This window comes from Ambystoma mexicanum, chromosome 7q (assembly GCF_040938575.1).
Source record: "Ambystoma mexicanum isolate Mex_15411 chromosome 7q, UKY_AmexF1_1, whole genome shotgun sequence".
In the NCBI taxonomy this organism is placed as follows: Eukaryota; Metazoa; Chordata; class Amphibia; order Caudata; family Ambystomatidae; genus Ambystoma; species Ambystoma mexicanum.
This window is the reverse complement of record NC_090941.1, coordinates 469,926,160-469,998,248: the sequence shown is the minus strand read 5'-3', so window position 1 is coordinate 469,998,248 and position 72,089 is coordinate 469,926,160. Positions and strand designations below refer to the sequence as shown.

Sequence of the window (72,089 nt, the reverse complement as noted above, 5' to 3'; positions counted from 1 at the left end):
CTGCCACTCAGGTCGGCGCACCGGTTGTGTACAAGCTCGCCTCTCAGCAGGTGGTCGCTTTTGATAACGGTCTGGGCTCACAAGCGATTTTAAGTGTGTAAACCATGTTTATTGTGCGTGTTATGGCGGTTAGGAGATGTATTCACAAGATATTAGTCTTATTGGGTTCACCTTGGACGCTCAGCGCTCAGCCAGATCACTACTTTATTGGGAGCTCGGAGCGTTGTAGATTCAGTGCGCAGTTCTCATTCACCTTATAACAGCCATGCCCTCAGCGTAGGCAGCTTACCTTCCATTCTCGGTTGCTTTGTGGAACGTGTGTTGGAATCCACGAGTCGCGTTCCACTTTCAGGGTCCCACTGTGAGCGGTTGGGGTCCAGGGATAATTCTGCTGCGTATCGTTGTTGGTAGGCAGTTTAGCTTTTTCGCACCGTCTCTGGGTAGGAGACGTGTTTGATTTGGTTGCCCCCGCTCACTCCTTGTCGCAGGCGCTGCTCGCTTTGCTGTCGGCCTGGCTCTCCTGCAACAGGAGCGCCTTCAGGCAGCCTTCCTCGGTTTGCCTGCTAGCTCGGGTCGCGTCGTTACCAAGGGCCCACAGCAGCTTCTCGCAGCCTCAGATGTGACCGCCCCATCGACCGCCGGGGCAGCAGGTAGGAGCCGAGCCTCGCTGGCACTTGGAGATCCCATCAGGGGGAGGACCCATAGCGCAGCTCACCTTGTTGCTGCAGTGATCAGGATCGTAACGTCGGCTGTTCCTCTCTGTCGTCCTCAAGCAGGGTTGCTACACCTTGTATCGGAGCAGGGGATGCCAGTGCCCGCCTGCTTTCATGGGCGCGCTCGCCGCCTACTCGCAGTGTTGTTTGGGGTCGGGATCACTGTTTAGACTTCCTGATTTCGGCCTCAGCGATGTGATGGTAGTTGCTGTCGCGGGGCGCTTGGTTCAGTGGAGCCTTTAACGTAATGCGCACCTTCCTCTTAGCTCGCAGTCCCGGCGGCCATCTTGTCTGGCATACGCAGTCAGCCGCTTCTGGATTCCCCATCGCGTATCTCCGGAACCACACGTCGGTTCAGGTCCATAGTGCAGCGACCCGTTGCAGAAGGGTTCCGCTTTTGGAAGCCATTTTTGTGAGTTTAACAACATGAACTGTCAGGATAAAGGCAGGATTTAGCTGGCGGACTGGGAGCAGTGAGGAATCACGTCCTCATTGCCCGCTTGCTGGCCACACCCCCTCCAACCTTGGTGATTATTGAAGGTAAGGTTACCCGGTATATCGGGTGCTTTGCATCCGTTTACCATGCGCAGCCCCTATTCGATGAGCCATAAACACATTTGGAGACCATTTGCACACACTCGTCCATATTTCATTGTGGGCAAGGGGATGTTCAGTGACCAGTCCTCCAGCGGATCTGACAGATCCTTTGGCAGATCTACACCCATTTTGAGGTTAAAATCTCCTCCCCATATGCATTGCTCATTACGATTCCTCCTGTTTAGAAATAACTCATCAATAAACGCCTTGACTTTGGCTAACCTGTCTGCCTCAGCCTTATGGGGGTTGTTATAGAGGTTCAAAATGATTAACGTGTCCCCTGAGAGGGTAAAATACGGAGCACCTGTAGGTAGTCCATGTTAGTCTCCACTACCCTAAACCTACAGGTTAGGGAGGCTTCAATCAAAATCGCCAGACCCCCATAACATCTTACTCTAGCATTTTTTTTGCTGAGATCCCCTATGATGTGTAGCCATCTAACAGTGTGGTCTCCAAGGCTCAGGTCTCTTGCAGGAGAATGACATTGTGTTTTTTTAAATTTTATTTATTTTTATTGGTTTTATGAAACAACAGAGAACCTTCGGAGCAAACATGAAAGGGACTTGTGTCCCTATAAACCTTATACAACAAAAAATTAGATAATTCCCTGGTGTATACACCCTCCCCTCCCTACTCCCCCAACCCGCTTTCAAGGCACAGTCTCTGATCGCTGCTTTCACTTATACTGTTCAATCCATTGTCGGCAGTCCCGACCGGGCACTAGATCGTCGGAAATGGGCCGATTCCTCTGAATTAAAGTCTGTGTTTTCCAAGTTAACTATTTGGTGGGGCCGAGTCACTGTTCTCTGGGAATTTCAACCAGTACTTTCCATGTTACTAAAAGCACTAAAGAACCCGAGCCATTCAGTCTCTATCAGAACGCTGGATCCCTGTATAGCTTCTGTGATCTTTTCCATAAGATAAATATCCCTGGCCACTGCCACCCATTCTTTCTTCATGGGGAGGCAGGTCCTTTTCCAAGTTCTAGCTCGACAGGCTCTGGCCGCTAAAAGTAAACAATGTGACAGGTGTGGAAGATTGTCCAACCGCTCATCCCTTCTTTCAAGTCCAAATAATACTAAGATTGGGTCTAGTGGGTGGGATCCTCCGTCCGCCTCTTTGATCCAGCTCAACACTTCTGTCCAATATGTGTGCACTTTGTGACATGTCCACCACATATGCCAATAATTGGCTTTTTCCATGCATCCATGCCAGCAACGGGGAATCACCGCTGGAAACATCTTGGAGAGTACTACCCGGTCATATTTCCACCTGTGAAGCAGTTTTATGGTGTGCATCTTATATTGACACGAAATTGAGGTCTTAAATGGCCTACTACAGAGTCGCACCCATAAACCGTCCCCAATTTCACAGCCCAAGTCCCTCTCCCATCTCGTTCTTAGACCCCTGATTGCTCCTTCACGGCGGGACAAAAGCGCCGTATCCAGGAGGGAGATGAGACCTTTCATATCTACATGCATGTGCAAGACTTTCTCTACTGGGGCGAGGGGCCTCTGTATATGCTGCTTCCATTTCCCTGCCATGAATACCCCTTCAATCTTAGATAGAGGAGTGGGACAGCCTGACAATGCCCAATGCTTCCTCCAGTTCCTGGATGCTTATGAATGTATTTTCTTTCACCAACTGACCCACCCTGCAAAGCCCCGCTTCAAACCAGGACTGATAATGTTTGTGGCCAGGAATCGCGTCCCTCACTGGTGGGGACCAAATGTGCCCACATTCACCTTCAATCCTGAAAAATGCCCGAAATCCTCTATCACCCGCAAGGCGGCTGGGACAGATTGGGCTGGCTGCCTCACGTGGAGCATTATATCATCTGCATAGAAACCGAGTTTAAAGGTTCTGTCTCCCACATCTATACCCATCTCATCAGGGGACCCCCTCAGATATTGTCATTGCAAAAAATAGGGGCGAGAGGGGGCAGCTCTGTCGGGTCCCTCGCTGAAGATTAAATCTACATGATAGCCACCCATTTACCGTAACTCTGGCTAACGGTTCTGCGTACAGAGCCTTGATCGCTCGTCGGGCACCTTCACCGAAATCAAATTTCTCTAGTACCCCATGTAGAAACTCCCAGTTGACTCAGTAAAAGGCCTTTTCGGCATCTATGGCCACCAAGACTGGGTTGCCCCCCCTGGGTGCTGCCTCCCTCATAAAATGGAGAGTCTTCTTGAGGGTGTCTGCTCCCTGCCTCCCCTGTATGAAGCTCACCTTATAAGAATGGATGAGCTCCGGAAGGAGGTCCTCTAGTCTTGTTGCAATTATTCTGGTGAACAACTTTGCATCCACGTTCAGGAGGGAGATTGGTCTATAAGATTGGCAGTCTTCAGGGTCTTTTCCTTCTTTGGGGATGACCGTGATGAATGCTTTCCCAAACGACGGAGAGGCCCTCCCTGTGGACATAATATTCGTGAACAGATCCTCCAGGAATCCGCCAGTTGGCCTGCAAATGCCTTATAGAAGCCTGCTGTGAACCCGTCCTCTCCCGGGGCCTTCCCCAGCTTCAAACCTGATATTGCCCGGAAGACTTCCTCATCTTTTATTGGGGCCACTAGGGTGAAGACTTCTCCAGGTCTAAAGGTCGGGAGGGTCACTCCCTGCAAATAGGATTCTAATGTTTCCCCTCCTATAACTCCTTCCTTCTCGTACAATATCTCATAGAAACTGGCAAATTCTCCCGCTATCGCCTCTGGGTCCAATCTTTCCCCCTCTTTCCCATTCTTGATCTTTGCCACCCATCTATCTGGCCGCTGGGCACAGAGCTTCGCCACCAGCCTGGCATCCGCCTTATCCCCTTTTTTGTAATATTTCTGTCTCAGGTGTTGGAGGCCTGCTACAATTTTACCCATCTCCATTTCTCTAAGTTCCTGTCTCTTGGTTTTGGTGATCCCCAGGTCTCTCTCCTTCTCTTCCTCTTCCTTCCCCTCGACTCTCTCCAATAGGCGTATCTCAGATCTTAGTTTGTGGGCCAAGAGCCTTCTAGTTCTCTTCTTGGCCACCCCTTCACTAATCAATCTACCCCGCCATGTAGCTTTAGCCACCTCCCATACCGTCTCCAGGTGAACCTCACCAGTGTTGTTTAACTCAAAGTACTCTCTAATGGCTGAAAACATCATCTGCTCTCTAAAAAACGCATCCCTCAATAGGAGGTTGTTGCACCTCCACAACGATTCCCTCGGTTTTAAACCCGATATAATAATGTCTGCCCAAACCAGGTCATGATCTGACCAGCTAACCCGGTGATGGTTACAAGCATCAGTTCTGCTCATATGCTGGTGTTCCAGAAATATATAATCAATCCTGGTTCTGGAGCCATGGACTGCGGAGTAAAATGTATAGCCTTTCATAATTGGGTGAGTCTCCCTCCAAAGATCTACCAACCTGTGGTTCCCCATTAAGTCCAAGAACCCTCTGTATGGCTGCTCCCCCCTACTACCTGTGGGGATCGGCTTCCCACTATGATCCAATCCCCGGTCCACCCACATGTTAAAATCGCCTTCCAAGCGGATGAGCCCTTCAGCCCTATCCAATACCTCCCTCAGTACCTCCTTGATGAATTGCATCTGACCCATATTTGGGCCATACATGGCTGCTATGGTAATTCTGGAGTTTTCCAGGTTTCCCGAGACCACCACCGCTCTTCCACCTGCTCTGCCCCAAACTGACGACTCTAGCCTAAGGTTTCTGCGGAGTAGGATCCCAACACCTCCCTTTTTGGTGGGGCCTGATGCCCAGAATATCTGGCCCACATGTGAACCAGGAATGCGCCTTTCTTCCCCTTTCACTGTTCTAGTTTCTTGTACTAGGAGTACACCCAGACCTGCATTCTTCGTTTCCCTCCCCAGGAGTGAGCGCTTTGTTGGTGAGTTAAGGCCCTTTACATTAAGCGATCCTAGACTTAAAGTTTCGACCCGGCCCCTTTTCTCATTGTCTGTCATCGAATGACATTTTTGGATTCACACCTCTTCCGGCCATATGAGAGCCGCTCAGCTCACTTCTTGAGTCCGATCTATGTTGTGCCTGACCCCATACATTCCCAACCCTTTCCCTCCCCTCGACCCCTCTCCCATCCTTGTCTGCAACGCTTGCCAGTTGGCAAGCCACTCGGGGAAGAGGTCCGTCCGTCCCTCGCTGTCCTTATCTCCTCGCCACCCCCGGCTGGGGTCCTTTAACTTTTCCCGACTCCTGCACCTCTGATGCAGCCCCAATCTTTTAATCCTCCTCTAGATCATGCGTCGGGGTGTTGTTTTTTAAAATATTTTCTCTTGCCCTTCATCTTCTTCTTTTTGGCCCAGGGGCCCTGTAGTTCTTGTCTATGCTCCTGGGGCGTCAGGGTCCCTTCGTAAAGCCTCCTTCCCCCGTGACTTGATAATCCACTCCATCCCATTCAAATTCGAGGGCAAATGGGTAGGACCATCTATATCGTATATCCTGTTAGTGAGCCATTGTGTGAGGGGACGGCATTCCCTTCTGCAGGTAAGTGTGAGGGCGGAGAGATCTTGATAAATCCTGATTGTGTCCCCCTCAAAGGAGAAGCAGCCCAGTCTCTTCGCCTTTTCTAGGACCTCCATCTTTTCTCTGTAGCGGAGGAAACGCACCACGATGGATCTTGGGCCTTTCCCTCTGCCTCCACCACCCCTATGAGCTCTTTCCAGCTGGACTTCCTTGCCCAACTCCAGGGTGCAGAGTTGCTTTATTAAGCCTAGGACTATCCTCCCAACGTCCGCCGCTGTCTTCCCCCTTTTGTTGGGTCACCCCTAGAATACGCAGGTTATATCGGAGTTCCCTGTTTTCAAGGTCGTCCATCTTCAAAAGCATGTCCTCTTCTCTCATTTCCAGGTTTGTCAGCCTCGCTTCATATTTCATGTCCAGCAGATCAGTCTGGAGGTGGTTATTCTCCATACCTTCCATTTCCTCTTTAAGAGTGCCAACTCTCCCTTTAAGAGCGACTATCGAGGCCTGTGTATCTGTCCTTATGGCCTTGATTTCCATGTCTTTAAGATCATCCCTGGTAAGTGGTGCGGGGGGTGGGGGGGGCACTTCCGGTGGCCATATTGTAGTGCGTGTCGCCAGGCACAGCTCCTAGTGTTGGTTGAGGCCTACAGAAACGCTGGAGGGATAGGATTGCGTGGGTAAGTGCTTGTTGCTCAGGGGTGCCTATCAATGGTTGCTCCAGGTTTCCGGTACCCTGGGTTCAAATAGTTTGGTGCAGACTTCCAGGCTTCCCTGTCTGTACCCCTGGGACCTCGTTCCAGACTCCTTTGTTTTGCCCTGGAGGGGCCACACTGGAAGCCCAGAGTTCTTAAGCGATTCCCCAGATGAGGTCTGGGGCCCAGTTTCTGGTGGGGCCTCCCGTGTTGAGCCTTCTGCTTCTGGCCTTAGGCTTCCTCCGTGTTCTCTGTCTCTCCCTGGCGTGGGTGGGCTGCATTGCGTGGCTCGGAGCTCCACCGAGGACTGGGATGGCAGGGCACCTGCTGCCTGCTTATTTTCTGCGCCTGCTTCAGTCTCCAGAGGGGTTCCCGGGCTCTGCGCTGAAATGGGTCGGGGTCCCGTTTATTGGCACCCCGGGATTCGATGTGGAAGCCTCAGAGGGCCGCTATTTTATCCCCCTCCATGCCTCCGGAGTCCACGAGCTGCCCTCCCCTCCAACGTTGGGACCCATGCACACCGAAAAAGAGGGTCTGAGAGAGTTCTCGGGCCCCCGCTCCCTCCAGCGTGTCTCGGAGCGTTTATATATGCCAGGTGTGGGGGGGGGGAGCCTGGCTCGTGATTTGGCTTCCTCTGGGCCTCCTCATTCCCCTGCGACCTCCTCACCTCTTCTTCTGGATCCTTCCGAGGCGAGGTGGCATTGGGCCGTGTGCTGCGAGGCCCCTGTGTGCTTTGAGGCCCCCCAGCCACCGCCCGTCGTCTGCCTCCCCACTCCGCAACAAGATGGTTTCAAGCCCTCTCTCTGCCCCACGGCACCGAGGGGTCCCCCGGGAAGGCCTCTCTCACCAATGAAGCATGGGGGGCACCTCCTTTGCCTCTGTTCAGGGGGAACTCTCTTTCTCCTGTAGTCGGGTCTCGCTCTCGTGGTTTACTTCTCCTCCAGGCACCGGGCTACGTGCGCCTCCGATGGGTCAGCGGAAGGCCTCTGGGCTACGATGGAGCCCGCGGGGTACCCTGTTCCACTCTTGGGTCTTCTAGTTGTGGGTTTTTTAAATCTCCACAGTGACTTCCCCTTTGAATTTTCCCCTGGCCTGGCTATATTCCAGGATAACAAGCTAGCTACCAAAGGGGCTGCTTTAGATAACATGTGTACCCCCTAATCTCAGGACCCGCCCCCCCTCACAAAGCTCCCAGTCGACTGGGCTGGTCAGCCGTACGTCAGTCCAGATCTTCACAGGAGGTTAGGGCCTCATACCGATTAGCTAGCTCAACCCCAATAGTATGCGCCTCTCCCTTCTGTGGGGCCAATATTTCTAAATTAGGGTTGGACCTCCAACCCAAGGGTAATCTGTGGCCAAGAGGTGGATACAAAGGCCCCTGTGCGTGGGGTAACTCTGTGCTTCCCTCCTCCTAACAAATCTGCTCAAGCGGTTCCCTGAATCAGCCACCCTCCCTGTACAACCGTAAAACAAATCCTGAGAGACAGGCCTACTATGGAGACTGTAGCTGTTTGGTTTTAGGCCTCTGGATAAATTAGAGTTGACCAAATAACAAACCATTGTTGCATCCGAGAAGGAAACCACTATGCAGTGCCCCTTCATACATTTGGGTTTTTGGCCTACCCTTCCTACCCTTCTTGCCATTAATATAAGGCTTGGGTCAATGCTCGGTCCATTCAGGTTGGTGTTGATCCAATAGGTCGTTTTATTCATTAGTGAAATAGTTAATTCAAATCCACACTTAGGGAGCCCCGGTACACCCATGATAATCCCCATAAGAGGGGCTGCTGCAGGCAGTAAATTCAAAATACTCTTCTACAGCCCTTCTATATGCATGTTAGCCCCAGTGTCCCCTATGAAAGTCCTAAAGCTTAAGTCGGACCTCCCAGTACCCGTAAAATTTGAATTAACAGTTACCGAGCTTAACTGTGTGGTTACTGCCTTATCCTTTGCCGGCAACACCAGCCCGCCAACCTCAGTGACCGGGCCAGGACGGTCACCCCTCAACCCCCCGATCCCCGATAGTATCTTACCGACTTTGCCCCAACCCCAACCGTTCTTATTTCTGCCACTCTTTTTGTTAGAACTCTGAGTCATCCAGGATAGCCAGTGTGTTCATTACCCCAGACTTAAACATCTGCAATGACTCTAGGATGGTCTAAAGGGGCTTGAGCTTTACATCTAGAAGTGATTCCAGCCAAAGCTTATCCTCCTCCCCCCTGTAGGAGGAATTTAGATCCTGTCTCAGTTCCCTCTCCGGGCTCCCACCCATATGGCTATTCACCAATTGATCCGTTACTACACACCCTCACTGTTAAGACACGTAATGATGGGTCCACACTGTGCAAAAGTTATAATTAACTCTTTATTGAGTTAGTAACAGCAACGACCCCCAGCCAGGGGAAATCTTCGCAACTGACCTAGTGGAATGTGGAGTCCCCGAGATCCTGAGACTCCACATTCCAGGAGGTGATGTCAGTGAACATATTATGACAACAGTAACCAAGTTATGGATGAGATGTATTGCACACACAAGCCCATCAATACATAGACATTTAAATATAATAACTTCTAATATGACAAACTGTAACCTCTAACACTCACCATCCGGTGCCCCATTCCTAGTCTCACCCCCTCCCCTTCCACTTCTACTTTCTTATCTGCCTCCATACCAGGGTGCAGAGGATCCTGAGGTATACACACCCCAAGCAACTGCTCCTGTAGAGCCATTGCCTGAACCACTGTGCCCCCTAAGGCCCCCATCCCCTCAATACAACTATTTTTTCAGTGGTGCAACCTTTGGGATTCCCTCCTGAACCTGAAATGGCATCCCATGTTGCTTTTCCAGTAACAGTAACGCAATTCACTATTTTGCTGGCCATGTCTTCCAAATACGAATCAAGGGAGTGTTGCAAAAGATGGGGCTTAACCTTGGCAAGCTCCTGGGCCGTTTTAATTTGTTTCGTTTTTTTGCCCTTTCTGTCAGTGCCCCCGGTCTCTGATCATCCCTTGCTTATGGTGGAAATGCACCTAAGAACAGTAAAATTGAGCCATTATAAAATTGGTTAAAAAGAGTAAACAGACCGCTAAAACGTCAATGTCTAAATGGTGACTATGCAGTGGGACCTTCTGGCATGCGCCAGAGCATAAGAAACAAATGGTAATGGGTTGTTGGCCACAGAGGACCACAACCATCTGCGGGACAAATACAGCCACCCGCCACCCTGGATTGATAGCTCAGTAAGGACTGTTCGGCTCCAAAGGCAGCCACAACACCCACAGTCACAGATGGCCACCGGCATCCAGTCCTCAGGAAAAACCTCCAGAGACCCAGAGAGGGGGACAGGGAACGCCCGATGGCTCAAGGAGCAGCCTTAGTCTGTCTGTATCCCCCTAACCCCACTCCCATAAACACAAAACTTGAAACAGTCAGAGGCATTGGAGAGCGATAGATTTCAGAGGCAAATCAATAGTCAACCAGTAGCACGGGAGGGATTCTAGCTTGGCACGCTCCTCCTTATCCAATTGCCGGAATAAGTAAATAGCCACTCAGTTGTCTGGACGTAGAGTAGCAGGCAAAAGTGGAGGGCAGTACAAATATATTCACGTACAGTTTTTCAACAGTCTAGCTTTCACTTTCCCACTTTCGGGTTACAGGTTTTCCGCACTCCACTATCATGGGGAAGTACCAAAGTGCAGAGGGGTGAGGAAACCTGGGTTACCAACGGAGGTCGGCCAATGACTTACTTGCAGACCTTAGTGACTGGAGTAACCCCCTCCATACCGCTCCACCACGAACAACCACTTGTGCCGCCACTTCACCTCTGTGCAGCACTCCGCACTCGTGTTAGGGTTAAATGCTCCTCCTCCTCCACCTCACATGAGCATAGGCAGCAAAAACAGACTGGAAAGGCTGGCAGTCCCCCACCAATAATCACTTGTTCCTTGACTTGACTTCACCTCCACTCCACGCTCCGCACTTGTGTTAAGGTTAAATGCTCCTCCTCCTCCACCTCACGTGAGCATAGGCAGCAAAAACAGCAGTAAATGTGCTAATCATCTTCATACCCAAGGCTGGAGATTTCAACACTATTTTAAGCACCTCTCTAGGTAGATCCAGCAGAGTTGCTAGAGCTCTTTCATTCTCTGCACAGGAAATTCACAAGGGCATGTATGATTTTGAGCTTTTAGACCTGTGGAGGACACTCCATCCAAGTGATAGGGAATATTCATATTACTCTTCAGTCCATGAAATGCAGTCACGGATTGAATGTATCTTAATCGGGACGGGGCTGTTACATAGGTCTTGAGAGTGCATTCTGCTCCTCAGGACTCTATCAGAACACCCCCGCTTATTGTGGGCATTTCTTCTTGAGGAGAATGCGATTGAGCAACGTCTCTGGCATTTTAAATTGCATGCACTGTCAGATGTAGCATTTAAAAGTGACATCAACGTGGTCATTAACACCTTTTTTTAAACTAATATCGGCTTGGTCCCCCTGAATATTTACTATCTGGGACACAGTAAAGGTTTATCTTCATGCTGCATAGGCATAGAGAATGGAGTCCATAAGGCCATAAGGAAGAGTTTGACGGAACTCGAGGTAGAGATCAGACAACTTGAGATTGAAATGGATCAGGTCAAGCAATACAATCCTGCTTCCATCCATAAAAGTTCAACTCGACCAATTCCGCTCACTGGCAGATCAGGAGGTGAAATTAGTTTCTGCCCAGACACAGACCCGAAATATGGAGAGGACGGAAGACCTGCCGCTTACTAGCCTTACTGTTGTGTTCTGAAAGAGCCATCACCTCTTTCTTTTTGCTGTAGTCGCCCCGAGTGGGACGGGTATGCCCAGACATGGGTCCCATGACTGCTGGGCCGAGAGACCCAAGCTACTCCTCACTGATGAGGCCTAACAAGACCAAAACATGTTTGTGGATGCTTGTGGTCTCGTGCAGAAGGGATGTGACCTAGTAGTTCAGGCTAGACTGCCCCTTTTGGGGTAGGACCAAGCCTGATTTGCATATGGTCTTTCCCCTTTTGTAATGGCTTGGCAGGCAAAGAACAATGGCCTGGAGGGTTGCCTAGAGCAATACCAGTAGTTAAGATTAATTCTAAACCTTCCAGCCATCACCCCTTTTGTTTTGCATTCTGAACGGGGGCCTACCAACATAGCGACCATATTGAACGATGAAGGGACACTTATGTCAGAACTGAGTGATAGTGTATATGTTTCATACTTCTAGCAAGATACTGTATGCTAGGAAGCATACACAATTCCCTATGGAACTCAAAGCAAACCTATGCGATATGCCAATGCGTAAGTTAAATCAGAGCACCCTATACTCTTAAATGCCCCAATCACGGAAAAGGATATAATGAATGCCATTGCAGCGCTACCCACCTCAAAAGTCCTGGTGTCGGATGGTTTAAAGGCTGTATTTTTTTAACGAATTTAGTCCTAAAGTGTCCATGCACTTGTTGAAAGTCTGGCAAGAAGCTTTCCAGCAAGGCTCCTTCCCTCCTTCTATGGTGAAGCCATGATTACGCTAATCCTGAAGCCCAGGAAAGACCCCACTAATTGTACCTCCTATAGACCCATAGCACTACGTGTGGTGGCATATATCTAGTTGGCAGATATGAACTCTTGTCAGGAAGTTCTGTGGATGAGGGGGCAGATAGAAAAAGGGGGATGGCGGTGTAAGGAACTCCTGGTGGCAACAGTAAAGACAGACACAAGTGATCACAGTTCAAGGGTGTTTATTAGACTGTATGCAGGTTGGAAAAACGCCTAGTCTAAACCTAAATCTAAGATAGGAGCAAGCGTCGACCATCAAACGAAAATAAGGCAGTCCTAGTGGCATTGTGTCAAATGAAAAAGGGCCTATACTAAGAAACCTATTGCCAAGCCTTCCAACTAATCGAAAAAGGGTGTGGGATAGTTTTCAAAAAAAGAAAGAAGTGTTCACAAATAATATGTCAGGATATGGTAGCCTGGGTCTTCCTTGCCCACGTTTTGAGCACAGGTTAAGGTGGGGTCTTGGAGCACAGCACAGTCTCGAGCTCTCCCAGCATGAGACGACAGTTCTGTTTTAGCTTATCAGGAGCCTCGATGGCCAAGTCTCTTTTATCTTCAAAAAGTCTCTTGCCTTCTAGGGTGAGTAAAATAACAAACACAAAGTTCCTTTTCAGGTACCAATCGCATTCCACAAATCAAATATACAGTCCCCTTTCAGTGGGTCTTGGGTGATGACTTCCACCCCGGAAACCCCCTCTTCTGGGCTTGGGTCCTAAAACAGTTCCTATCGATATCAAGGCCTTCAGTGGTTGAGTCTCCTGTTTCCGAGCGCCTGATAGGTTTACAAAAATGACCAACAAACGCAAAGTTCTGTTCTACGTATTCCTCAGGGGATGGCTTCACCCCTGGGTCCCCCTCTTCCGGGCGCAGACCCCTCGTTGCTTTCCGTCTCCCTCCACTGGGTTCACTATGGCTTATTTTTCGGGTGATGGCTTCACCCCTGGGTCCCGCTCTTCAGGGCGCAGACCTCTCTTTGCTTTCAGCCTCCCTCCACCTGGTTCACTATGGCTTTCTCTTGGTTCCCAAATCTTAATGTCTTTTCTAACAGTTCATAGTGGACATCTCTCTACCAGGTTCACGTTTGTCAAAGCACTGTTTTTTGGGACTTTAGACTTTGTCCCTTCTTAGTCAGCATCACTCTTCCAGGTTCACTCTGTCCAACTTCACATTCACACTTACTTTCAATGTTTGCAGGATTTCCCCAGCATGGGGTCTGGCATGGATTCACATGCTCATGAATATTCCCCGTTGTCAGGCTGGAAATCCTCGGTAAAGAAAAAATCAGTTTCAGTTTCGTTTCTGAACTGTCTTTCTACTAGTAACCAATCACTGGTCTCTGGGTCATACTGCCCCCAACCAATGACTGCCCTCCACCTAAGCCCCTCCTCTGGCAGCCATCTTCAGATTTTTACCGCACCTTCAAGAGTCCTCGTGCTATAGCTCTCGAGCTTTTACTGCATTTTGCGATTTTTCAAAGAGTTTACTTCCGATCAACGGGGACCCATTTCGGAATTTTCTACGCCCCTCAAGGGCGAATTTTCGTTGAGTTTTCACTTCTCGGAGGATTCCGGAAGACCTTTGAGGCCTACGCCGCGTGGTCATGGCCCAGGACAAGGGAAACACGACTCCAGGACCCAAGCTGTTCAGAAGCTGCCCTGGATGCGGAGTACAGAATGTCTTCAACGAAGATGAGCACTCCCGGTGCGTCTACTGCCTTCACAACCACAAATCGCACGTGGAGAAGGACTGTGCATTTTGTAAGAACATGTCGGAACGGACAATGAGGGATCGTCGTACCCGACTTGCCAACTGGCTGGAGGGGAAAGCCCCGGTCGAACCAGACGGCGACAGCCGAGGGGGAGCGAGGCAGGGATCCTCCCCACAAGGTGAAGGCCTCAGGCGCTTCCAAAGTCACGAAGGCCCTGATTCACCCGGCTAAGGCCTCGATCGAAGGAGTCGTGGCGACCCTGGCGAAGCCTGTGGAGGCTAACCCAGTAGAGACGACATCCAGGCCTAGAGTTTCCCTGCCACCCCGGAGGGAATCCTCTTTTCAGCCTATCAATAAGACCCCCGTGAAACCCCGGGTGGAGAAAGAGGGGGGGGCACGGTAGCCATAACGGACACAGATACCACCTCTGAAGATGAGCTGGCTGGCATCGCAAAGATCCTGGACAAGAGGTTCGAGGAAGTCCAGTCCTACGGGAGGGATCCCGACGAGGCAGACGTAGAAAGCGACGGTGGAGCCGACGAGGAGCCGCGGACTGTGGAGAAGACGGAGGACCCTACTCCCCAGCCGTCGCTCCCGTCGCAACTGGTGCCTATGCCACAGGACAACTCAGGAGCAATCTTGATGGCTATCCAGGCCCTGTGTACGGAGATAAGGACAAGATTGCCCTTAACCCCAGTGGATGATCCAGCAGCACCTGGACCGTCGGGAAGCCCACTGAACAAGCAGAGGTGAATCCATCCTCCCCCTCCTTTCCAGCCTTTACCTCCTTCCCCTCCACCGAGGGATGAGACTGGAACAGAGACAGTGACGACGGGGACGGACGACGATGGTGGTGACGACGGGACGGATCTCCCATCACCTCCTGCCCGGGCCTCCCCTCCCGACGAAATTGGCTCTTTCCACGCCATGATCGCCAGGCCTTCGCAGCTCTTCCAACTTTGTACCGAAGAACAGAAGAAGGAGGGCTTCCTCTTCCAGCGACGGGAGGCCAAGAGGAAGACCGTCCTCTCAGTACCGTTACTAGACGACATCTGGGACGAAGGACTGTCGCTACTCAAGAACCCGTCCACGGCTCCTGCGAAGAGGGACCGTTATGAGAAGAAGTACCGGGTCCCAGATTCCACCTGATGTGCCTCAGAGCTCAGCCATCCCCGTATTCGGTGGTCTGCGCAGCGGCAAAGAAGAAATCGGCAGGGGCGACGGGATCAGCTTCCACTTCCCCACCGGACGGCGAGGGGAAGAAGCTGGACGCCATGGGACAACAAGTCATCTGGTCGGCGGCGACGACCATCAAAGCGGCCAACGACCTCGCGATCGCAGTGCGCTACAACAGGGAGCTATGGTTCAAGATCGCTTCCCTCCTGAACTTCCTCCCAGACGACAAGAGGGCAGAAGCCCTTGAACTCCTGCAGAAAGGTGAGGTGGCTTCGGACAACGGCATCCCGGTGGCCACGGACATCACCGACACCGGCTTTTGCCAGATGGGCAACAGCGTTTGCCTTCGCCTGCGCGGTTGGCTTAAAGCCACCGATTTCCATCAGAACATGCAGACCAGGGTACTGGACATGGCCTTCGACGGGAACAACCTGTTCGGCAAGGCAGTGGACGAGTCACTGCAGGCCATCAAGGCGGACACCGAGACGGCCCGGGCCTTGGGTTCTCTCCAACAACGACGGCCACCCTTTCGGACCTCCGGAGGCAAGTCTCAAGGTGCCTCCAAAGGATTTGGTGGCGGTTCCTCGTCGTACCGCCAAGCGGCCCATTCATCATCACAGGAGGCCTACAGAGGCCGTGGCAAGGCCGGAGGACGTCGTCGTCGCCAGGGAGGCCAAGACGCCAAGGCCTTGGCGAAGCAGGATTGAACCGGCCACGGCATTGGGCCCCCACCGAAGCACCCCGGTGGGAGGCCGGCTGGTGAAATTCGTCAGCGTGTGGGAGTCCATCTCCACCGACCGTTGGGTGCTGGACACGCTGGGCCGCGGGCACACTCTGGAATTCCAAAGAAAGTGTCCCCGTCTACCACCTGTGGCCAGGAAGGAAAACCACGTCCCACAGCTACTTCGGAGGTACAAGCAATGCTGAAAAAGGGCGCGATAGAACTTGTCCCGAAGAGGCTCCAGGGGCTCCGGAGTGTACTCGCGGTACTTCCTCGCCCGAAAGAAGACCAGCGGTTGGCGACCCCTCCTGGACCTTCGTCGTCTAAACAAATGCATCAAGTCCGAGAAATTCCAGATGGTCACCCTCCAGCACGTGTTGGGACAGCTGGAGGAAGGCGACTTCCTATCGTCGCTGGACTTGGAGGATGCCTACTTCCACATCCCCATTCTCAAAGGACATCGAAAGTTCCTACGATTCGTGGTCTAAGGACGACACTATCAGTGCAAGGCCCTTCCCTTCGGATTGAAGTCAGCACCCAGGGTCTTCACCAAGTGCCTGGCACCGGTGGTGGTGGCGCGGCTGCGCCTGCAGGGGATCCACATTTACCCCTACCTGGACGATTGGCTCATCCGAAACAAAGTCAAGGAAACTCACCGTCGATCACACAGCGAAGACCATCCAACTGCTCACGGATCTGGAATTCTCGATCAACTTCGCAAAACCCCACTTGTTACTGTCGCAAGACGCCCTGTTCCTGGGAGCCAGACTCGACACAGTGGCACGATTGGCTTTGCGGTCGGAGGAAAGGACGAAGGCCATCTTCGGCAAGGTACAACGGCTGTTGACCATGGACGTGGCTAGGGTGAGGTCCATCAAGTCCCTACTCGGCATGATGTCATCGTGCATTTACTGCATGCGCCTATGCAGGTTGCTGATGCGACCACTGCAGGAGTTCCTCGACGCCTTTTGGATGCAAGTGGCAGGCAGCTTCAAAGACAGGATCTCACTCAGTGAGACTTTCCGCCAAGCGATCCGGTGGTGGGGCACCTGCGCGCATATAGCGGCGGGCATGGACTTACAGACCCAGCACATCAGGAAACGGTGACGACGGACGCCTCCCTGGAAGCGCACACCGGAGATCTCCACGCAAGAGGCCTTTGGCTCCCGGAGGAGAGGTCACTACAAATCAACGTCCTGGAGCTCCAAGCCATGTTCTGGGCCCTCAGGTTGTTCCTTCCGTCCCTCAAGGGCAAGGTGGTAAGGGTCTTCACCGACAACACCACCACAATGTTCTACATCAGGAGCAGGATCTGTAGCACTGGTCCATTGCCCAAGGGATGCTCCTGGTACCTTTTTCATCTGGCAGGAATAAAGAAAACCATTGCCGACTCACTCAGCAGGGAGCTGCGCTCGTGCCACTAGTGGGAGCTTCGGCAGGATCAAGTGGATCTCCTATTCCGACGATGGGGCAATCCCCAGATCGACCTATTTGCGACGGTGACGAATGCCAAGTGCCAGAGGTTAGCCAGCAGGTTTCCCCAGCCGGGGAGCATGGGCGATGCCTTCTCATTCCCCTGGGACGGCCTGTTCCTGTATGCGTTCCCTCCGTTGCCGTTGCTGCTGCGACTCAGTCAACTCAGACGGTCCCGGTGCAGGATGATCCTCGTCGCACCGGCGTGGCTGAGGCAGATCTGGTTCCCGGATTTTCTGGACATGTCAGCGTCCCCCTGGTCAAACTTCCGGCGGACGCGGATCTTCTCGCCAGGGAAGGAGGCGCCATCCTCCATCACGACCCAGGATCGCTGAACCTGCAGGCCTGGCTCCTGCAGCACTAGAGTTCGGAGGGTACAATAACCGTGCGGACTGCAAGGAGGTGCTTGCTTGCAAAGGCCAGGGCGTCCTCGACTCTCAAGTGCTATGGACACAAATGGAAGAGGTTCTCTGTCTGGTGCCGTGCACAGAAGATTAACCCTCTGCGGATTACGGCCCCTCAAGTGCTGCCGTACCTACTATCGCTGGCCAAGGCGGGGCTGGCACATGCCTCCATCAAGATCCATCTGGCGGCTATCTCCCGCTACACCAGAACTTCGGGCGGTCATCTCTGTGGTCTCATCGCCTGGTGAAGGAGTTCATGAAAGGATAGTTCCGGTCGTTCCTACCGGTGAGGCCCCGGCCCCGGCGTGGGAGCTCAACGTGGTGCTGACCAGGCTCATGGGGCCGCCATTCGAGCCTCTGCATTTGGCACCGTTGAAGTTCCTGTCGTGGAAGACAGTGTTTCTTGTGACCATCACCTCTGCACGACGAGTGGGAGAGATCCAGGCCCTCTCCTGTAAACCTCCATACCTGACATTCCACGAGATGAGGGTAGTGCTGAGGATGCACCCCTCCTTCATGCCCAAGGTGCCGTCGGACTTCCATCTCAATGAGCCTTAGGTGTTACCTGTTTTCTTCCCGTTGCCTTTGTCGCCGGCTGAGAGGACTTTGCACTCGCTGGATGTGGCTAGAGTGCTGAAGTTCTACGTGGACCGCACGAAGAGTCTTTGGAAGACATCACAGCTGTTTGTGAACTTTGGACCTATGAACCAAGGGAAGGCTCTCTCGAAGGCTTCCATTTCCAGATGGCTCTCCGGCTGCATCATGCACTGCATCATGCTCTGTCACCGGTTGGCAAACCGACCGTTACCTGGCTGTCCGAGAGCCCATTCAACCAGAGCGATTGTTGCTACCATGGCGTTCCTGTCTGGTGTGTCCCTGCTGGACATCTGCAGGGCTGCTACGTAGAGGTTGACGCACACCTTCACAAGATTCTACTGCGTCGACCGGGATTCCAGGGAGGAGTCCAGAGTCGGCCAGGCAGTGCTGTGCAACCTGTTCGCCTGAAGGTGAGCCTGGTGAGGAGGTAAGAGATGCTTAATGTTGAGTTGTTGAAATGCTTAATGTTGAGCCTTGCCACCTCCCGTGGTTCTGCATGTGTGTACTGCTATGTATTCTTGTATTTATGAGCATGTGAATCCATGCCAGACCACATGCTGGAGAAGGAACAAGTTACTTACCTGTAACTGGTGTTCTCCAGCATGGTTCTGGCATGGATTCACATGTGAACCCTCCCTCAAACCCCTCTGCGACTCTTCTCTTGGTCATACTGCCACTTTACGTGCTACCAAATCTGAAGATGGCTGCCAGAGGAGGGGCTTAGGTAGAGGGCAGTCATTGGTTGGGGGCAGTATGACCCAGAGATCAGTCATTGGTTACTAGTAGAAAGACAGCTCAGAAACAAAACTGAAACTGATTTTTTCTTTACCAATGATTCCCAGTGAATCCATCCCAGACCCATGCTGGAGAACAACAGTTACAGGTAAGTAACTTGTTCCTTAATTCCCTTGCTTTCTTATAGTTCTTAGGTCAAAGGCTTTCGACTGTACAGGGATTTTGCTTGACCTCCTGTATGACCACTTTGAGCTATCTCGACGGCTCTCCTACGGCCTTCTGGTATCTGTAGTTTCACTCAGGGATCAATCAGAGTCGACCAGAGTTTCTCGAAGCAGCACCCACGTGGTGCTGGTCCCCTTCTCCAGCTGGTCTCCCCTTTACAATTTTTCTTTGAACTTCTTTTACTTTCATTCCTCACAGCCCGGTTCTTATCAGTTTTTCCTTCGACTCACTGGCTGTGATGAACCGCTTGGTTTTCTTCACAACTGGAGTCAAGGCCGGTACCATGGTAGCAGGAGTCTCCCTCGATCCAGTTTATCAGCGTCAATACGCTCTGTGTACCTTTGACATCTGCTGCAGGACACTTGGTCTATTGTCCTCGGTTTTACGATTCCTTTTGCAGAGGTTTCGCTGGGTTTTCTCAAGAAGGGCAAGGTTGTGTCGCTCCTTGTCTGCCTCTCGATGTTTGTCGCCTTTCTCCTCCTCTTGAACTGCCTGGTCTTGATAGCTGTCTCATTGTGCGGTCTGCCCCGCTCGTGCTGTGCTCTCTATGCTCTCTTGCTCCCCTTTTTATCCCTCTGGGGAAGGGAAAAGGTCGTCAGGTGTGTGTGATTCTGATAAATTGCCTGACTTTTGCCTGACCCTGGTATTGGGACAAGTCAGGTAAACGGCTCTGGTGTTAGTCCATTGTCTTTCATGTTGTGCGAAAGTGTTCGTGTCGAAAAAGGGGGGGGGGCAGTGTTTTTGAATGTCCTACGGAAGAGAATGGGGAAAAGGTGTTGAAGGAAGGGGGATACCACGTCTCACCCGTCAGTGTCCCACTCACACTCCCCGAGGACACCCCATCCAGGTGATCCTCCCTCTCTAGTCCACCCACAGGATCCAATAGCGATGGCCATGTCCTGGCCACCTGGACGACAGATCTCTGGGATTTAGCCAGGGTGACACCTTCAGGTTTCTCACAGCGGTTAAACAGGCATAGGGTGCAAGCTTTAATCGGCCACTGAGTGACTACTGTATGTTTTTTATGTTGAAGGGAAAGTGTGAAAGGGAATTGTATCTGGGCAATCACAAACAATGGGGGCTCTGCCAAAACTAGGGTGAGTTGGCAGTTAGTTGACAAGTTGTCCCACTGAGCTTGATCATAACCCTGGGGAGTGGCTTCCTCTGAGGGTTTGACAACTGAGAACTAGGCCTGCCTCCCATCACAGTCTTCAGCTACAACCCAAACAGACTCGTTTTTGGGACACTGAGAATGCTAGGATCCCTCACTGATTGTTTCAATGTGTCCCTCCTCAGCACACGAGGGAAGCGGCTACATCCCCCATGCACAGCCCCCACCCACTCACACAAATACTAGAGCAGCGTCTTCTGATTCTAGAATGGGAATCTGAAGTACAGGCAAGTCCCTGTTCGGCCCAGAACCTTTCTACGACCCACCTCAGCAAGCTCTACCCCATGAGGCAGACGGGCGGCTGTAAGCCCGGTCTGCCGCAGGGTGTCCCTCTGTATCTGGTGGGTGATAGGGCACCGCTGCCACACTAGCTCAGGGAAGCCTTTCAGAAGCTACCCTGTACTGGTGTAGCAGCAACGTCCTATTTAAATGAAAAGCTCCAAGCTGATGTGTACGAGCGGAGAGCTTATCACTTAAATAGTGCGCCGCTGCCACACCAGCATGGGCAGTTTTTCAAAGGCTGTCCCATTCTGGTGTAGCAGCAGTGCCCTATTGAAATGAAAAAAGTCCTGCTCCCGTGCTGGAGCACCCAGAAGAAGGGACATTTGTTTTTATGAGGAGCAAATGTAATATATTTTTCTGTTTTTCAGGGGTGGGCTGCAGGGGCTACAGCTCTTCCATTGTTTGAAATGGTAGGTATGTGCAGTGCATGTAACAGACAAATCAGAGCAGGCATATTAACTGTGAAGCAGAGAAGTGCGTGAGAACTGAGTACCTGTTTTCTTGACTGTGGTTCTAGTTGGGACCGCCAGGCTGCATCCAGTGAATTGACGAGCATGTGACTCGGGGAACCAGCCTCTCCACCACCCTAATGACACAGGGTGGTGAATGGACCAACTCCCAGCATCACGGAAGACACTCTCCTGATTAACGTGACGAAGGGACTGTGCAAGCACAGGCAGGAGAGGCCACAGTCTGATGGAAGGTTACTGGATACTGGTGAAGTCCAAAAGAGTCTTTTCCAGAAGTACGTGATCCAGTGAAGAAGCGAGATAGTCCAGGATACTTCTCAGATGAATACAAGGAAAGGCCCCCAATCCACGGGAAGACAAGTTCCAGCAGATTCACGTAGCTGGTCAGGGATGACGGATCTGCTCGAGGTACAGTAGGTCCAAAGGATGAGGCATCAGGCAGGACCAAACAGGAAGAGGGAACCAGATCGGGAGGGGAGACCACCAAGAGTAGGGATCCCTAAGGTATGTCCCAAAACAGTGAACGAGGGCCCCAGGAAGCAAGAGGAGAAGCTGGCCCAGAAAGACCCAGGGAGAAGCCCAGGAAAGAAAGTGGGAGTCCCCAGGGAAAAGCAGGGAAAACTGAAAACCGGACCCAGGGAGGCTCAAAAACAGACAGGAGCAAGGAGGGCCCAGGCAGATAGTAGGAGACTGGGACCAGGCAGGCAGGGAACCCACAAGGCAGGGAGAACAAAGAGCAGGTTGGTGCAAGGCAAGGCCAGGCACAGGGAAGCAGGAACCACAAGTGGCTGGAGCGAGCAACACGACCAAAGCAACCGCGTTGAGACGCGAATTGCAACTGCTCGCGGCTCCTCTTATGGGCCGCCGGCACTCGCGAGGCCTGAAACGCAAGCTGTTTCGTTTCTGAGCGCCGGCGGACCCAGAATGAGGCTTGGAAGGCAAGCCCTTCCCAGAGCGGAGGCCCAATCTACGGCGCATGCGCGGAACCGAGACAGTGGTTTCCCGCGCATGCGCCGCAGCCCTCTAGCACCGGCTCCAGCACCTCTCCCCCCGGCGAACGCCCAAGCGCGAAAGCGCGGGTAGATCCGCCAGGAGATGGGAGAGGGAGCGGGTGCAACGGACCCCGGTCTCCCAAAAAGTGGCGTGACATTAACCCTTTGTGCAATCTAACTGGGAATGGGAAATTCGGACCCGTAGGATACACGTATATCTCTGTAACAGAGACATTAACACCCCTGGCTATATTACAGGGACTCAAACTTACTTTTATCTCTTATTTGATTCATTTTTTATTTGACTTTTTATTTTAGTAGAATTATTTGAGTACTGATTACATTTGAATTTATAGGTTTTGGCTCCATCAGGTGGTGGTTTAGTTCCCCTCTGCATGTGAGCCAAAATTAATGCCCTAAATGATGACTAGGAGATAAGGCGTCAGGTTCAGTCCTTACCTCTTTGCTTCTGGACTCCTTTGCTGGGAAGAGGTAAGGCCTGTCCTTTCAGGTAGCCACCATGCAACCCGATTACAGGATAACAGGTAAGCACTACGGCTACCCCGGGAGCAAGGTCCCAGGGGGGAAAAAACCTTGAGGGGGAAAAAAAACAAGGTGCTGAGAAGACGTTCCAGGTACAATTGTTATTCTGGGAATTTGTCTTTACAGGAACCAGGAACAAGTAGAAAACACAAGGTTGCAAGGCAAACTAGCGTTCCGCAATACAAAACGATTGCAATGCGAGAAGCCTTCTGAAAACCTCTATTTATTTCCGGGTATCAGATGTTGCCGAGCACGTGAACGCGATGATGTCACCGCGTGGCAAGAGCGTCTGGGAGCAATCTTGGATCGGGACGCAATTTGAAAGCGTTTCCAAAATGAAACCTGATGAGATAAGCGCCAAGTAGGCGAAAGCATGACATAAGGGTTGGCAGAGACAGATACAGAGTGTGGATTTTGTTTGGCTGAACTGTCTTTAGCCTTGGTTATCTGCAGTTAAAAGGTTTTGCATTTTGCATTATTCATATTACCAAACGTATTTTAGGATCAGACAGCAGGCGCCCATTGCCAAACACAGTTGGCCATTGCTGACATTTGCCAGCGTCCAAACCAACCACAGTTGCCTATCCCCAAGTCAATCATTGCCAACCATGGCCCACCATCCCCAATCATAGCTAACCATTGCCAAGCATCGCCAATCATGGTCAAGTCTTGCCGATCATGGACAGCGATTATGGACCATGGCCGACTATAGCCATCTGTTGAGCCAGTAAGGTTGTTCTGTGGGTTGAGTCCCCACCACAGAGATCTGAGGAACACCTCTAGACTGCACCTTTTATACTTTCAGGGTCTATCAAAGACCTTGAAATTATATGAGGATAATGGTCAAGGTGTATTATTGCAGTGGCAAGAGTGCATTTAGTTTATGGAGGGTGTTTTGTCAAAGATTGTGTGAGAGAGACAGGTAGAGAGAGATAAAGACAAACACTTATGATGATGATGATGATAGTTTATTTATATAGCGCCTATACACAATGTGTTTCAAAGCGCTTCAAGGCAAGGGAGGGAACAAGGGAAAATACAATGACATTCTTACAGGCCATGAACAGCAAGGATGTGAAATTAACTATCGTACTCGGCCTGACGACATTTCAGATAGTGCAAGAGCTAAGACATAGATAAGGAAGGGAGGGGGAGAATGGGAAGGAAATGTAAACAGACAGGCGACTACCGTACTAGGCCTGACGACATTTCTGGTAGAGCTGGAGAAAAACAAAAGGTGAGGGAGAGGGGTGCAGAAAGGGAGGGGAGGAACAAAACAAGCGACTATCATACTAGGCCTGACGACATTTCAGATAGTGCTGGAGGTGGAGTGGGGAGGAAAAAACAGTAATGGAAGTGTGGAGGAAACAGACGAGGTTGCTATCATATTAGGTCCAGGGACAATTCTGATAGAGTAAGTGCATAGAAGAAAGTAAGGGGATGAGATATGAAAAGGGAGAAGGGAAAAGAGGAGAGAACAGAGAGTAAGCAGCCAAAAAGAGTGGAGAAGCAAGAGTGGAGAGCGAATAGAATTGCAGAAGTCAGTAGTAACGCATAATGTTGCAAGCCAGAATACAAGATGAAGATGGGAACAGCATGATTCAGGGCCACCATGAGTACAAGATGCAAAGGAAATCCAGCATGAGAGTTGAGAAAGAGTGACGCACCGTGAATGAATGAAGTCCATAAAAGTCAAATCCAGCATTGGCCACAAGACGGTGATGGTGAAACCAGAATTTATCAGGACAGACTCCTGTAGAAGTAGCCTGGAAGGGGGTAGGGGGAGCAGGGTAGAAGAATCAAGCAAACCAGGCAACACCTGTGTGCGAGAAGGGTTGGGGCACAAGGGAACATCATAGGGGGACCAGAGAGGGTGGGGATGGCCTGTGGGGACAGAGGGGGTAACACATGTTGGTGCATGCGTACCTGCTGTCTGAGCAGGGGGTCGGGCCCTGGGTCCTCCTGGTCTGAGCAGGCCCAAACAGGAATTGCCCTTTTCTTCGTCTGCCCTTCGCTTAGGACGCCCAGGCGAGAGACGCCCTTGATCTAATAGTTAAGAGCAGGAAAGAAGAGGCAGGGCTAAGAAGGTGGGTGGTGCTTAGGCCAGGTGACCTAGATCCACTTGCACCTGCTCCCCATCTGCAAAGGAAAAGAGGCTGGAGGGCTCCTTAAGTAGGGAAACAGAGCGGCAAGCAGGAAGGCACCAGGTGGGCGGGGCTTGCTAAGTGGTGAAAAAGAGCAGCAGGCAGGAAGGCACCAGGTGGGCGGAGCTTAGGCCAGGTGACCGAGATCCACTTGCACCTGCTCCCCACTTACCATTCCAGCACCCAATATGGCATCCAGAAAATCATCATGGAAGGGATAAACACATGTTATAAATATAATCCCCACCTGTGGAACACCACCAATCACTGGGGCACCCTTGAACGGCATTAATAAGCATGCCAATTAATCTGTTTTTACATACTGCCTGCGTTTGCTGTATGCATCTCCTGCTTAACAAATGTATGATATACACAGCCTATAAAATAGCTAGACTGGTAATATTGCTGTGGAGAAGATTAATACACTTGCTACCGTGATCTCCATGTGAGCAGGAGTAGGTACAATTTTTATTTTATTTATTTAATATATTTTCATGGTGAAACATATTCTAATGAGGCCTCACAGCGTTGACAACATTGGCAGCTTCCACTGCCGCAAGGTTGATGAAATAGGAACAGTTCCACTTTCTAAGAGTATCATCTGGTATGGAAGACTTTGCGAAACCAGGGGATTACACCAAGAACTGCACTAGAAGCAGCGAACATGCTTTAACAAGCTTGTGGCAGTGGGGTTTGAAAGGGAAGGCTGTATCAATCCTACTCACTGACAAATAATCCGGCAGGGCTTCTGTATTGATCTGCACAAAAGAGGAATACATCAGTACAGTACTCCACTCATGCACATCTTCTGAACTAAGGACGTGAGACCAAAGGACATGCAGGAGAGAAGATGTGGCACTTTGCAGCAGCACAACATCTCTCTTATCTCCTGACTCAGGGTTTGAGCCCAGGCCATTGTAAAAGGGAGGCAACATAATGCGTGCCTGCTGCACCCATGCACCAAAGCAGTATCCCACTTGTGTTCGGAATTGAGGGCTTCTTACCTGCAGATGCTGTAAGGGGTGAGAAGCACAACCATGTATGCCTACTGTGTTGATGTTTCGGCACAGCATACTGTGTTGCCCGCAACGCTCTGCCCGACGCCACAAGGGCACGCCGTTCGTGGTCGAGGAGGCGTGTGAGGGTCTCGCAGGGCGCTGCACAGAAAAGCACAGAGCGGCAGGCAGAGCGGTTGCTCCCATGGGGCTCTCCTGCTTGTGGAATGAACTACACTATGCACACCAGCCGGGTGTGATAGCAGCATAGGTACTTTATGAAGAATAATACTGTATCTTGTTAACAATAACAAGACTATGGGCCTCATTACGGGTCTGGCGGTAACCCTGCCGGTAAAACCAGTGGGTTGCCGCCAGACCCGACAAAAATTGCCAGCACCTGATTTCCCAGTAACACCAACCCCGGTGGCCGGGAAGTCAGACGCCGGTAATTCTGTTCGTCCCCATTCCCATTGAGTCCAATAGGACTCAATGGGAATGGGGACCAAGGAAGCAACGTCACCGTTAATAACGGTTTTGGTGCTTCCATGAAACTCTGCGGGCGGGACGGCACCTGCCCGCAGAGTCATACTGTGCCGGTCCGGTAACAACAGTGCCGGCACAGTCGTAAGTCAACTTTATGTGTAGAAATACTCATTTCTACACATATCTCTCAGGCATATTACCTCCATGTTCCTCTTCCTTGTCCCAGTACCTACTTTTAAGGTATCAGCCTCTTTGACAGAAACCCTTCAGGTGTCGGCATATGAGGAGGGTCACACAGCTTGCAGACTTAATTGCTGCTGTAAACACGCTACTGGTGTAATAAAAATGCTGAAGCCAGGTCTGCAGTCAGCCACTTAATTTATAAGCACTCTGTGTTGATTTCATTGAAGTGCTGTTAAGCACAAGCATTGGCAAAGCCAACAGTTTTGGCTTGTGTATAATATTAGGAACTTGCCGGGCACTGCTTAGATGCCCAGATACTGCCACATTTTGCACCTGCAACTACCAATGGGCAGTTAATACCAATACGACTGTGCCTGACAAGTGCCTTTGCCATGCCTACAAAAAAGCCCAAACTGTTCGCATTGCTAATGCTTGTTGTATCAGTGTGCTCCGTCTTGTCGATGTTCCTGTTGCTGTCTGTCACAAACACACTTTCCTTATGTATTGCTGTTTGTGGTTGTTTTTATTAGTGCCTCTTTGATGGAAAATTGTATTTGAAAGGTTGCATTTCTTGATTTATGTAAGGAATCTGTGGCGGTATATTATGAGGATGTATCACTTTGTTGAAATTACTGTTCACGCTCTTTCTTGAATATAACATTTTGACAAAAAAAGTGTAGAACCTAATGGAGGAAGTCTTATGTGGTGTGTTAAAGCCCTTCAATCCGTAGGATGGGTGAAATGCACAAGGGTGGTTCATGAACTCATAGATGTGGCACCAGGGACTGTAAAGCTTCATATCTTGATCGGATGGAGAACACCTGGACACAGTGGCGTACCGAGCGGGGGCTGAGGGAGGGCACACTGCCACCCCACATGCTCTTTTGAGAGCCTGACTGGGACTTTCGTCTGTGGGCCACCTCTCCTGTTCGGCACCTCAATGAAGGTGCCCAAACGGGAAAGGTGTCCCCCTGGCAGGACAATGTGTGCTGAGTAATTCCTGCTCAGCACAGTAATTGTCCTGGCAGCAGGACACCTTACTCTTTCCGAAGCCTCTGCCAGGATAATGTCCCAAGGAGCTCCAGGCAGCAGCAGAGGGGCTCGCAAGTTGCTCTGTGTCAAGAGCATTTCAATGTGAACCATTAGGCACTGATGGAAGGGAGGGTGGACTATTAGCAGGAACATTTGTCCATTTAGAAATGTGCATGGGAGGGAGTGATCAGGTGTGAGACGGTTGCATATTGCTGCAGGCTTTATGAAATAATGAGTATGGCTTTACCCAAGGGGGGTTTGTTAGGCTCACATTAATCTGCATGATGCTATTGTGACTTTGCATGCAGGATGGGGACAATAAAACTAAATCCATCCTCTTATTCCTCAACATATTTCTATAATGATGTATAGTTAAAGTTAATAATGAAAGGGTAGTTTCTTATGTAATGTGCTTTGCTTCCAAGGCATTGCTATAAAGTATTATGTAATGTGTGCAGGTTTACTAGGAAAACAACATCATTCCAAATTGAAGGAAAGGAATGGAAGATCAAACATTTCTCAAATTGTAAAACTACAAATGTGGTCTACATCATTGAATGTCCTTGCGGACTCAGATATGTTGGCCAGACCCAGAGGCAAGTCAACAAAAGAATTGGCGAACATCGCTCTAGGATTCGATGTCGAGTCCACACAGCACCACTAGTCTCGCACTTCATGGAGTAACAACATAGTGCGGATGATATATACTGGTGGATTGCAGATACAGTAGCCAACACCACCAATGCATCCGATGCGTTGAACAATAAGGAATCATGGTGGATTTTTAAACTTAAGGCTACTACTAAGGGTCTCAACGAGGCCATGCCAAATACCTTCAGATGACCGGTTAGTCCTTACCCCTTTCACTAAACTCGTGAGGGGACCCACCACTTCTTTTCCTTCACACAAATAGGACAGTCCACTATGTGGCTGTACTCGAGCAATATGCCAGGTGTGCTATCAACGCCTGACCGCACAAGTACACATCATGTCCTCGTATTGTTAGGTGCTTTACATTTTCTATAAAGTGGAGCACTAACTAGCAATGTGCTTCCTTATGTACCATTCGTGAAAACGTACATGCAATCATTTCATGCAAAGCAATTAATGTTATGCACAATAAGAGTTTATTTGCTAATGGGTTTCATCCTGTGCCAACCTTGTCTTTCCTGCATATGCCATGGTTCACTCCTATTTGGTATCACTTGTACATATATATATATATATATATATATATATATATATATATATATATATATATACTGTATCATCATACGCACACCAATTGATGCTGAGCATATTTGAGTTTTGAAATGCTTGTTGTACTGTCTATTTTGTAAACAACACGCAGCCTACAATCATCGCGGCAACAAACTGCCTTACTATTCAATCCATAAGAATCTACCAGTATATGGGGGATGTACATCTGTGCCCTCCGCAATCGCAACCAACATCTTCCCTATTCAATATTCCCATTCACAGCCCACACGATAGAAGCTCTGATTCCACCCCGCTCCTTTAACGCCATATTACGCTTCGCATAAACTGTTCGGTTACCATGCCAACCCTTGGACCGACATGGTTTGTGCATGTGCAGGGGAACAGACACTTCTTACCTGCGCCTGCGCTGAGCGTACTTGCGACGCAGATCTGACTGTCTCTGTTCCAACGCCGGCTCTCGCAGCCGACCTCCAAAGCCCAAGAAAGCGATCGACTCACTTTTCGGACACATAGGTAAGAGCGCCCTGCAGGGCTTGCCACGAAGGAGCCGGGGGTTTACCGCCCCCGCCACGGAAGCTACCCGTGTCCTAAGCTCCTGTCTTCTCACGACGGCACGATCCAACCCAACACCGGCGGGCGCCTTCCGCCCCTTGCTTTCAGAAGTCTCATAGCATCAGATTTTTCTGAATCTCTTTAGAGCGTCTTCTTGATAAACTGTACCCTGGTTTCTCATTTCCAGGGTCCTGCAGCCACATTAAGGCGCGGCAAAATTCACACCCCATAATCCTGGGAGCCCCACAAATATGTGGACCACCGCCTGATTGCCTTTTACAAGCATCATTCATAAGGTCCTCACACAACTGAACACAGCCAAGAATCTCCAAACGGCTGCAAGACTGTGCCAACAGGTACTTGTATGTCAACTGTTTTAGTCAAGCATTCCACTACACATTAGTGACTACCATTTATTTACTCATACATATATGCTTTCTGTGTTTTTTAAATATTTTTCCCAATACCCAAGTGCATCCAGCACACCAGTTACCTAGCGGCAGAAATCCCCTACTACTGCTTGAAGAGGTCTGCCACTCATTTTTCCCAGTCCCCTGGTACCACCAACTGGAATAAAACACCACTTTCTGATTACTGTCCAGGTCAGTAACCAAGTGCCAGCAAGCCAGTGGACAGTGACATATTGTTTACTCACATGGTCTCAATTAGATTTTATTGCATGCCAGTATAACTAGCATCAGATTTGAACCTCCTAGACGAGCTCTACAATATTTTCTGAGCCCATTTCCCTCTTTTTCTTTTCTTTCCTTTGTTTTCCATATAGGGGAGACCAAGTCAAGGCAAATGAAGAAGGCTTTCCGCTGAAACGTCACAGGACTACATCATTTTGAGGGCTTTATTCCCCCATTCCCGCTTCACAACTCGATCCGTTTTTAGTCGTTGACCAACGACTAGGTCCCTTTCCTTTAGGAGCCAGTAACAAATCTACCCAGTCTCAGAAAGAAAGAAAGTCTTTTCTCTTACACATGGTCTGGACTCCACACATCCCACATAGGTGTTTGCCTTGTGTTTAAATAATACACCATGTTTCGCTGCATCCATTGCACATCTAGGCAAATCATCGATTGTGCATTCATTTGCCTTGTTTGTTAATTTCCCTTAAGCATTTGCTATCTTTTCTTTGTTGCATTTGTTTAATAAGATGACTGTAATTTGATCCTTATGTACACCAGAAAACGAATTAGTTTCATGTTAGACTTAAATGCGGGAAAAAAATTCCCCCTGCATTCACTGACAATGGCTAAATAAAAAGCTACAGTGCACCTTTGAAGGGCTCCAAAGCTCATCTTTTTTGTATATGTATGACAGTTAGCTAGCTTTTGCCATACTAAGCATGCTGAATAACTTAGCCTTGACCAAAATGTTTAGGTCAAGAGACTAAAAGTAAGTGGCAGGGCGCCATCCCTTTCGTTTCAAGTATCATTAGCTCTTAAGTCCTTCCACTTGTTCATGAGCTGACCCTCCAGTTACATAGATAAAGTATTATTTAAGCAGATGAAATGCAAAGGGAAACATTAATAAAAATCTATATAAACTAAAACTGTGAAGAAGTGCTCAGTTGCTTAAATTGTCCACATCCCAGTTTCACCATTTAACCAAAGTGTGTGATCCTGGGCAGACCATGTAATCACTGTGTCTTATCTGCAGCTCTGTAAGTGATTCACTTCAAAGCTTTAATATATCATGCTGTTATTATTTTTGTAAAAGACTGACTTGCTCCATATATAACAATGCAATTTAGGTATTTTGCACCAGAAAATGATTTGCCACTTGGCTTACTTATGACAACGTATTCTAAAGTCAGTTGCATGGCGCCTCCAAGTATCAAAGACTGTTGATGCTCCTTGCGATTTGCTTTCTGTGAAGTAATTTCTGTTGGTGCAATCCATATGCAAATGAGTTGATGTGTATGTATTTTGCCCCACAGCGCCTGGACAGAGCTCTAATAGATGAGTTCCCTGCATCTGTAATGATTCTGCCCTTTTCCATTTTTGTTGTGTTAAAATGCGAGATGCCACTAGTAATGTTACCAAAAAAATAGATTGGGGCAGGGGTGGGCGGTTTGTGGGCGCGAATGAGACAACCTGGAATTGCGTGCACTGCATTTGAGGGGAAAGTAGCAGGCGTTTCACGTGGCTGTCCCCCTCACCACATCTTGCAATGCTGAATACTCCACTTACAGGATAATATAGGGAGGCTTTTCATAAGATGTAACTGTCTTTTTTTTTTTTAACCTTTATTTTATTTTGCTTGACACTGCATAGAGGGGTGCGTAGGGGGTACATACATCAACTTTTACAAAGATCATACAAAAAACCATGTACTTGCAGTAATATACATCTTCATGACAAAATCATATCGCTAAGATGTAACTGTCTTGTTATTATCACAAAGCGCAGCTCGACATTTCATGAACTGTAACGAGTCGTTAATGGCTTCAGTCGAAGCCTCGTATTTTAATGACAAGTTAAAGTTTATGCAATGCCGAGCTTCGTTCCGTTGTGGGTATAGATTAATGACTGTTTATTATTCTGAGAGAAAGCTTTACATCAGCAGCTTCCTCAGGGGCAGCCTCGCGTTTTAATGCAAAGCTTTCTCTCAGAATGAACAGTGTTTTTATCTATTACAGCAACGTGCTGCGCGGTGCTCTGCTGCTTATGTCTGTGACAGCTCGGAAGAAGGGCCACTGCTCAGGCGTAATACAGCCAATCAGCGATCAGCCAAAGGCAGCCGAAGACCAGGGGATACCGGATCGGTATGGGATACCAAATATTACAGAACAGCGACCTTCTCATATGACGGCACTGTTAAGTGGGAAAACATTCACGTCCCAGAGAAACCCTCCCTCCGTATTTCCTGAACATACGATTTTGTTTGATAGATAGTCATGCTTAATTCAACTGGACACTGTGTTCAATATATCCCGATGGGTCACGACATTCTTTTGAAGAGAAGGAACACTTCCCTTAAAAACGGAAAAGGAAAAACACACCCGTCCAACGAGAGCAGCCTTGCTGAATAGTATTGGATCATTTGATGCCTATATCTTGCCCCGTGCCGCGGAATGCCCGAATGGGGCACCCATGGAGCTGGAGGACACAGGTTCTAAGTGGAGGGGAGCAAAGCAAGTGTCATGTAGGGTGTAGGAGGAGAAAAGGGGCGACTGACAGGCGCCCCCTCCTCCCCACATACTCACTTTCATTCCAGGGAAGCTACATTGTCTGCTAGGGCTCAACAAAACCTATATTTGGGGGCAGGCGGGGGTGGGGGGTAGTGATGGGAGGGGCCACTTCAGATACTGGATGGGATAAACTTGTAGGCTCTGCCCCCTCTGTTCTACAGTAGGGGTTGTAGCCGAATATGGCATGTGTCATGTGCCAGTGACACGTGCCATTGCATGTCACTACTACAAGTGACACGTGCCACTGGCAAGTGACACGTGCTACTGGCAGGTGCCACATGCCAGGCCCCACAAATATCAGATGTACCTCATATTTGTTTGTTTTTCAAATTATAATCCTCTTTTTTAAAAATAAAAACGTGAACCTCCAATTTAAAAAAAAATAAATGAGAAGCTCCTTGTTGAATTCGATCAGAAGACCTCGTGGTGTTGAAACTAGCTCTTTCTCCTCTAGACTATCACGCTTGTGGCAGGAGTTTATTTCCTCTAACTTAAAGTAAGTAACAGGTGTCACATGCCGGGCAAAACAAATATATGTCCCGCGTGTCGCTTCCACAGCAAAACAAATAGATGTCCCGATGTCGCTTCGTTTTTAAAATGTAATCCTCTGTTTTCAAAATAAAAATGGGAAGCTCCAATTAATTATAATCCTATTTTAAAAATAAAAATGGAAAGCTCTTAAGTTCCGATGTCGAAGCTAGCTCCTTAACCACCAGACCAACACATCCCATGGAAATCAGTTGCTCAGACGCTAGTGTGAACTTTCATGTGTTTTAGTGATGGTCCCTTTTCTAGTTTGAGTTGGATTCGTAAACTGCACATGCAATTATGAGTCCTTCAAATTCTTCCTCTAACGTGAACGGTCACATGGTTCAGTGATGGTCCCTTTTCTATTTTGAGATACATCTTTAAACAAACTGCACGTGCTATTCTGAAAGTTTGCAGGATCGAAACAATTTAATGTAAGTATTTGCATCTTGTGCTTTTCTTGAATAGTACTAAACTTAAAAAACAGTTCAATCCTAAATCTGTTATTGTTTAATGCTTTAAATGTCAATTGTATTGTGTACATTTTTTCAAAAACAGTATGGTAGCAATATTAAAGTGTGTGTTGTTGTACATTAATTCATGCATTTCACACTTGACTGTACGAACTATGATAAATACAAAACAACCATATCCTACTGATAATATTTATAACTTTTATTTCTGAGTATATGCATGATCATGAAAACATCATTTACAAATGTTGCTAAATATTCAGATTTAGTTTAAACAGCCCTTAGATATAACACATTCAAGCTTGCCCCATGAAAGTTTTCAGAGCCTCTCGAAAGGTTATATAATGTGATGTAATTTGTCATTTGTATAGCCCTGCCTTTTCGCAAATGGTGAACGCCCCTGATGGAGCAGAGTCCAAGGTATGAGACATTTGTTCTGATGATTTTAGAATGGTTTTGTGTATTATGGTCAATACAAAGTAGGATAGGGGTAGTCAAGTCCCTACTACCTACCAATATCAAGGTGGCATGTGGATGGGTGCAGTACGATCATCGGTATAGTATGCAGGCGCGGCAGATTCATTATGTGTCCATCTAGACTGAATTTTTGTCGTAAGTGAAAGCTGTATTTTTATGGCAGATATGCTGTGTGTTGTATCTTAAGAGTGTTGTGTGTTGGCAGATGTGTGTGAGTTGGTGGCGTTGCCATCGGTTATTATCCATGAGCATGGAATGTGATACCTACCCTTGTGTTTCGGCTGTTTTCCTGGTTTCGCAAATGTTGCGTGCATTCTGTCCTGTTTTCTGCTGGACTTTATTTTCTCTGTCGCCTGTTGCAATTTATTTGCAGGTTCATTGCTGCCCTGGCTTACCTCAGAGGTGGTTGAATAACTGTTGTGGAGGGCCCCACCAATAAAGTACGCCACACCAAGAAGAAACTTCGAGGAGGTTTAGTTCAAGAGACAGGGTAAGACAAACCCCAGCCTGGAAGCCAGACACAAACTCCCTGCAGAGCTTCAACCTCCAACCCCCCACCATTCCACATTCCGAATCACAACAAGTATACATGGAGACCGTAGTTAGGCACCAAGTATTCTAAGAACAAACAGGCCCCTAAGATGAGGCTTACAATAGAAATCAATGTAAAAGAACTATATACGGCATGTTTACATGGAGAGATCCACATAGGTTGGATCCTCTCCTAACACTAACCCAATGTGAATCATGGACTTGTTGCCTGATTGCAAGTTTTTTTTGGGTTGGTAATTGATGAGGTTCTTTTGGAGGTATTCTGGGCCTGTCTTGTGGAGGGCATGGTGGGTGATGCTCATTGTTTTAAAGTGGCTTGTCACCCTATAGAAAGCCAGGGAGGGCACGGTCGGTGGGCCTCATGTGCTCTCTTTGGCCAAGGTCCAGTAGGAGCGTAGCTGCAGTGTTTTGGGGGATGACCAAGGGGTGGTTTGGGGGAAGAGAGCTATCTTCTCGCAAATTATGATATCTGTTTTTCCTGCCTTGAGTAGGAGGTGTTTGCTGGATGGCTGTAGATGAGTAGAAACTGTGTGTAAGATATGGGTTGATGGGAAATGTCACAAGGAAGGATTTGCAGTCTGTGTTCCAGGCTTGTTTTGTGGAGTGTGAAATGAAGAGGTTTGGTTTCTGGAGGATGCAATCCAGCCTGCTCTGCTAGTTCTGTTATGGCTGCTGTGTGTAGCCTGGGGGAATGCTTCGTGTGCGATGGATGAGAAGACATCAGAGAACCAGGTTTCTGTGATGAAAGTGAAGTCTGGACTTTCCGAGGGAATTAAGTTGTATATGATGTGTTTCTTTTTGCCAGCAGATTTTGTGTTAATGAGTATGCATGAAAGTAAGCAGGGGACAAGTGGTGTTTGCCCCGGAGATGTGGGCCAAATAGGGCTTGTGGGGGTGGGTGTGGAGGGCAGGGAAGGGAATACCCTGGTTGTGCCCCAGTAGAGGTGGGTGGGTGCAGAGCAAATAAAGGAGCAGGGTATGAAATTTGTGGAGGGTGGATCCATCCTTCTGAAAACAGTGTATCACTTATGTTACAGTTTTCTTTGGAGTGTAAAGGTCGGAAATAGGTTTTGGGCACAGGACATTTAACTATTTGCTTTTGATTGACATTCTAACATCATCCTTATTGTTATTTGATACAGGGAAACAAACCCCTCTTAATTTTAGGGACAGATAGGGTTTTTTGTAATTCTTTTGGTAAATATGAGTTTAGGCCAACAAACATGCCACCTTTTTGTCCCGCTTCTACTTCTACTACCTAACAGTTCTTAAATATTTTTGCACTTTTGGTCAGTTAGGATTTCTATCGCACAGAGGAACAGACATCATCAATCAGTATAATGATCTTATTAGCACTTTTCAGGTGACTACACCAAGTAATTATTTCCAAGACCTACAGTAATCAATTGAGTGAGTGTTTTTTGAAGTCTTCCTAAATATATTAATTCCCACCCAGTGCCTAATTACTCTGTTACCTTTATGTTATTATTTAATGAATATTTCTTTATACGTCTTCCCTAAAATTAAGTGTGCAGTGAAGCAATGATTGATTGCAATTGTTTCCCCAAATGTTGATATATTCATACATACTTTAACCAAAACATGTGAGGGGTGGGGCATTATGAAATGATGTTAACCACTGACATTGCTCTGTGCAACTTTCCACACTATATATTAAGCATGTGTTCACTGTTGCAAAAAGGAACCAGCTATATTTACATTTGCTTTGGTCCTACCATTAATGTAAGCGGTGCAGCCTGAATTGCAGACCACCCCTCTGCACAGAAATGTAATCAATCCCACACATGTTTCAGCCCAGATGTGGGTCCAGAACATGTTGTGCCTAGAGACCCATGTAATACCTTGCTGATGACGCAGAATGAGTCTGAAATATGTCTGTGGTTGCTTGTTGTCAATGGATTTTAAAAATGTGTCCTGGATAGACTTCCCCTTTTTTGTGGAAAAATATTTTATTTGTACATGTTTTTCTCCCCTTCTGTAAAGGCTTGGCAAACCGAAGAATGATTGCCTAGAGTGTTTCCTCGAGCAATGCCAGAGGTTACGATTAATTCAAAAACTTTTAGCAATCACTCATTTGATCTATTTATACATTAAATCCCATAATGTGCTTGAAAAGCAATGAAAAGAAAACAGTCTTTTAGTTCGTAAATATAATACACCGCTGTACTAGATGTCCCATGTTGCATTCTGTATGATTTGAAACATGATCACATTTTAACAAACTGTTTTCTAGGGCTACACATATATTGTGCAGTGGCTGAAGTATTCTTAGTAATATTTACTCATAATTATAACTAGCATTTGTCCACAATGCTAAATGGCTAGGAACGTAGGCAAGTACCAATACGGTACCCTTTTTTGGGCACATAGTACTACAATTATTTAATTACAAAAACAGGTTTTATGGCACAATCCATTTGGTATTTAAGATTCAAACCTTTTTCTGGGATCTGTGCAGATACAAAGTAGTGCTGCTAGCACGTGACAAAGGAACACCACCAAAAGGAAAAAGGTACTCTCCCTCTTTCTTAGAAAATGCTAATCCCCTCCAAGCAGGTGTTGTGGATGTTACACATGCCTTGCTCCGTTTTTCCTAAATCATCTATTTGTTATACAGAACATATGTGACTAGATTATTTCTGTAGTGCATCTGAAAGAATGGATAGCTTTAAATAACTCATTCCAAATGTGTTGTTAAGATTATAGAGGAAGAGTCACATCGTTTTTCAAGGCTAAGCTTTGAATTTGACACCACGCTTAATTATTTGTCCAAAACAAATTATTAAAGAACGGTTCTCATAGAAGGATAGATGCCACTAAATATCTCATGCTATATTTACTACTTTTGTCTTTCTTTGCATGCCAAAGGCCTAAAACATCATCAATGCCTCCATCAGTCTTCAGAAGGCGGATTGTAGTTAATAAGGCAAGGGTTCTAGTGTGTTCCTTTTAGGCCTTATAGAGGTGCTCTTGCAAAGTTAAAACGAAATGCTGCATTGGCAATGCACATGAATTATAGGTTTAATTTTATTTAGATTTGTATTCATGGTGTTTTCTTTTTGTTATTTAATTATATTTTAAATATTGCATGTCATTCACAGATCAACAGATAAAAAAAGAAACATGAAGTTTGGATTTTCAGACCAACATGATTTCATCTTCATCTGCAGCAAAAGCGACATCTGCACATTTTGCAAGAAGAAAGTACAATGTACTGAGCAACATCTAATTACTCAACATTGGAAATTAGCAGTGCTCTTTACCAATGGTTCAGAAGGTATAGTATTGCAACAGATTACATTTTCATAACATTTATTGTGGGTCTGTTTTGACATCACACATTATTCACTCTCTGTAATATTTTTTAAAATAAAACAGATCCATCTTTATCCCTCCTCTGATCCGTCTCATTTTCCACCCCCCTGGAGACTAAGGTCTGTAGATTCCACACTTGGTCGCAGTGCGCCATTCCTGAGGCAACCCTTACCATTGTTATCCCATTAGTAACAAAACTCTATAAATAGCATAACACATCAAGGTGTTTTCTTCATTATTGTTGTTTGTGTATTTTTATATCACAATATGCTCTTCTCTATGTCATGAAGTCCAATGGTAAGTCTAGGAGGGTATTGTGAGGTAGCCACAGGTGCCAAGTGACCACTCCTGCTATGGATGCTTAGTATGTAAGAGGTGTGTAGTGTATCTAATGCCCTATCCCACCACTATCCTGCACCCTTAATAGATTCTCCCAATATTGGTATGACAGCAACTTTCTCAGCACTTTTGTCATACAACTGTCCAAAATAGTCATACCATACATGCATAATGGGCCACCCATCTCCCAAAGAGAGTGTTTTAGGACAATCATACCTCTATGCCTGATAGTACTAAACAATGTTTTGCTTTCCGGGTTTTCCCCAAAGCCCTTTTTTTTCTCCAAAACACCTGCTTTATCATTGTCTCTGGTGGATGTCTGTCTGTTCAATTTGTTCATGTCTTCCATAACCTTTTAGGCTCTCACAGATGTGCATACATCTGTTTGGCTCTCTCAGCGGCATTACCTCTTCGGGAGAATCTTCTCTACTTTTTCAACCCTGCTCGTCAGCTGATGCGCCTTTCATGCGCCGATAGGGGAACCAATCACTGCTGCGGTCTGGACTCCGTTTTTGTAACGGGCCCCAGGGCCACCACGACTTCTGTGTGGATGCTGCACCGAGCGGGCCTTTGCTTTAGCATCTCCGTCTCACTCTCTCTACTTTGGCCTAATTTCCATTCAGGACGCCAGTCTTCTAGTATCTTGCTAGTGATCATCTCACGTCCCGCGCTAACGCCGGGTCCGCGTCTAGTTTGGCTCTGCCCCTCCATGACATCCTCTCATCGTAGGATTACCTCTGCATAGGATTCTCTCTCTCTCTCTCTCTTTTGAGTTATGTACTGTGAAGAACTCATGGTGACAACAATTAAGACAGAACACAAGTGATCACAGTTCAAGGGTGTTTATTGAACAATGAAAGTGGTGTGATGGTTGGAAAAACACCTAATCTAAACATAAATCTAAGATGGGGACAAGTGTCGACCATCAAATGACAAATAAGGCAGTCCTAGTGGTGTTGTGTCAAATCAAAGTGGCCTATACTAAGAAACCTATTGCCAAACCTCACAACTAATACCAAAAGGGTGTGTGAGATAGTTCTCATCAAAAGAAACAAGTGTTCTCAAAATGATACATCAGTATGCGGTGGCTTGGGTCTCCCTTTCCCATGTTTTAGACAGGGAATAAGATGGCAGCTTGCAGTACAGTACATTCTCGGGATTCTCTGTCATGAGATGAAAGTTCCAATGGCTGTTCTCAGGACTGTCAATTTCCAAGTATCGTTTCCTCTGAAAGTCTAATGCCTTCAGGGTTTGATGTATTCAAACAACAAAAACAAAACTTCCTTTAACAAATAAAAGTTTGTTTAACAAATAAAAGTGTGTTCTCAATATACACTGGGTGATGGGCTCACCCCTGGGTCCCCCTCTTGTGGGCTGGCCCTTCTCAATTGTAATCCGAGATTCAGATAGGGTGGCAACTTCACCCCTTTGTCTGCCTCTTCTGGGCTGACCCATTCACAATTGTATTTCTTTGTATCTCTTATTCTTTTCTCATTAAACTTTGGATGATAGCTTCACTCCTTGGATCTCCCTCGTTCGGGCTCGGGCATCTCTCAACTTCCATTGCTGACTTTAGCTTCACCCCGGATCTCTCTCGTCCAGGCTCGGACTCTTCTTAGTTTCTTAATCTTTGTCAAACAGTTCAGTGGACCTCATTTTTTTTGGGTTCACTTTAACACTCTGTTTCTCGGGACTTTTAGACTTTGTCCCCCTCCTCTGGCATCCCCCCTCCGTGTTCATTATTGCCTTTTCAAAACTTTCTACTGGTTTGAAATGTTTGCAGGATTCACGTTCCTTTCCTTCATTCACAATTCGGGACTCACTTCCCTTACTTTTAGCCAACTTACGAATCAAAGTCTTTCAATTATACGGGCCTTTTGCTCAACCCTCACGTATGACCACTTTCTTTTTGTGGCCTTCCTATGGCCTTCTGGTTTCTGTAGCTCTATTCTAGCGGGGAGTAAACAGCACTTCTCGAGTTAGCACCCACATGGTGCTGGTTTCCCTCTTCAGCTGGTCTCCACTTAACCACCTTTTACAGTTCAATCACAATTCAATTTAATATGCTTAAACTTGCCACTTGTCGCTTTTCACTCAACACAGCCAGGTGCTTATCGATTCTCCCCTCGACTCACCAGCTGTGTTGCACCGCTTGGTTTCGGCTTTCATTGAGTCAAGGACGGTACCACAGGCGCGGGAGCTTCCCTTGCTCCTGGTTATCGCCATAAGTTTGCCCTGTGTACCGTTCACATTTTTTTCAGGACAAGTCAGTGAAGGTTCTGTGGGTCTGGAACGAAAAGTGCAAGTTTACCTTCTGCCTCGCCACCCTCTCGCTTTCTGCCACCTTTCTCCTTGGTTTGAACATCCGCGTGTTAGCCGTCTCGTCGTGATGTCTGCTAGGCTTGTCTTTCTCGCCTTGCTTGTACTGCACTCTTCTGCTCCACCTTTCATCCCTGTTGGTAAAAGGAAGGGCCATCAGGTGTGTGTGGTTCAAGTTAATCTCCTGACTTTGCCTGACCCTCTGGTTGGGACCTGCCAGGTACACAGGTTTAACATTACAAGTCTGTTGTATGTCACACTGGGATGAAAGGTTCAGAGTGAAAAAGGAGGGTGGCATAGTACCTGCGTGTCCTACGGGGTATGATAGGGAAGGTTTGCAAATTGGACAAAAATGACCCGGATATAGAACAGCACATAGGAAAATGTGGGAATGATAGTACTCTGTTCCAGGAGATTGGGATTTTCCGGAAACAATAATCAGAAGGACGGGATTGGCTGGGCTGGGGAAATGAACAAAGGGGATTGTGGGAATCGTAGTGTTTTGTCAATGCAGTTTACTGGGGTTTCGGGAAATAATAATTAGAGAATTGTGAAGGAAAATGATGGGGAGCATTTGAATAGGGAACAGGAAAGCAAGGATTCCTAGAAATATTGTTTCTGAATACAACAGGGTTTGTAATATATTCAACAGAGGTGGAGGGGATGATGGATTCTCGAAAGGGAATTTTATCGGGTGGAAGGTAGGTCAATTTACTACAGCCCATAAAAGCCTCGGGGACCTTGTGGTCCTCGTCCCTTTCTCCGGTATAATACTGCATCTCACCTGGGGCATTTCTCAGAGTATAACCCTGGGATCCCCTACCCAGATGACCCTCCCCCACTGGTCGACCCCCAGGAACTTATCCAGCAGCGATGGCCGTGTCCTGGCCACCTGAATAAGGGATTCCCGGGGTCTAACTGGGAGAATACCCAGGGTTTCTCACAGTATGTCATGACAATCAAAAGGGGATTGTTGCTGCTCTTTAACTGTTTAGTGCAGCATTACCTGAAGCCAAAGCAATTGAAGAAAGGTAACTATTTGTAGAGTCCAAAACAGAAGTAACAACAGTCTTCCCGATTCACATGTAGGCACACATTGTACTCTGTGCAGGGAATTGCTTACATGAATGTGTGTGCTTGTCCCCAAAAGGGGAGTCACTCTCAGTGTGGTCGCAATTTCCCTGCCTCCTAAAGTGGGTCTGGCTTAGTCTGCTTACATCACTAGCTTTAAAGGTGGTGGCTCCCCTCTGCAGAAAATGGACGAATAGTCCACATTCATCACAGCAGGTGCTCTCTTTGCTTTTGTCGTGTGTGTGTGTGTATTTACATGTTGTACATGCTGTGTACAGTTACAATGGTACACATCTGTTGTATGCCTACCTGATTGATCCTGTTTCCATAGTCATTGATGAATGACTCCTTTCTGTATGTACTCACATGTTGTGCCTGCATTGAGTAGACACTTTTGGCTGCATGCCATACATGCTTTCTTTTTTGTCATGGGCTTGTCAAATGCATTTGTCGCACAAGTATCACAACCCCTCTGTAAGCCAGTCAACCGCTCCATTTCAATAATTGGCTGCACCTTTTCCTCCTCTGCTGTCCAGATGGTGGCTGTTTCCCATTTGTCAGAGTTCAGTGCCTCTTGGTCCTTTTAAATCTGCTAGCCCCTTTTACGCTTCATATTTGTCCACTGCTTGTGTAGGTGTATCCTGTCTCGTGTCATGGTGCTACCGCTTTAACAGCTGCGCTATATTGATCATACACAACCGCATCCAGTATTGTGTATTAAAAGACTAAATCCCCCTTCCATTTTTTCGAGAGTTACAGAAGGACTGTGGCACCAATGAGTATCATCAACAAGTACTGAAACCATTATACCTATTCCTCTTTTTTCCAAATCACATCATTGAAAAGCAATTTTTCATTTTAATCAACAATGTCTCGCTGTGTTTATGTTGTTTTCGTAATGCACATGTATTATTTTAAATTCTACAGATGGATACATAATTCCTTGCAATTGTCCACAATTACAACTACAGACAAAAAATCGAAACCATTGGCACTGTCCTATTTGCTTTATCCTAATAACCCGCTCATTCAACTTTAGAAACCACTTGCGAACAAAACATGGTAAGTTTTTTTTAATATATACTAAGCAGAATTGATTAAATAAAAAATACTGCTTCATTTATTACATTACATTCTATCAAATAGATTCAACAAATGTAATCAGCTGTTAATGTTCAAGTGTAAAACTCACTTTATTACATGTTTTTTACTGCTAACAATATCAATATGTTATCTCAAATTGTAATAAGTTCCATAATATACTGCATCTGCATTTGGCAAAGTCATTGATGACAAGTGAGAAAGCAGTTTTTGCATCCGCAAATATATGTCCCTTTCTTGAAAGGAGCAAAATGCACCTCGCTCAATTTGCTACTGATTCACCGAAAGGTTCTATTTATTTTATTTTATTTTATTTTATTGTTTTAAAGCGCTGACCTACCCTGAGTGCAGGGCAGAGCTGTACAGAGTGTGGGTAGCCGGCATTTCGGCTGCCACTTTGTAATAGTAGCTCTTAAGTCTGAGGTCTGTGCGTCGGTATATGCATCCATTGGGATTAGTCCTTGTTCAGGTGTCGTTGAAAGAGCCATTTTTTGATAGATTTTCGAAATTGTAGAATTGTGTAGTCATTCAGAGCTGACACCTGGATCAAGTTACAGAGTGTGGGTGCATGACAAGGGAAGGATTGTTTGCTGGTCATCTGTGAACAAGTTGTGATTCAACCTGGTTGGTTGATTTTCTGCATGAGAAGGGTGTGCAACCATATATGTGGTGCTTAGCCTCGAGTTATGCTGGTGTGCTACTCATGACTGCTTTGTACATGATATATGTAGTCTTCAAAAGTATGCTGGCTTGTAGTGTAAGCCAATGTAGTTCGCATAGGATGGGGGTAATTCGGTCAAATTTCCATGCTCCTGCAATGCAATCCATCATGTTTTATAATTCCAAAATAGAGGCTAAAAGAATGCAGAAAAAATTAGCATTCCCCACTTTGCATGTGTAAAATGTGAGCATCCGTTTGTGTTTGGCAAAGGTGAAAACATATTCACCCAAACAATGCCAAACCTGTTCACTTAGCTAATACAAGTCAAACTTTTAACAGATGCAATCGTGCTTCATCAATATTTCTTTGTTTAAAATCTTTTTTCCTTAAATGGGTTATGTTTTACACCACTTTCAGGGACTAATAGGCTATTAGAATTCTTGAATTATTTTATTACATACTGGTTTCCATTTTTATATAAGCGTTTTTTAAATCAGGGCATGAAAGCAGGGCATCAAAGCAATTCTTAATGTTTTTATGCTTTAATTTACTGGCCTGGCCCCAGTATGGACAAAAAGCATTGAACACAATTAATATCACCTCTGTGCTTTCTCTCATCTCGCGAAAGTACACTTTGTTTTCCTGCATAACACAATTTCATGCATGTGCTTAACCAATGGATTTCTATGGCATCCTTTTCCATTTAGCACCTGCTCATAGCAAGTAGATTCCATAAGAATACATTGTAAATGGTGCCTGCAAAGTGTAATTGCAGGCAGCATTTACATGTCGTTCAAAACTGAGCACATTACATGGTCACATGCTTTAATTATTACCTTTGGACTGTGCCTTGAAAAAGTAAAAGTTTGCATGCAGGGTACCCAACACTATTTAAGTGCTACTCTTGCCATCCCATCCAGTACAATTACCATTTAATTTAAAATCACCACCACTGTGTTTTCATTACTCAGAAATGTGCCTGTGAATTGACTTAATTTTTATTTAATCAGAGGTTTGTGGATATAACTTGTGACACACCCACATTTTTTGTTTGCCTATATGACTCCTGGTGAATAGCAATGCACCTTCAAATTGTTCTTTGCAGCAGACGAATTGTGACCGAATGGTAGTTTTCGGATACATGCTATACATTGTTTGTTCACGCCACATATTTAAATGTAACACAAATTCATATCATAATTAAGGATTGCAAATCGTATGTCAGTGGTTTTGTTTCTCCCCAGCAATCAGAAACTTTACAATTGACTCAATTAAATATTGCTTAAAATGTGACTATTACATTTCATCATCCACTTGCCCAACCCTTTTTCTTGTCATTGCTTTTCATTATTTATTTGGCTATTCAAATCATATTGCTTTTGCAAAGTTTAGCAACCACCTTTGCATAAACTAGATGTAAACCCATCACATTTAAGTTTGAAGCCTGTCACAGATGGCTTTAAGAACTGTGAAGGTGGTGACTCCATCGGATGAGAGACCGTATTCTCCACTTCCCACTGAAGAAGATCTTATAATACCCAAGTTTGTGATGGTTTGTTGCCACTCCACAAATCCTCCTTATTGTAGAATCCAGAAACCCCATTCCTTTAAGTCACTCTAGACCGGTGGTCTTCAAACTCTTTGTGCCAAGGCCCCCCCAAGCAAACAATACATTGTTCGAGACCCCCCTGCCCCGCCCATCTGTGTTGGTGTTAATTTTTTTATAGAGATAGCTGCGAAATGTGTGATGTCCATACACGAGCACACTGGATTGTTTTGTATATGAGACTCTGACGAGCATGCCAATCAAAGATGTTGCCTCACATTGTAAATCCACTAAGCCAGTGGTCTTCAAACATTTTTGACCTGCTCCCCCCGACCCACTGAGCAGCCAGGCCTTTGCCACTCATCCCTTAAAAACAAAGCAGGAGGGGTGTTACTGCAGAGCCGGCAGTTCCAGTACGCTCAGGTGCCCCTGTGTGGTTGCCGAAAAAGCTGTCTCAACACCAGCAACATGAAAAAAGAGCAAATTATGAGCACCAACACGTCAGGTGTGTTTCCTGAAGCTGCAGTACAGCTGACATTACATACCCACCCAAAATCAGGAAACTATGTCTCCCAAGTTCCCTATATCAAACCAGCACACATTGCTTCTCTTAACAAACAGAGAGAAGGGAAGGCAGTGTTACAGTATTTTATGCACAAGCAGCTCCACACAAGGCAATCCCAAGTCTTCCACCAGGGCTGTAAGACATTCCCATAGACAGAGCTTGTCAGGCAATCCTCATCCCATCTACCACACATCAATCCCATAACATCAAAAAGTGCCTATCCAAGGTCTATTAAAAATACACATGTTCAGTCTGTAGCTTTTGGATGCCAGGTGTAGATATCATTCAGTGTCACAAAATTGTAGGAAATAATGATTTCAAAACGTTTTCTTAATATTATCTGAATGTAAAAATATGTAACACTTTGTTTTACAGGTTACACATTGAGAGAAAATCATTCCAAACAAGGCAAGGTTTAATTTAAATTAGCATCTTACATTTCATTGTTTTACTGTAATGCTTAAAACTGTCTAAAAATGGTTACTTTTGACCTAATGAACATTTCTACAATATAAGAATGTCAAACCTCGTACTTAAATCGGCTACCATATGTACATTTACCCATTATGCTGTTATGTTTAAGTTTATGTTTTTTCATCATTTATAAATATGCCTTAGTATCTTGTGGAATTAACTTAGCCTAATTCATCAGCAATAACAGGCTTCCAATAACCATTATTCCTATTTTAATTCCAGTGGATCACATACACTCGTCACATGAATCAGGGAAACAGGAAGATACCCCTATTGAAACAAATCGGCGGGAACAATCTTCGAAAACAATACAGTGTGAGCATTGTGATACTCAATTTTCCATGCAGTCTTCACTGAGACGACACCAGCAGCAAACCCATGGTATTACCTCAGATCCTGTTCACTGTGTGGATTACAAAAATGGAATATATTTTTTGCCGCGTGCTAAAAGTGGACAAAGAGCACCAATACACATACAAAAAACATCTGGCAAACAGCTTCTGGCTTGTGAAATTTCTGAATGTAGGGAATTTATGGCAATGGCTTGCCGCAGTGGACATCCAGCATTAGAGTGCAAACATTTGGAAATGGCAAAAAACGCAGACCCATTTCAGTTCCCTAATGAACTGCAGGTAAACTCATTAAAAGAAATGAAGAACAAAAACCTTATTTCCTCAACAAGAGAAAAAGAATGCCAGGAAATAGTTTCAGCTGCGAGTGATGCAGGGGTTTGTGTTGTGTACCCAGTTTTTTATAAAGATCAAGGGTTTTCAGCTCGATTTGTATATTTCTCTGTGTACACTGGCAAGCAAGACTACTGGTGCATTTTCAAAAGAACCCGTGTCACATTTGATACGAAAACCGGAAATTGGCACTGTCAGTGTAAAGGCAGCCGTAAGGTTCCTACCTGCGTTCACAGATACCTTTCAATGTGGTGGCTTTTCCAGGAACATCCAAAGTTACTGGAAGGTAAAGACCATGAAAATATCAACAACAATATTCCTGGTATTGACAGTGATGATGATCCCTCAGATGATAAAGATGATCTAAATACTGTCGATTCATTGTTGGAAGGCAGTGAATACCCACCAAACAGTATGCACGTAAAGAAAATGGTTGAATATTTACATATAAAAAAAAGAATTCCAGAAGAACTCCCTCAGAATTTGACTTTGGAAGACAAAAAACCACCATTAAAGTTTGTTCCACTGGAAACACATTGTCCATACTGTCCAGGACCGACAGCGCCTTAACTTCTTCAGCCAAAACTCATTACAAAAAATGCAACTGTGTATGCAATGTTTAAGATCCATAAAGGTAATTTCAAAATAATCATATTTAAAATATTATCTCCTCTCTGTATGAATGTATATCTATGTATGTATGTATGTGACACATTGGCATAGTATGGGTACATGGTTGTAATTACCTGCTCCATGTCTAGCTTCAGAAACTTATTTCAGAAATGATTTGACCAGCCACTTATCATGTTTCCTAAACTGCAAAACCGATGATGCCTTCCCGATCATAGATGGGCGGCTGTCCCAAACACTGAGCTAATAATAGCCAAAAAAGTATTCTTTCTTCTCCCATTTAATTTGTTGATCTCTCCATTATGTGTCTTTGGTAATTGTGAAATACCTCCAATTTCACAATTTCTTCTGCTAGTCAAGGCAGCACATATGTTCCAACAGGTTTTTATCCCATCTAAGCTTTCTTGATTATGTTACAAGTTTTTAATGGTAACCAGTGTAAGTTTCTAAATGTAGGGCCATTTTATTCACATGTTTTGGTGCCATTGATTAGTCTAGGTGCAATTCTATGTATCTGTTTGAGTGGTACAAGGGTTGTACTGTGAATGCCCACGGTGTGTGCTTATCCACATTCAAATGTGATATTGACAATCATTGTACACCTGTCATTATCTTCAGGGGTTGTTGCAATGGATTTATTTTGCATGGTAACATTAGTACTGAACTGATATTACTCGTCTTTTATGAGGTCACGTTGCTCATGTGTTGCCACCTTGGTCCCCTTCTCTCCGCCACCTCTCTCTTTACCTGCGGCGTTCCCCAGGACTCTATCCTCTCACCCTCATTTTTTAACCTCTACTTGGCCCCTTTGGCCCACCTCATCTCTACCTTTTCCTCTAACTTTCAGTGTTATGTGGATGACACTCAGCTTTCTTTCAGGCTCCCCTCAGCCTCCTCTCATCTATCGCTCATTCCTGATTGTCTATCCGCGATTCAGGTTTGGTGCGCCTCCAATGATCTGTGCCTTAATACCAGTAAGCCGGACATCCTTCTCATTGGGACCCCTGCTCCCGCTTTCCCTCTCTCACTCTGGCTGCCCTCCTTGTGCCCTCTTCCTTCGCTTTCCTGTGAGTCTAAAAACCTTGGTGTCTTCTTCGACTCCACTCTCTCTTTCTCTGCTCACATCTCGGACGTCACCAAGAAGTCCCATTATCAGCAAATCCTCCTCAAAGGGACTCTTCCCTTTCTCACTTTGCCTCAGAGGATCACTGTCTTCAGAGCCCTAGTTCTCTCTAGGCTGGACTACTGCAACAGCCTCTGTCTCAATCTGCATTCCTCTACTCTCCGCCCTCTTCAACTTATCCAGAACAGGACTGCGAGACTTATCCTTTGCCTCAAGTCCTGGCACCATATCTCTCAAGCCATGAAATATCTCCACTGGCTCCCGGTGACTGCACGGATCAAGTTCAAGACCCTTTGCATTGTCTACAAAGCTTTCTGGGGCCGGGGCCCGCACTACATCCAACGCTCTCTTCCAAAATACCTTCCTCAGCTACCTCCAACTCTCTAAGGGTTAGACACTACTCCAGGCAGAGAGTGGGGGGTAGATCTCTCTCTTCTGCCGTTGCCTCCCTCTGCAATGGCCTCCGTGCCCATCTCAAACTTGTGCTGGACCCCTAAAGTTCCAGAAGCAGCTTAAAACCTTCCTCTTCTCTGCTTTCTCTCCCTCTCTCCCCCGCTGACATACCTGTCTGCTGTACTGACTGGTTGCTTGGCCACCATCAGTGTCTCACTAGGTACCAGGCTCTCTCTTGATATGTCACCCTTGCGCTGCCACCGGGCCTTCCATGCTCTTAGGGGCTGTAACTGTAACCCTACAGTCCCTTGTTCTCCCTTCACTACCCAGAGCCGTGCTGCCCTGGCTGCACTGACACAGAGCATTGCTGCCCTGTTTTCCCCTCCCCTCTCCCTTGCACTCCCCCCTCCCTTTACCCTTAAACTTCTAATTCTCGCACTTGCACAATCTGAATGACACAAGGCCTAGTATGATCGTTGTCTTGTCCTCCCTCTGTGTTCCCTCCCTTGTCTTGTTGCGCATAGAAACACTTGTGTACAGGCGCATTATAAATGACTTATATCATATGATATCATGCGGTTGCATATCATATGGTTATTTTAATAACCTTTAACAGTAAGGCAAAGGTGAGCATTGTTTGATTTTTTTGTTTTACATTTTGGTTCTACATTCAGATCTTTGAGAAAAAAGCTATTAAGCATGTTTTTATGAATGTGGAGAAGGTCCTTTATGATAGTGGTGCATTGATGATGTAGCGGAGGCCATCAGCAGTTCACCTTGATTGGTTTGCTGACTGTGGATTGGAGAACATCATGCACACATGTGGTGGGCACAAAGGATTTACAGATGGCGCAAAGCTTCTTGGATGAGATGGGTTTTAATTTTGAGCAATGCTTTACATTACATTTTGTATTTGGTTTTGATGGTTCTTTAGAAAGTGCAGTCTCTTCAATCAGTTCCCTGATTTTGGGGATTTTGGCAATAACAAAAACTTTCATGGCGTTGCCTTTCTTCACTCATTGTGTCATTTGTTGTTCAGGTAGAGGATTGTTGCTCCATTGCATTCCTTTAAATGCAGCTCTGATTTTTCAGGCTGCCTCTTTCATTTTTAAGTGTAATGTAAGGAGGTAGCTGACTTTTATTGAGGTGACTGATTAGGTGCTATATTTTGAGCTCATTGGAGTGCGACTTGTTTCTTCAACAGACCTCTCCCTGGCAGATGGAGTGCTTGCTGTCTTTGACATAATGGGAATGACATGGGAAAGATGGTTAAATCCTTACTCTGCTTCATCAGTCTATTCTCCGTACAATACAGGATAAAAATAATTTTAGATTGATTATAAACATCAAGACAAAAGTCTAACTATGATTTGTGAAATACGAATTAATTTGTATTCTCCAACTTTTAGCACCCCACAGTGTACTTGTAATATTTGTGTTAATCTGTATACCAAGAATTTCATTAAGATTTCTGTCATTTAACTAGGTATTCATGTTTATGTGAAGATTTGCCCAATTTGCTGTACTCCAGTACGATTCCAGGAATATGCTACAGGCTTCCACAATTTTAATGACAGGGTATTTTTGACAATTCCTCTGTGCATTCTTTTAATCACTTCATTTCAGGTTTGTTATTTTAACTCTCATAACGTTTTCAAAAGATATATGTATCACGAAGAATTATTTGTAGAAACCAGTTTAAGTTATTTATCAGGACATTGAGCAAGAGGAGCAAAATCTAGCTTTCATATTGTATGAAATTAGCCATCTAGCGACATGTCCTGTATTCATATATGCACCAACTGAATGTACTTTTCAGTAGTTTAGTATATTTTTTTGGACGCTTCTAAATTGATTTTTATTAATTTATTAATTGTTTTATATTTTTTAAGTCGGAAAATGTGGTTCAGACTCTCGCATGCACCGTATGTCTGTTTGAGTAATTGTGTATTTTCAACACATATTCAGGTGCATTTCTTTAAGTTAGCAGGTGTAATGGATACCTAGTGTTTGCTGTATATTGTGTCCTGAATTACAAGCTAGTAGTTTATTTGTGTCATCCTTGTCAATTGGGTGACAATGATGGTACATTGTCTGTCAACAACGATTTAATGCCAGGAGCACACACTCAAAGACTAAAAGAACAATTGCAAAATCTTTTTTTTAAACCACAACTTGCTAGTCATACTAACTTAAAACACTTAAAAGTAAGCAACCTGGCAGTAGCATTTAAGCACTTTATTTCTTCTCATAACCTTTTCTGTAGTCATCCTAAGGCCCTTTTCACCCTAACGGACACATTTTTGTTTTGCATGCACCCCATTTATTTTCCTATCTTGTCATAATAATTTCTCCACTTTCCATCATGAAAATACGCAAAACCTCTGCATGCATAGAGAGTACAAACAGCATATTGATTCCCTTGGGTGTATGTGTATGCAGCATTATTTCAGGCCATATATTAATTGTTTATTGCACAAGAATAACAATAAGTTCACACATGTATTCATTCTGTTTGCATTACAGTACAAACAACTAGAGTCATGTATGCCATACTGCAAATGTGTTTTAGGCAACAGTATTTGTAACAAAACCAGGTTATTCATTAACTAGTTAGCATAACTGATTCACATTTTTTCATCTGTTTATTGCATAGGTGCACGTTAGATAATCCGGCTTCTGTGAGCAAATTTACAGTTTGGTATGACCCATACTGTACTACTCTGGTGCAAAATCACAGCGAGACATGCATCACATTGGTACACTGAGCATCAACATCACAGTAGGGCATGGATTCATTGGCAATGGAGTTGTGTTTTTATTTCACTTTCATAAAGATTACTACATTATTATTAAAAAGATGTGCAGTATGTTTATTGAATAGTGTAACGTATGCTTTTTTGGTAATATTATAATGTCAGTTATTTAATTAATACTCTATCTTCACTAGAACCACACTGCTATTGGACGATTCCTAACAACAATGGAGGATTTTATGGGGATAAGATGCCATCATGATACACTTAGGAAGGCTTTCTTTCATTTTTCTGCAATGAGAGACTATTCCTACAACTTCTTCTGCATCCGATGTGGTGTAATAGCAACCTGCCCAGTAGGCTAGAGCTTGCAGTGACATTGTGGGAATCCCTACAGCCATTCGGTGTACAGAAGAAATATGAACAAAACATGTTTTTCTTAATTGGAGTACCTGCCCTTTTGTAATCACTGTCATCGGTGCTGGTCTATCTCTAAAGCCTATCATTTACTATCTGCAAGACTCTTCTCATTCCTGTATCCAATATACCCTTATAGTTTCAGCTTTGTGGGTACTGTACTATAGCATCCTACTCCCTATAGAGTGTTCTAGCTGGAATATGTTGTGTACTAGAACAGAATGTACAATTTGGATCCTTGGGAGAAAGATGCAGCATTGGCTGTCAGTTGGCTGTAGCAATAGATATGTACGGATGTATTTGGTGAGGTTTACTTGATTACCTAATTAAAGGACTTTATCTGCTTACCGTGTAGCAGATAATTTCATGTACCCCTTCAAGCCCATGACAATTATCTTTTCCTTATGTACACCTTATACTGGTTTGATTTCTAAGATGTTTATAGTGGTTTTCAGCTAAATTAATTCATCTGGCTAATATTCATGACTGAACTATTTATTTTATTCAAGAAGGCAGGACTTAAAAAAGAAATAAAATAGGTATTTCATTTTCTGTAAGCTGTTAAAGTCATTAGGAGCTAACAACATATATATTTCTTGGATTGTGTAGAATTAATTTACATGTGTTTAAATCTATTTACAAGCTATAAAATAGGGAACATAGATAATGTACTGTGTGGCTTTTTCACAGCAAGTAATATTGTATATGTAATTTCCTACACATGATACTTTCAGATTTTCAATGGTAAGAGGAAAATGATACAAATATTTGATTCTTTGGGAACATATCTAAATATTAATGAGGAGGAGATGGAAATCATTAGGTAAGAAAAATATTTTTAAAAATGTGATATTTTATTGTAATGGGTTATTTATAATGCACTTAATACCCAGAGGTTTCTAAGCTATCCTCTCGAGATATTTAGGTTCAATGTTGTTAAATGTATAAGTGATGTATAAATGTTATGTATTGCAATTAAAGTTTGTCTTTATTAGAGGGGTATGAGTTTCAACTGTTACATTTTTTATATATGTAGTGTTCATGTTCATGAATGCATGATTTAACTGTGCCAGATGAAAACATTGTAAAATAAACATGGTACTAATATTTAAGTTATTAATACATGGTTGTCGTATTTTTCCTTTTTACTTTGATATAGCAATATTTTCAGTCACATATGGGATCTAAAGAAGTGGAAAATTGAGATCCCAACACAATGGATACAGAAGGACAGTGAGAGCTGTGGTGTTTTTGTCTGCACCGTAGGTCTAATATTATATTTGTAGATGTTTTTAAAACTTCATGTGATGTGTAACCTCAGTTATAGCTAGGGCTAGGCCATGCTTTAAGCGGCATATTGTGTTCATATTTAGTAAAAAGAAAGCTGACAGATTTCCCTTAACAAAGTTACATTAAATTACATCAGTTTTCTTTTGCAAGAATCTGTGATGAGTGCCAGTAACCTTGAAGTTAGAATGCTGCAGTCATCTATTATAATAAAGTTCCCTGCTCTCCAGGCCTTTCTGGGACAAGCACCAAGTGTTCTGATAAATAGTAAAAAAGAGATAGCAATATGAAGGAACTACAAAACCGCAGAAAGACTACATACCTCCCTCAACAGCTTTAAGCTGATGACGGCTAGAGATGAGCTAAGATAGTGAGTATGTGGAGTTTTGTCCCCTATTGATATCACATTGAGAAAGGTATTGAGGTATTGAAAGGAGAAGTGCTTTTAGGTGCTTCTATGAAGATTACCTAGCATTAATGGTGAGATGAGACCTTTATGAGGCAGGTCGATGTTTTTTGAGGACTATGATATGTTGGAGATGGTGGACAAGTCTTAAATCCTAAGTAGATGTAGCAGAAATGAGAGGCAATGACAATGATTGATGCTTTAGTGACTATTTTCATTTTAAGGGTGTTGTGCGTAGAGACCATTTGCCCATTATAGTAACAATGTTTCTTTATTATTTTTTTCTCATAATTAAAAGACTTATTTCATACATGAGAGTGTATGAAGCATTCATTAAGTGTTCATTACTCATTGTTTTATGATAAGCATTTGAACAAGAACAACGTGTGGGGCATCTATTTAAATGTATTGTGTATTGATGTGTTATATATAGTACATGTTTTTTAGACACATATGAAGGGTTACTGGAAGGTGAGAGCAGTGGACTATCGATATAATATATGTGACTTTGGTAAACCCATCCTGGTCAGGTGAAAGAGATTAGCCGCCTACTGCAGGGGTTGTTTCCTACTCCCATTACTGATGCACAGTGACGTGTGTATGTTTTTCCATACCCCTACTGCTACCACATCCTCTGCTGGGGCGGTCTTGGACACTCCCCTGGGGGTGGAGGGAAGGCCTTGGAGGGTGGGGTGATAATAAACATGTTACATGGGCTTAACCGATAACCATTAATTAGTATTTTCATTAATAGACAACTGATACTACAATTCGAGGAATAGAAATGGCGTTAGAAGAACTATCGCAGGATAACCTATGCCACTTAAGACGATATCATGCTTCATGTCTTATGACTATTCTGCAACAGCAAGTGTGAGATATTTACCTTATTAGGAATGTAAGAATGAAGTGTGCTTGTATGTGTGTCCATTATATCTATGGTTGAGGACTAGGCTTCCTTCTGCCACTCTGGATATTGAATGGGGGAGTGGTGTGTGTTGCAGATTCACCGGGGTGGAGGAGTGGAAATAAATTCAGTGGGTGATCTTGGCCTTCCCAATTAGCTTCCTGATTCCAAATCTGTAAGCATATTTTCTCGTCCATTCTGGTTTATCATCTGTTGGGAATGAGTGATTATGGGAGACAAATTGTCCACCCTTTTTCCTAGAGTAGGTGTCCTGGCTGGGTAACTTAGGGAATCCACAGTCTACCTTCTCCAGTGCCAGCATACCAGTGTGGGTGGCAGCGGCAGCCCCCCAGCTCCCAGGGTCGTCCTTGTCCCATTTGTAACCCTTAAGCATGAGAATTGGTTAATGAGCTTGATGATTTAAGCCAAGCTCCTGAGCGTAATGTTTATATATTAGCACCATAAAGTACTTATCTGTTGCCATGAAAGATTCAAAAATATAATTATAGCCAAATTAAGCGGTTGCAGTCTTTCTGAAACTTGTTTACAGTTTGTTACATTATAATCTATATACTGTATACTATATATGTAACTACATTATATTTTGTGGGGAGTTTTGCTTTTAATTCAATATGGTGTCGGGAAGTACAGTTTGTTGTCAAGTGGCTTTTACATTTTTTATATTAACTAAATATATATTGTAGGAAATACAAAACAGAAATGTAACTTCTGTTCACGAAGAGACTAAACTGAGCAATGTGGTGTTAAAGTCAACTGAGGATGCAGTAGGAAATAGACCAACTTTAATTGCTCAAGCAGAATTAATTTTGCAACCACTGAAAGAAGAGAGGAAGCCAAAAATAGTATCTGGCACTGAATGTATGGCAGCTGCACACATGGCCTGCATTTATCAAGAAAATGAAACTTCAAAAAATAAGTAAGACATTTAATAAATCAGAATTCCTATTAATGTAAGTAGTGTAAATATTTTCATTAGGTGACTTTTGAGAGCAAATTAAAGTGTACAATATGATATATTTTAGAACAACAAAAGGTTTTCGAAAATGTAATGTGCATCAAGTGATGTTATGTTAATTAGCTTTCATACTGTGCACCTCACCACCTTAGAGTCTTAAAGCATTGCAACCTTGTCAGTGTGAATGAACTATGTCACCGCCCAGGGCGCAAAGCAGGCCGTGGTCTGTGGGGTGAGAAGGAAATGAGGATACAGGCAAGAAGGAATTGGAAACAGTGGGGTAAAGTCAATGATAAACCATAAGACAAAGGTGACAAAGGGAAGGGAGGATAACATGGGCAATGGCTGGAAGCACTAGCTGGGATGCATGTACCATAGGATGGGTTTAGATCGATATGGAGATGAAAAAACGTAAGGAACTATCCATAATGGTCAAATCCTGATGTGAAATACATTGTTAGCTACCGAAGGTAACCTTGGTAGAGAGGTTGCATTGCATGTAATGTTATCCAACATGCTGTTGTTCAAGGTTTATACTACTATGGTGCATTTTCACAGGTGCTTGATGTACAAATGTTATCCTTTGTAATACCATTGCTAAACACTATGTAAAATACATTTGGAATTGACTTCAAATGTTGCACATTATACCAGTAATGGTTGATGGTTAACTTATATTTTTCTATGTATTTCCATGTGTAGGTCATTGTACCCCAAAGAACAAACACTTCAGTGGATTGAATGCGAGAAGTGCAAAAAGTGGTTGCATTTGGACTGTACAGATTTAGCAGTAACTGGGAATATTTTGGACATGAAATTTCACTGTGGTTGTCACAAAAAATTTCCATTACCATTGGAGAGGTTAATATTGCGGTATAATATTATATTGTGTAAACATATATATATATTGATGTATCAAAATGGTGATGTTTGTTGATATTTATATGGCCCATTTCTGAGGTGTTGCAAACAGATATGGATAAAGGAAAGAAGACCCATTTTTTCATTATCCGTTCGATCACAACATAATCTTTGTGGTGTATACATATGTATATATTGTACAAGAATGTCTAAAATAATGAGCTGAAAATAATGTGGGTGCTACAGCTTGAATAGTTTAGTAAAGAGAGAAGATGCATGCAGGACACAAATTGATCACAAACCTTAATTAAAACTGAAGTACAGGTAATTGACCTGGTCAGTCTTGGTAAACCAAACAGTAAGCAATTACAGACAAAACTGCAATTGCGAATAATGGAATACTTTTAAAGTATGACACGGTTAACAGTGCCATGTCATGCATTAATAATGACACGTTTTCTATCCTGTGCTTTGTCAGAAATGGAATTACAAAAGATGAAGACATTTGAACAGAAGAGCTACTAAGTTATTTTTTATAAAGTAGTTACACCATAAGTTGAATTCAGTTCTTATTTGGCACTTTATGCCTTGCAGTGCTGCGAAGAAAAGTGTCACTCACCGGGTGGTAATCCTGGTGATACTGCAGAACCTGGCCCGTGACTTGATAGTAGAGCCCTTAGTTAGACCTAAACCAAGGGCCTCCTCTCTGTTGAGGGAAAATAACTCTTTTTAGCAATATGTCCCAAGACTGTTCAAAACAGACAGTGAAGGAGACCGATCGCTCAAAAGAGCGGGAACACACACTGCTATAGACACCGGCTGTAAAGGAAACAACAAGGTTTTGCTATCAGGTAATGATAATGGGTAAAACAGAGATATATCACAAATAATAATTCCTGCACTAAATAGCAGCTAAATCTTCTATGTAACCTGACCCTGGGGACAGAGATAACAATGAGAAAGTGGTAAGCTCAACTAAACAGAACAGGGTCAATGAATGTCTGGTAACTAGGAATGAGCCTATAGTCTTACCGTGTGAAAGGCGTATGAAGAATTTAAGAAGGATATGAGAAAGTCCACAACGACTGGTGCAAAACAACAAATATGTAAGGTTAGTAAGGGGACTAACCCTGACGGCACGCGGATCACACTAGAGTCGGGGTGGTGCACGTCCCTGCAGAGCGTTCTCGTGCACGAGGAAAAGGTAAGTATCAGGCGGGTAAGAGAACACAACCAGACTTGTAAGTGACAAGGATAACAGTAAACTAAAGTGTAAACACGGAAAGAAAGTATGAGGTTACCCAGGCAAAGAAATACTTGCCATGTGGCAGAAACCGCAGCAGAGAAGGAATGTCCAAAGCCAATCCGTTTAACAACTCAGGTCCGGTACACAGGAAGGAGAGACCAGTGACAAATACAGATTCAAGGAGATTAGTCCATGGGCAGGCTGAAGGTCCGGTACACAGGAAGGAGAGACCGGTGACAAATGCAGATTCGAGGAGAGTAGTCCGTAGGCAGGCTGAAGGTTCGGTACACAGGGAGACTGATTATAACAAGGAAGTACAAAAGGTGAGAAAAGGACTACCGCGGTTATGGAACAACCGGGTACTTGTAAAGAAGGAGGAACCTGTTACGGAATCCTCAATAGCAGGCAAAGTTTACTACAAGGAAACAAGGTTCTGAACAAAACCACTGTAATAACTTTGATAGGAAGCAAACTTCTGCATTACGTAGAACGTAAAATACGAGTCAATGCGAGGCTCCACGTTTCCCATTGGATGAAACAACCCGGAAGCGCAAGAATGATGGGAAACTTAGTTCTTCCACATTACAACGCATATTGCTGTAACCTCCAGCTTCTATGAAATGGGGCCGCAAAGCGCTGTATTCTGTGAGACAGAAATGTTCCATGTCTGGCTGAACGGCTCCGGACATGATAACGGGTAAGTGTTGATGTCCCAGGAGGTGATCCCATGAGAGGCCGGCGCTCCCCGTATCATAACAACAAGTTTGTTGGCCATGTGCTATTGTCCCAGCGCAGTTAAATTGTTTAGCATTGACATGGCATTGGTGGTACAAACTGATTCTAGTGCGATGTAACAAATAGTATGTAAATATTTTATTTAACCATTAAATGTGGATGATAATTCATGGTATTAGATCACCGTTTTGTATGGATTACAAAGAGAGAAGAGAATTATTAAGAATAAAGTTCATAGTGAAATGTCTTTCGAACCCTGGACATACTAATGTAAACATATATGAAATATGTACTTGCTTTAAAGCTTGTAGCTGGAATCTGATTATTGAAATGCATTTATCTATCACTATGAAATAAGAAATGTCTCAGAAATATATTGATTTGCAAATTCAATTTTACAAGGCTAAAAGAAAAACTTGAAAATGAAGGCATAAAGAATTTACTGAACAAAGATGAAATAAAGGCATGTATAAAAGAATTGTCATATTCATTGCTTAAGTATTGGAATTGTTTGAAAAGTGTACTGTAAATGTTGATTAAAAGTAAAAATAAGATAGTTATTTTCTACATGCAAAGAAATGTACTTTACTGATATAGTACATTTTAATTATTTTAAAAAAGAATTAATCCCAATATGATAGCTGTATTTCACACTTCCTTGAACATTAATATTTTGGGAGGACAAGCAAAACAGTCAGTCCTCAATGTTTTCACAGCAATTACATGTATCCAGTCTTTTCTTACCAATTGTTCTAAATAAATCAGTGTCGGTCCCTACTTATCTCAAGCGCATGCCATGAGATGTGATGTCTAACAGGGTTAAACCCTTTCTACCATCCACAAATTGATCTTTTACATGAAACTGAGGTATCCTTATTTAATAATGCAATAACCTTATTATGGTTGACTTAAAAGGGGGTGATGAAACCACCTGTCAAAATACTGACTAGTCTCTGTTATAGAGTGAAGCACTCTAACTCATTAAAGATCAATAAAAGCAAATCCAAAATGTTTGCGGAAAATGAAAAGCCTAAAAGTTGAAGAACCCTCTGCTGGACAACCTCCTTGGGTAACTTGCGAAAACAGAAATGTGTTGTTAAGAACCTAGGTATTTATATTGATTTTAAGCTACTTTAAAGAGTCAAACCTCATCAATAACTAAATTATGCTTCACGTTAATAGGAAACATCTGATATATCCTTCAGTTTCTATCTCTTTTTTCTCTCTCTCCAGTTAATGGTTATAAACTCCATCTGCTCTCATGTGGAATATGGAAACTCCTGCTACCTTGGGGTTCCCAAAATACGCTATCACTCTACTTCAGAGAGTGCAAAACAGAGCTGCAAGATTGATAATTAAACTTAATAAAGATGACCATGCCAATCAAGCGCCACATAATATTACACATGAACAAAATATGATTTTCTAATACATTGCAGTACAATTTGTATCGGAGACTGTGAAATAATGAAATTGCAGGTTGTGAAAACCACAGTCTGTTTTGTTAATGAATGTTTATGAAGAATACAGGTATATTTAAATTGCAAACTGAGGTAGACCACCTCTTAATGTGATGACAAATGATGGGGGTGTAGACTGTGAATGATAACTGTTAACAAATGTGAAACCTAACCAAAATTCTATGTTCTTTTATCTTAAACAGGAACATGCATCTAATATTATCAAAGGTAGAAAGAAATCAAACCGAATGTTTCTCTTCTCAAATCCAACATATATGCCAAAATTAAAACAGGAACTGAAAATGAGGATGACTATATTCAGTGAAAGTGATGTGAGTAAAAAAGTTATTGTTTTGAAAAACCCTTTGTCTTGTAATTGTTAAAATAACCCCTAACTGAGAATTAGTTAAATGTACTATATTTTATTGTAGACAAGAAGTTTGATGGAAGCAATTAAAAAAGCTCTGACATTTTCATTGTCCTGTAGAAATACATCACTCATGGTTGATGTGTTAATACCAGAGGTAAGGTGATACATGAATGTAAAATAATTAACCACAGCTTTTTATTAAAAAACTGTCAAAGCTTTCTTAAAAAATGCCTAGGATGATTGGGGTGGTGCTGTGTGTGGGCAGTTACCTGCTGTATTGTTTTATCCCAACCGAGAGAGGAGTTGCCTCCCCCAATTCCATTCAGGTGCCTAGGAGAGCCTATTTCAGCTATTGAGTTACTGGTACCTGCCAAGACTGATAAACAATCATTTGGCATAGATAAATTCCCTGTATTGATGTATGCCAGAAATGTAATGCTCATCTCCTTGACTCCATCAGTACTACGAAAACAATTCCATTTACATTTGATGGCCATGGACTGATGCTGAATCGTTCAAAAACAAAGTGCATGGTGTTTAGGCCACCAAGAAGCAAGTACGTGAAGCAAACCATTCAGATCGAGGGAAATACAATCAAACAGGTCGAATCCTTTGACTGTTTCTGCCTGAGGCTCACACACTGGAAAGTAGTTCAGCCAGACTGAGAAAGCTATTTTTAGGCAGATACAGCTAAACCATAAAAAGGGTTATGGGTGGCAGCCCTTAGGCCTGTAATTGATATCTATAAGCTCCCTTGGTGCAAGCATGTGAAAAACTGCTTAATTGAACTAGGCTGCCAGCAGCTTTGGACAAACTCACATAACATCATTCGGCAGGGATAGACGAACAATGACACATGAAATCCACCAGAAGACACAGGAGGATGTTATTGCCATGGGAGAGGGATTCCGCTCAATAGGTTTGTACTGGGACTCAAATTGTCCAATGGTTATGAACAGTATCTGGACTGACATGGTCCTGAGTTAGCAAGGGCGCTCTTGGTTAGATTTACATGTGAAAATGTACCACTAGCTTTGAGTACTCACTCCTGGGGATTGAAAATGACAGATGCATATCCTCAATGCACAAATATCAGAGAGGTAGGGTTGAAAGACTGGCTGCATAACGCTGCTATGTTCTAGGCCGCTTTGTTGATCTCAAGCCGCCCCTTTGCACTTTTGAGGGACGTGTGCACCAACCACCCCACTGTGCTGACACCGACGACACACTCCCATCCACACCCATGCCATGCCGCCAACCTCCAAAGACAATTACCTGTTTTAAGCCAGCACTCCGTTGTGGACGCATGTCACACTCTTGTCTGTCTGTGAGTCTTTTCATGGCATTGTTGTGAGTGTTGCACTTCCCCTAGCAGTCTGCAGGCCATATTCAGGTTATTTGTATGTTTACAATGTTTATTTATTTATTTATTTATTTATTTATTCAAATTTGTAGAGCGCACGTCAGCCCGGGGGCATCGTGGCGCTTGTTACAGACAATGTCTTAGTTACATAGGATACAATATTTGCATACAAATACAATATTTACAGTAGACATGTACACATTAGCTATGCAGTATATTTACATGGAATCCTGAGGGTTTCATGTTATTTTGCAAGGAATGCGGTTTTCAGTTCCCTGCGAAAAATAGGGAGTGAGTTTTCGGCTCTGATGTTTGCAGGAAGAGCGTTCCAGGTCTTGGCTACAATGTAGGGGAAACCTAGACCTCCGGCTTTGGCTTTTTTGATGCTTGGGATGCAGAGTAGGTTGGAGTATTTCGTTGTGGTGGGACGGAAGGAGGGTGGTTGGAAGATGGTTTCTGATAGATAGGACGGGGCGGAGAGGGAGAGGCATTTGTGAGTGAGTGTGAGGATTTTGAGAGTGATCCGCTCTTTGAGCGGGAGCCATTCGGCTGAGTGCCTGGCATGGGTGATATGCTCTCTTCTTGGGATACTAAGAGCGGCCCGGAGAGCATTGTTCTGTGCTATCATGTTACACAATTGATGATCCGTTAAAGTAATAGTGACCGAAATGTGGCATTTTGTTTACTTTTTTGCAGATGACAATCAAAATTCTCCAAAAATGTGAAGGACTGAACCACTATGAAGCTGAACGTATGCTGATCTGTGGATGCACTTTAATTTGTGGAGAAGACGAATAAAAAGAAAAGTAGTAAAAGAAGTTACTATTTATTATTGGTAGCACAGTTTAATTAGACCTTTGCAGGTCAAGTGGTGGTATGTAAACCATTGACTAAGCTGTGATGGTCATGCTCTGCTGAGACGACATTAATAAACGTGATATATATACATTCTACGTAATGTTTTTACGGTTCATTTGCACTATCATTGCACTATTATATTTGTTATATTTATTTAAATAATAATTATTGTACATTACATTGAGTTGTCATAAGATGTGAGAGTCATGCTCTCGTGAAAATAAATATTTAAAATTGGGGTGTCATGTATATAATGTATATATATACATATATATATATACATATATAATTGTTAAATACAATGCTGTTATGGTTTGTTTGCACTATTATATTTGTTTTATTATCTATTTATGTATTTAAATAATAAATAATTTTACTTTAATTGAGTTGGTGCAGTTTGATATTCATTCATGTTTACTAGAAGTATACAGAAAATTGATTGTTGAAACGGCCAAGAAAACAGTAAACTAATCCACTGTAACAAGCGTTTATTGCGAGCATTTCAGTAAAAGATTAAAAATAAAAATGTTCTGCATTTTCAGTTGAGATTCTCATTTTAGATAAGTGATTAGTGAGGTGGGGTAGCAACACTCGCTGCTGGGATCTACAGGTTGCCGGTTCGAATCCCAGAAAGGCCAATTTAAAGTTTCAACCTTCTGAGACAGACAAATGAGTAACAACTTTGGTTGGGTGATTTTGTATGCAAATATGTTATATGTAAAGCGGTTATAACACATCATTATTGTAAGTTTGAAAGCAGAGGCAGTCTTATGATAAAGTGAATAGAAATTAAGACAATGAATTAGAAAAATAAGCACACGATTAGCATCTAGATCAGCTAATATGCCATAAATTAATAACAATTACAAGGGCCACATTAATCTTAATATATGATTATTGTATGCAAGAAAAGATAATTTAGTAGGAACAAGGAAAGGTTTAAATTAGAGACGACCAGTTTAAAAAAAAAGTAATTAGAAATTAAACAGAAGGTTATAACAAGGAAACATGCTTTCAAATTAATAATACAACTGAGACTATGGTAAAGTGACCATTGTTATTATGAGATGGACATTTTAATAAGAAATGTACGCCTTTCATCCTGTGTACAATACATAACAGATTTCATTTAATACAATTTGGATGATGCTTAATTAAAATAAACATTTTTAAATATTGAAAAAGAATGAACTTATGTAGTTGAAGACAACTGCAGAATGTTTGAAGGCCTCCTTTCTCTGCTTTACTCGCTGTCAGAGGATTCTACTTATACCCAGGCCATATTGTGTCATGCACAGGAGATAGACAGCTAGCAGCCGCAAGGTGACGTACAGGCTTTTTATTATTCAATTAAATGTATAACGTCTCTCAATGGTCGTGAGGCTATTTCTTCACTTGTTTAATGTCTTTGATTGATTCACGGTGCCTCACCCGTTCTCAACTCTCATGCTGGACTTCCTTTGCATCTTGTACTCGTGGTGGCCCTGAATCATGCTGTTTCCATCTTCATCTTGTATCCTGGCTTGCAACATTATGTGTTACTAGTGACTTCTGCAATTGTATTTGCTCTCCCCTCTTGCTTCTCCACTCTTTTTGACTGCTTACTCTCTGTTCTCTCCTCCCCTCCCCCTCCCTTTTCCTATCTCCTCCCCTCCTCCCCTTACTTTTTTCTATGCACTTACTCTATCAGAATTGTCCCTGGACCTACTATGATAGCAACCTTGTCTGTCGCTCCCCTATCCCCTTACTGTTGCCCCCCCTCCCTCCAGCACTATCTGAAACATTGTCAGGCCTAGTACGATAGTCACTTGTTTTGTTCCTTCCCTCCCTTTCTGCACCCCTCTCCCTCACCTTTTGTTTTCCTCCGGCTCTACCAGAAATGGCGTCAGGCCCAGTACGGTAGTTGCCTGTCTGTTTCCATTTCCTTCCCACTCTCCCCCTCCCTTTCTTATCTATGTCTTAGCATTTGCACTATCTGAAATGTCGTCAGGCCAAGTACGATAGTTAATTTCACATCATTAATGTTCATGGCCTGTAAGAATGTCGTTGTATTTTACTTTGGTCCCTTCCTTGCCTTGAAGCGCTTTGAAACACATTGTGTATAGGCGCTATATAAATAAACTATCATATCATATCATATCATTTGAAGTCATTTAAACAGTACATTTTACATCACCTAGTCCAGAGATTGGTGACTTGCTGTGGCATGCTGGAGTTCCAAGGGCTTCCAAACATTCAATTGCTGAAAGGTATGAAACATAAGACAAGAGACTAAGAGGTGAGATGCCTGAAGTAATTTTGAAGCAATGAAAACACTGATTTGAAGGAGATATAAGACATATCTAGGTGGCATGCCACGTTAGAATTGACACTGAAAAGGGACTGTTGGGCCCTGCTGTTTGAATAGGTCATAAGACCTAGCACCAGACATTTTCAATATAAAGCATTGGTGTAACTGTAGAACTGCAGACTACTAGTGCAAGAGGTTGAAAGTTCTAGGCAGCTGTCAGAATCCACATTTCTTTTTTTTTAATTTGATGTATTAACATCGCAAAAGGATTGTGAGGCTTTTAACTCACTTGTTTAATGTCTAAAAAGTCATTTAAAGAGTAAATTTGACATCAGCTAGTCCCGAGAGGGGTGACATGCTGTGGCATGCTGGAGTTCCAAGTGCTTCCAAACATTCAATTGCTGAAAGGTATGAAACATAAGACAAGAGACTAAGAGGTGAGATGCCTGAAGTAATTTTAAAGCAATGGAAACACTGATTTGAAGGAGATATAAGACATATCTAGGTGGCATGCCACGTTAGAATTGACACTGAAAAGGGACTGTTGGGCCCTGCTGTTTGAATAGGTCATAAGAACTAGCCCCAGACAATTTCAATATAAAGCATTGGTGTAACTGTAGAACTGCAGACTACTAGTGCAAGAGGTTGAATGTTCTAGGCAGCTGTCAGAATCCACATTTTTTTTTTATTTGATTTATTAACATCGCAAAAGGATTGTGAGGCTTTTAACTCACTTGTTTAATGTCTAAAAAGTCATTTAAAGAGTAAATATGACATCAGCTAGTCCCGAGAGGGGTGACATGCTGTGGCATGATAAGTACTTAAACTATGCATTTGCTGAAAGTGTTTCAATATAAAACAATCCCACAATGATTGAGAGGGTATTTTTCACTTGTACAATATGTTTGAACTCCTTAAAACTGCACATTTTCCATCAGCCAGTCCAGAGATTGGTGGCATGCTGTGGCACGCTGTGGCATGTGCCACATGTCACATTCGGCTCCTACCCCTTCTCCTGTTCTACCTCAAGGGTTGTCTGGCATGGGGCCCAAGTATCAAACAGTAGGATCCCAGCATTACGCATAAGCGCGTGGGCGCACGCACGCACGCGCGCGCACACGCACGCACGCACGCACGCACACACACACACACACACACATTCACTCATTTAAACATCCCATTCACTATACACTCGCTCTCTTACATGTTCACCCAGCCCCCATACATCATGCACTCATTGACACACACTCATTGACACATACATTACATGCGCACGCCTTGCATACATGCAAACATACATAATGAGCTAACATGCAACGCCCTTTCACACTGCCAGCTTCAGAACAGGCTTCTCTTGCCTCTATGCTTAACAAAAAGCAAGTGTGCACATCAGTCCCTCCCCCTCGGATGTGAAAGAGCTATGCTCGCTCGCATCCGTGGGGAGGGGGCGGATGTGTGCATTTAATTTTTATTAGGCAGAGAGGTGAGGGAAGCCATTGTTGAAACTAGCAGCTTTAAAGTTTCGCTACATTTGTGCATATATACTTTTCTGCACAAACACTGTAACACGTTAAAGCTGCCGGTTTCAGGAAAGCCTTCTCCCCCCTCTCTGACTAACAAAAAGCTATATGCAGAAGCCCCGCCCCTCAGCTCACTTTTCGGGGTTGGCTGAAGCCCGGTTAGCTCGATGGCATTGCGTGCCTGATTGCCTGGGGGAGGAAGCATTAGCCAAATGGGTGGTGGCACTGGGCAGGGAACACAAGAGGCCATCACTTCCCTCCACTTCAAAGGGGGGAAGAGACATGGCCAAAGGATCTGATAAGGAGCCACATAGGTGCTTAGTGGCCCTGCCTGGGCCGGAATAATGCAAGTCCAGGCGGCTTTGACCAAGCCTCCCAGGGATGGACCCAATGTGGTGCCTCAGGCAAGATTTGCCCGTTAAATAAGGGACTCCCGAGGCAGGAGAACAGAAACTTGCACTCCGAAATGGAGCGCACACGTTTTCGGAGAACGCTGAAATCATTGTTTTTCCAATCCAACCCAATTTATAGAAATCAGAGGGACACCCAGACAACGGACGTTGTCGAAAGTCGTGGGCAGCGGCGGCGGCATGGGCCAGGAACGAAGCAGCCATTAGGCACAGGGGTGCAGTACCAGCCAGATAACATAACAGGTCCCACTGATACAGACCTGGAAAATGGAACTGCAGGACTATCGTCACACTGGTGGCACACTGGTGGGGATGTCCGTGAAATAACAGAAAAAAAAGAACAAAGTAGACAAGACCAAGTTTTTTTGGTCGAAAAACAACAATTACTTTTGGGTTTCAGAACTTAAAAAAAATAATATGGGGGTCGACCCCTTGCACTCCTCACCCACTCCCCCCTACCTCAAGTTATACCCTTACCCCACCCCATCTATTTTTTTGAAAAAATGAGGAAACATTTCCCAAAAAATTCGAACAAAAAAAAGGGGTCATTTCTACTTCGTTATTTTCTAATTTGTTTTTTTCTAGGGATACCCACTGGTGGCTAACGACAATATTCCTTCAGCGGGCCAAATTGCCCAAAAGTACAGAGCAAAAACAATGCAGTACACCTGCTGTTGGGAATCATAAGATACAGAATGTTATTGGTATTATGTTTAATAAAGCCCACTACTATCTGCCTCTGAGTAATGATTATGGATGCAATGAGTTACAGTTATGTACACTGCTTATGCTTTTCCTCAGTGTAACAATTTAGTGAGATGCCACCTTCAACCCAGGGATTTCCTTCCTTCTCCGCTTAAGGTGTGATGCAACAAACTGTTAAACTGATTCTTTTCTTCAGCCCTATTTCAGACATATATCTTGCCCCTGCGATCCCCCCGACCCCTGAGCTAACAATGAGCCAAGAACCAAGCTGGTGTACGGGAAATATATTGGTATTTATTTAAATTAAAAGTAATATAAATGAGCACGAAAAAATGTCAAACATCACTTTATCCGTGGCACAACACAATCAACTTCTCTCAGCATGAATAAATCACAAGTGAGTTGAAAAGAACAACACAATCACAATTCTTCACTTGCTGCAAATTTCACTTCAAGAAATAATGACACTGATCAATAACAAAAGCAGTTATCATGTAGTGTTGTGTGATTTCGATTTTCCTGCAGGCTTCAAAGGCAAGCAGTAGGATTTAAAGATTAGTACAAATACACATGGCAATTATGATTTCGCCCACACATTTGGTTTAAAATAAACACAGGGTGATTTAGCAGTTTGTTTTTCAGAGCTCCCCCACCCCTACTTTGGTCTGTGTTGGGGGAAATCAGACAGAAAAATTGGAATGATTTGGGGAATTTTGGTTTTCAGACCCCCTTCCACTCTAAGGCCTGTGTTGGGAGAGCTGGATGAAAAGGTTGGACTGATTTAAGGACAAAGACACCCCTCTTCCTTAAAGAAGTCGGGGTTAGCAGGACAAAAAGGATTACCCAATAAAATTATAGGCTATAGTTTTCAGCGCACACTGGTAATTGAGCTTTGTTAATTTCGAAATTTTAACAAAATTCACTCCGTAGTGTTTTGCCAAATGGGGAATTAATTAAATTACTATTTTTAGTTAAATAGGCTAAGGAGTCACAACGTTTTGCCCCCCTCCACCCACAACAAAGGGAAAGGATTCAAGGCAAGCAGACTCCTCCACACCTTTTGGTTTCCCAGGGCTCAGTTCTACCTTCATAAAAAGCCTTTGTTTAAAGTTCAGGAAAGCCATCTGCATCTCAGGACAATGGGAAGATAGGGCAGGGGTCTGGTCACCCCACTCTCAAAAATGGCCTCCTGCTCTCGACCATAGGACCCAGTCAGTTTTGATGCCTTCTTAGAAACAGACAGCTTCACCCAGATGCACTCTCAGCAATCTCCTCTGGAGTTTCCTTCCAGCAGTCAGATGGTAAGTTTCAGCAGCCCTCTCTGTCTCTCTGTCTGTCTGCCTGTGTGACTCCCTCTGTCCTAGTGCAGGGCCCCTTATATACCAGTGATGACACCACCAATTTTACAATCTCGCTGAAGTACCCTGCAATAATTCTCTCAACTAGGATTGGACAGTTACCCTTCTCTCTCCTCCCAAACCCTACCCCCGAGTCCGAATTTGTTAAAGGGTCTGGAGCAACATATGTCAATTCCTATTTGTAATCGCTATTTGGTCCCCTTTCCCATTTTTGGCAAAAACTAGTTATGTATCACAACTTCATAATGTTAATATCAACTGCGATAAAATACATATTTTCTGATTCAGCTAATCATGGGGAGATAAGCCGACCACCAAGTACGTACTGTGTAGCACAGCCATGTGGCATCTTTCTGCACTCTTCTTTTAAAGCAGAACAGTTATGAATATGTAAGTTACTACCCATATCCCTAATTTGATTCTCAACCCGTTCACCAGCTCTCACATTTAGAAAATGTTCAGATTAACCAAAACAACTAGTTTAACTGGCCATTACAGTTCCCAGAGTCGCAGGAGGATGAATTTTACATCACTACAATCACCTGGAAATTACATGGAAAATGGTACATAAATGAAATCAGTATGGCTTAAGGTTGCTGAGTAAAAGGCCCAAATGATAATAGTCCTTTTAAATTAATTGTGAATCTTCATGTGGGACAAAGGGGCATGTTCCTGCCTTCCGGCCATTTGTTTTCACTGGGTCAGCTTGTACCTAAAGTACAAGTTTTTTTCTATCAGTCCCTTTGTGTTGGAAGCTTTCTCTTTGAAGTTGTTTCCCCCATTTTCACACATATTGGTCATGCTCCAGCCAAAAGGAACTTCTTTGCAGTCAATGCCTTCAGAGCCAGCAGTTCTGGAGAACAGTGAATTTCGACACCTTTAGCAGGACACTATTGTAGTTAGTAATTAGCTTGGGGATTTAAAATCCAAACTGGCAGAGGAGGATTTCTTTGTGAAGTGTCCCACAGCCAGCAAAAGGGGGTTTTCTTGGGCTGACATTTTTCCATGAAAACAAAGTGGCTTTTCAAATGTCAATGGTGTTTTGTATGTGAAACATAATATACATTGATTTTTGTCAACCCACACATCATGTCTTTTCCCTGACATTTTACTGTTAGCAGTGAAACATTTTCACATTTAAACTGCTTTTCTTTGCACGCCATGTGCTAGCCATTTTTGTGTCACTGTTTATTTATTTGGATTTATTAAGCGCCCAGTGGGCCGGAGGCATCGTGGCGCTGTTACAGAATATTCAGCTTGGTGCATGCTATTAACATTGGTTACAAGGCAAAAAAACAGGTATATTATTACAATATCAAGGGTGTTCCGTGGTTACAGTGGAACAGTGTAGGAGGCAGTGCGGAATTGTACACAGTTTAGTTGAACAGCTTTGTTTTTAGCACTTTTCTGAATGTGAGGAGGGATTCTTCGTTTCTTAGACTGGGCGACAGTGAATTCCAGGCTTTAGGGGCTAGGACTTGAAAGCTGGTTCTGCCGGCTTTGGCTCTGTTGAATGCTGGGACTAAAAGTTGGTGAAAGTATTTGTTGCGTTTACGTCTGTGGTTTGGCGCTGGGTGTATTCTCCCTATTAGTTAGGCTGGTGCTGTCTGGGAAAGGCATCTGTGTGTAATTTTGAGGGCTTTGAATGTTATGCGCTCTTTGACCGGGAGCCAGTGGGCATCTATTCATGCCTGGGAGATATGTTCTCTCTTAGGGATGCTGAGGGCCGCTCTGAGGGCATTGCTTTGTGCAATGTGCAGTCTGTTGATGTTGTTCGCAGAGCTGCCAAGGAGTCGGATGTTGCAGTAATCCAGTTTTGCTCCAATTGTGGCTCTAGCAATGTTTAGGCAGTTCTTTGGTGATAGGTAAGGTTTCATTTATGATTTTTGAGGTGAGAGCTTCTGAGGATGAGATGGCGCTGCCTTGCCTATTCATGGATAAAGTGGAATCCAGGTAGACGCCTAGGGTTTTTACTGCCGCTGAAGTTGTTATAACTGTGTCTTCAATGATGAAGGAGTTATATGAGTTTTCATGCTTTTTAGGGCTTCTTCGGGGCCTACCAGCAGTATTTTGTTCTTTTCCCCATTTAGACATAGGCCATTGGCCATTCAATTCTGGATGCGGGCATATATGTCTTGGAGGGTGTTGAGGTCTTGCTCCTAGTTGCCTGTTATTGGGATTAGGATTTGTGTGTCATCGGCATAGTTTGTAAAGGCTATGCTGAATTCTTATAGGTCGCTGAAGAGGGGGAGGGTGAAGAGATTATAGAGTGTAGGGGAGTTACATGAGCCTTGTGGGACTCCACAATCGATGAGTGAAGGGAGGGCAGATGCTTGGTCTGAGAAGACTCTCATCGCTCAACCGTCTAGGAAGGAGGTGATCCAGGCGGTGGCTTCTTGGGAGAAGTAGGCTGTGTCAGTCAGATGTCTACAGAGGATCTTGTGATCAACCAAATCAAAGGCTTCTGAGACATCTAGTAGTAGGAGGAGTGATGTTATGCCTTTTTCCATGGCCTCAAGTAGTTGGTTCTCGAGGTCAAGTAGGGCTGACTCTGTGCCATGGCGGGGGCGGAACCCCGATTGTCTTTTTCTAAGGATGTTGTGTGTTTCTAGGTAAGACTGAATCTGTAGGTATGCAGCCTTGTCCAGAATTTTCAACAGGAATGGCACAGTGGTAATAGGACGATAGATGTTTGGGGAGTCAGGATCGAGGGTGTTTTTTTAGTAAGGGCCGAACCTAGTATTCCTTAAGGGTGAGCGGGACGGTGCTGGTGGCAAAGGAGGCATTGATGAAGGTGGTGACAAAGGGTGCCAGTGCTGAGGCACAGTCTTTGATTAAGTTAGCTGGAAAAATGTCACCTTTGCATATCGATGGGTTGGTGTGCTTCATGATATGAAGGACTTTGGGGATTGTTACCTCCCTAAATGTGAAGGGTTTGGGTGGTTTTTGCTGTGTTTAGCATTACCCTGAGGCATGTTGATGGTGGGTTTAGGTGGTGGTGCACTAGATTTGGGCAGTTTGTTGAATTGGGTTTGGATTTTGTCTAACATGCCGTGTTGGATGTTGTTACACCATGTTGCATTTTTCTCGGTAGGTTGTGCCGAGGTAGGGTGATTGTAAACTCATTGTATATGGCGAATAGCTCTTTGTATTGTGAGTTGACTTTCTCTATTCTGGAATTGTATGTGGCCTCTTTGGCTGTGGAGATGGCTTTTTTGTATTGTTTGGCGACAGTGAGGTATGAATCTCTTGTGACAGACGAGGGATTTTTTTGCCAAGACTTTAGTGCTGCTCTTTTGGTGGTCCGTGCATCCTTGAGTTCTTGAGTGAACCCGGAGTTAGCATGTAGTATTTTTTTAGCTTTTTTCTTTTCCAGTGGAGCTGCGGACTACACTATCTCTTTAAGAGTGGTGTTGTAGATCTCAACTAGTGTTGTCGCGTTGTTAGAGGTAGATTGGGCCAGTGCTGAGGTTTCAAAGAGTGGGAGTAACCTGTCTACAGTGAGCAGTTTTTTGATCTGG

At 44.6% G+C, this 72,089-nt stretch overlaps 2 long non-coding RNA genes across 2 annotated transcripts; both read left to right on the top strand.

The window, feature by feature from the left end:
* The first annotated feature begins 33,712 nt into the window (after nucleotides 1-33,712).
* LOC138528856 (uncharacterized) lies at nucleotides 33,713-45,748 on the top strand. The gene is made up of 5 exons (XR_011284269.1): nucleotides 33,713-33,793; nucleotides 34,224-34,340; nucleotides 37,525-37,700; nucleotides 42,395-42,529; nucleotides 45,716-45,748. It is a non-coding gene; the product is annotated as an uncharacterized lncRNA (long non-coding RNA).
* A 9,378-nt stretch (nucleotides 45,749-55,126) lies between these two features.
* On the top strand, nucleotides 55,127-58,698 carry LOC138528540 (uncharacterized). Its single transcript, XR_011284165.1, has 3 exons — nucleotides 55,127-55,353; nucleotides 56,095-56,253; nucleotides 58,637-58,698. It is a non-coding gene; the product is annotated as an uncharacterized lncRNA (long non-coding RNA).
* Nucleotides 58,699-72,089: the final 13,391 nt, after the last annotated feature.